Source organism: Triticum aestivum, chromosome 2A (assembly GCF_018294505.1).
Source record: "Triticum aestivum cultivar Chinese Spring chromosome 2A, IWGSC CS RefSeq v2.1, whole genome shotgun sequence".
In the NCBI taxonomy this organism is placed as follows: Eukaryota; Viridiplantae; Streptophyta; class Magnoliopsida; order Poales; family Poaceae; genus Triticum; species Triticum aestivum.
In genome coordinates, this window is record NC_057797.1 from 562,536,016 (window position 1) to 562,608,104 (window position 72,089).

Genomic DNA, 72,089 nt, shown 5'->3' on the forward strand with positions numbered 1-72,089 from the left:
GATGAATGCTTTCTATCTTCACCAGTTTTGTAGCATGTTTCAAATTGTTGGCTCTTTCTTATTTGAGGATTCATCATTTTTTTTGTAATTTAGAAGGTGACCTGAAAGCTTGATAAGGTTAAGCTTGACAAATACTCTAGAATACTTTTCCTTCGATCTTTATTTTTCTTCATAACTCATTTCAGTTTCTATACGTACAAAACGTCTTACATCATTGTAAGTTAGTATGGTTGCCAACGCATAAACACATACAAAACCAGATAAATATTTTCTATCATGATAATTATTGGATTTCTTTTAGCCCTTTTACATTTCAATTAGTTCTTGTAAATCATCTTTATTTCATATAGAAGTCGTTGTAGTCACATATCATCTTCTATTTCCTATTATTCATAGTAGGTAGCTATATACTTTTGGCAGTCCACACAACCAAAAAAAATATATAATTTGATCCAAATTAGTACAAATATATATTTTGCTATGCAGATTAGTAGAATAAAATAAAATTCGAGAATTAAGCATCTTGAACAATATGATTGCACCGTAAGGCAGTTTATATTTTTTTTTCCTGGCTACACTCGAAGAGAAGACTATACTACATGCCTATATTACTGCATTAATAAATAGTTGCTGATTTTATTTAAATGAGAATATTTTCCTGCTATTACTCTATGCAGCAACATAACCACTATTGTGTCTTCTTTTGAAAATACAATTTGAGCGACATCAAACATTGTGTATCCATTTGATTTATATTTTTAAAAACGTTTATTTTTTTATATTATGTCAATTCACCTGTTTTACGTTTGAGACGTGTGTTGCACGTGCATGCTTACTAGTGATATCTAAAAGTAAAACTATTTTGGATACCAAACCTGAAAAAACTGTAAAAGGGCAAAATGTCACTTTTACTAGAGATACTTCACGCGTTGCCACAAGGCTAGAGATTTGATTTCAAAGTTCAAACACAATATAAATTCAACCCACGTCGCGGGGCGCTGACTGCACGGAGAATGTGATGATTGATTTACCCTAAAAATAACTTGCTCAAAACTAAAGCATCTACCGGTCTACCCTGAAAAAACAAATCTACTAATTAAAGCAAGACATCTAAAAATTTAAAAAATGAATAAATCGTGATATCTAAAAGTAAAACAGTTTTAGATACCAAAACTGAAAATAGTAAAAGGGCAAAATATCACTTTTATTCCTGGTTTCCTTATTTGGCATTATTTTTTAGAAATAAAAATTATTCATTTTTGGATTCATTAAAAAATGTAATTTTTTGCAAACATTTTTTTATGATAAACATTTAAGTTACGCATTACTCCCTCTGTCCGGGTTTATTAGGTCTCTCAGCCACAATAGTACGTCCCGATTTATAAGGCCCTTCTAATTAATTTTCTTGGAATCAAACTCATTCAGTTCCAGAGGACCGAGAGAAATTAACTACTCCCTCCGTTCCCAAATACTTGTCTTTCTAGGCATTTTAAATGGACACGTAGACATATTTTAGACTATAGATTCACTCATTTTGCTCCGTATGTAATCATTTGTTGAAATCTCTAGAAAGACAAATATTTGGGAAGGGAGGGAGTAGCACATTGCATGCAGCGACCTAAACAGACGCATGCGCTTCTCCTAGTCTTCAGATTGGCCATGCTAGCGACCATGAATCAGCATGCGCGTGAACTCTGGGCTGCTGGCTGGATTACTTAGAGTGTGCATTAAATTACATGGCTATCGAAACGTACGTCACAATTAAACACTGGGAATTTTCACCTTAATCAAGGACAATTACTAGGTTTCTTGGTCCTGTCGATCTTGTCTTCGGGCCTAATAAACCCGAACGGAGGGAGTAAGTGTCAAAATCACACGGTGAGACTTGAATCCAAGGCGGTGCCGCTGCAAATTCACTTCCTCAACTATATTTTGTTTTCTTGTTATGGTTCAAAGGCTTTTAATTTTATTCTTAAAAATTATGGTGTGTGTGTGTGTGTTATTATTGTATACTTTTTTTGTACAATTTCTTTTGACAATTTTATCAGGCCATAGTTGGGGGGATATGTTTAACGATTCACTTAAAGAACACAATGTGAGTAAAAAAAGAATCTTGGATCATGACAAGCAGAGTGAAATTTCCTCACAAACACCGTTACAAGTAATCTAGTGATGTATGAAATGAATTTAAGAGTTCATTTCAGCATGAACCATGTACCTATGACACGGTGACACTTAAATCATATTTAGCTTCTGTAAAACTTTGAACCACATTATAGACCACCAATTTCACTTTGAATCATGTTTTCAGTAGATTGACATGGTCCTGCTATATTGGTTCCACTTGTTTGTCAAAATGGCATGAAGCTCACACTTATATATAATTGCTCGCCACATCATGTCTTTCTCTGGCGCATATTCAATGTAATGTAGGTCTAGCCTGACCACACTATGTTTGTCTTTTTATGGCAATAATGAACATGGGGTGATGTACGCACGAAGAATTTAGAGGGATACACACGAGACGAAGATATGCCTAGGCCCATGCCCTCTGAGGGAGGTAATACTCTACTTACCTTTGTGACTTGCATTGATGGTTGCCTCGTATAAAGTTAGGGTTTTGTGCAAGCATGTTTGGTTTTACAATGATATTGGACCTAAGCTGGCTATGAAAATATAATGATCATATGTCATAGCCCGTATTATATAGGTGGACAAGGCTAGGGTTACAAGGAATCCGAGTCGGTATAGACTACCTGGTGCTCCTCAAATGCGACTGAACCTAATACATATGGTGACATACTTGTCTTGTATTCGTTGATGATGTGTATCCGCATAGTGGACGGACTCGAGTCATCGGTTAATGTTCGCAAACCCTGGCCCTTCTAGTCAGGGCACGTGGAAGTAAGAAGCAAGGGTGGTATGAGGTGAGATATGATGCTGTTATGCTGGATTAAGAAACATCAATCATTCCATCGTTAGAGACATATAAGTAAATACATGCCCTATATGGTCAAACATGAGTGAGTGAGGATCAAGGCATGATAGAACAAAGCGAAGGGCGGCAGCGACGAGAGCGCCAAAACAAATGACAAAAAGAAAAAAAAGTAGAATGTGCTTCAAATTGTAACCTTATTTCGGGGGAATCCAAAGTGTAACTATCTCGCAAGTATAAATATGGAAGTATGGAACCGAGAAAAATTTAGAATTCCCGTTGTCATCGACAAGGTCAAGCCGACTCTGGTAGGAAAGTGACGACATCGGCGCGTCAGGGGCTTGTTCTGACGACAATAGTGGTCGCTTGGTGATCTCGAAATCTTGATGTAATTTTTATTATGTTTAAGATGCTTTGTGATTCCGGTGAAGTTTATAACAGATTTGATCTTTTTCGTAAGAAATAAAGAGAGATAAACTTAGAATTTAGCTGACCTTGTGTGATGCATCCAGATATGCAATAACAACATACGTCGTGGACTTGAATGTGAAACGTCGTCCCTTCTCCAACCGCAAATTCCCCACATATCACCATGGTCTGAACTCTACCACGCCACACGCTTGGCCCGGACTACAGACTCCCCCCATTTATCGGATGCACTGCCTCGCCTGCGCCGCGCCCGCTGCAGCGGCCGCCGCTCGTGCTCCTGGAAGGCGCTTCGGCCGCCGGAGAGTGGTTGTCGACTGCATCGCCTCCGCAGACCGCAACGTGGAAGGAACGCCTCCGAGGTGAGCGCACCTCTCGCTGCATTTCTGCAAATTTTCGGACTACGCTGTTGTCAAGAGCACAATCATGCAGTCAGATTAGATAATTCCATCCATATTCCGTATCATAACTCAGAGTTTTTTTCCCGGAAAATTATCACTGTCTGTAGCTTCTAACAAACAGTATACTTGAGCTGAACTTCTAATAAACAACGCAACTGCTAATATGTGTGTGAATTTTCGTCCAGGTTAAGGGAAACATGTGAACTTTCTGAAATCTCAAGCAAAACACTGCTGTTTGCGTCAAAGAGGAAGATTCTTGCATTTTCGGCCTTTTGCCTTTGCTTACATTCTTCAAGGTACTTATCAGGTTCGGACTAGGTGACATGGTAATTAGGTGTTAATAGAAATTAATCCCATGTCTTTTCATGTACCAGATTATTTTACTCCTGTAACAGTGTCGGTTTATTGTGTCTGTGAACTTTCTATAACTTGGTATGTTCTTATTATTATCACAGCACTTGCTTTGGGTGATCCAACCGTCAAAATTGAGGATGTTACTCCAAAGATATTTCCATCTGGTCCATTGTTTCCAACCGAGGTCGCTACTCAGTACTCTGTTGAATCAACCTTACCCTATTTACTTGTTCTCACACCATATTTACATTTCTTTGAATTTTGCTGCCTGTGCAACAGAAACGGATCGCAGAGCTTTTTGAAACAAATACTTACTCAGTGGTCAACATTTTTGATGCGACACTGCGCCCCCAGCTCAATGTAACAGGGGTTGTTGAGGTAAACTGCACGCATGCTTGAATATTGTAAGTTTAGACCAAGGGTGTCTGGGTATGCTCCTAGAAACACTAGAAGGCTAATAATTGCTGATTTATTCTTGGATATCTTTTGCTTATGTACTTTCTAGATGACACAAAATTTCAAAAGATGTGAGAAGCTCTTGTTTGAAAGAAAGTTTTTAATATTCATTGTAGATCCCAGAAGGAAATGGTTCTGGAGTTGTTTGGGATGAGTCTGGTCATATTGTTACAAATTATCATGGTATGTCAATCACATGGTTATATATGTCTACCATATATGAACAACACAACCTACTCCTCTCATGCCTACTTTACAGTGCAACTCTTTTCCCTTGTACACAGTACACTGAATTTACTTTTGATATATGCATGTGTTCACGATGTTGGTATGATTATAGTGGTTGGCAATGCTCTTTCGAAAAATCCAAAGCTTGGTGAAGTTGTCGCACGTGTCAACATTCTTGCTGCCGAAGGGTAAGTTCTTATATAACTGCACTTGGTAGTATAATTTTCCATGAAATTTGTTGGGGGCATTACTATTCCTTGTATATGCGTGCCAATTAACAGTAAATACTCTCCTATATCTGCTTGAAAGGATACAGAAAAATTTCGAAGGAATATTGATTGGTGCAGACCGCGCTAAAGATCTTGCTGTCCTTAAGGTAAAAGTTTCTTCTGACTAACTGTTCTGAACAAGGGTATGGTTTAACTAAAAATGCTGATGCTCTTATATAGAGAACTACTCCCTCCGTATTCTGAAATTAACTATTTAATGAAATTTATTTATACTCATGCCACATAAAGCTAAAAAAGAGAGCGAACAAACTTCAAAATGGGAGTGACTGGGGTTGGTCAGTAGAGACTTAAATCACTTAATGATTTATACTTTCACCATGACTCCTTGTCAATTAGTTTTGTTTTCTGTTCCTCGATTTCCTGTTGCCCGTTCGATGCTAAATAGATAGCATGCAACTAGTTTATCTTGTTTCTTTAGTTATGAGTGACATGACGTGATTCCAGTGAAATGGATATAAAAATGAGAGTTGACTTATGAGACCAAAGGATTGCGGAGTCATATTAGAGATTGAGATTACACGCCGTTCTGTATGTCTTGTCGTTTCATCTATATTGGGAATGTCACCATGGTATTTTAGAGTGCCAAGATGATTATGTTAACCTGCTAACATTGTGCTCACCCTATCCCCATCTGGTTCATGGACATGCATTGCAAGGGCTAGAATGTTTAATCTTGTTAGTACAAAAGAAGGCAGTCACAAACCAGTTCTGGAGCATGTCCAGTGCCAGTTTATTGATATTCACCTGAGTTCATCTTTAGTTAATCATAGTTATGTATGTTGCTTAAATTGTTTCTATAGTTCGCTTCATAAAACATCCCACTGAGCATTTTCTCTTTGTGAATCTCATATATTGGCATGTACATATGTGATAGGTGGACGCCCCTTCAGATATCTTGAAGCCAATTATTGTGGGGCAGTCCTCAGCTCTAAAAGTTGGTCAGCAATGCTTAGCAATTGGAAATCCTTTTGGTTTTGACCATACTCTGACTGTTGGTGTTATCAGTGGTTTAAATCGAGATATATTTAGTCAAGCTGGAGTGACAATTGGAGGTGGGATTCAAACAGATGCAGCTATTAACCCTGGGAACAGGTTTGTGGAGATGGTATAATCACCAAATTTCGTATAATCAGGAGCAATTCATAGCAAATTTTGCATTTCAAATTCCAGAACTTTTTTGAACTGAAAATTTCAGGGGAGGCCTGGACATTTCTGATTTCAGAACTTGTGTAGAAAGTAGAAACTACTGCTAGTGATACTGCTTTGAGGATTGGCAAATCTTTATATTTCATCATCTGTCACTTACAGTTAGACATTCCTAGGCATACGTGTTACTGGTTTCACCTAACTTGACAATTATGGTGTTTATATTCTTATTCAATACCACATTACTAAACAAAAAATTGCAAAACATGAAAGGTCTATATTGGTACACAGACAAAACTAGTATTAAATGTTGTTCTTTTGTAAGTGATTAGTATCAGAGTTCATAAGACGGGACACATAAACTTGGAGTTAAATTCCTGCTATGGTAGTTGGCATACTGATCATATAGCATAATAGTCTGGATCTTAGCACATATCATCCAAAATGTTTTACAAAGGATTTTACTAACCATATAGCCTGATGAATCTCGATGCAGTGGTGGTCCTTTGCTAGATTCGAAAGGGCACATGATTGGTATCAACACAGCAATTTTTACACAGACAGGTTAGGTTACTTCCATTTTGATATCTACTATTCAAAAGTGCATTGTGAGATCACGATTGGGTCTATCAATCCATAAACTAGTAGTAATTTGATTTTGTTTGAGACGTTTGCAGATTTTTCTGCTTTCTATAGCTGAGCTATATCTCGGTCACTATGCCTGTTACCATTTAAAAGAGTATATCTAAATCTAAAATTAGTAAAATCACAATCACTGTTAACTATCATGATCTTAAGTTCTTAACTGGTGTTTATCTCACCTACTTGCTGTATTCAGTGTCATTTTATAAGTTACTCTGCTCATTGTACTGACTGTTACCGGTGATGGCATGTTTTGGATGACTTTTGTTTGTGATGAGGTGATCAGTGGGCAATATCATGACTAGAATTCATTTTTATTTTGTTTTCACACAGCATTCTGTTAGGAGCTAGGGTTCGGGCTCCTCTAGGTCGTAGGTGGTAGGGAAAGGAGGGAGCGGGGCGTGGGCTAGAACGCGGCGGCCGGCGGCGAGGCGCTGTCCTTGCGGCTGGGTGGCGGCGGCGAAGGAGAGGGAGAGGCTAGGGTTTAGGGTTCCGGCTCCTCTGGGAGCCGGGCAATAGAATAGTCTTATTGCTTAATCCTCAAAATAGTCTTACAACTTGTATATATAATCATAATCTGAAAATAAACTAAGATAACTTGGGCCTTAAGCCTGCCCAGTGGGCCCCCGGCGGCCATAGACCTGGCCGGTCATAACATCTCTCCCCGCCTGCGCAAACAGCTCGTCCTCGAGCTGAAAGTCGGGGTAGTGCTGGCGGAACTCCTCGCGTTGCTCCCAAGTAGCGTCCTCCTCTGGTAGTCCAGCCCACCGAATCAACACGTACCAGGAGCCTCGGCGCAGCTGAGCCTTCAGCGCCTTCTCCGGTGCAGGAAGGAGACGCCCGTCCGCGAGCGGCGGAAGCGCCGGTGGTGCCGCGGGTGGATCGCCGCGGAAAGGCTTGAGCAGCCCGACATGGAAGACATCATGGATCCGGGCACCTGCCGGAAGCTGAAGACGGTACGCCACTTTGCCAATGCGTTCTAGGATAGCAAAGGGACCGGCATAGCGAGGACCGAGCTTCTTCCTCGCGCGGGGGTCCAATGACTGCGTAGAGAGATGAAGTAGACGCAGCCAGACCCAATCACCCACCGCGAACTCCACCTCGCGATGGTGGCCATCATAGTATCGTTTGGCCAACTGCTGGGCCTGGAGGAGTCGTTGCTGGACCTCCGCGAGCATCTCATCACGGCTCCTCAAAAGAGCCCCGGCTGCCTCGGTCCGCGCCGAGGCTGGATCAACCGGCAGAATCGGCGGGGGTGGCCGGCCATACACCACCTCAAAGGGCGTAGCACGGAGGGCGGAGTGGTAAGAGGTGTTGTAGCAGTACTCCGCCCATAAGAGCCAGTCCACCCATGCGCGAGGGCGATCACCTGTAACACAACGCAAATACATGGCAATCACCTTGTTAACGATCTCAGACTGGCCGTCTGTCTGAGGGTGGAAGGCGGTACTCAGGCGGAGCTTCACGCCTGCCAGTCGGAAGAGGTCGCGCCATACATGACCCGTGAACACAGGATCTCGATCACTCACGATCGAAGAAGGGAACCCGTGGAGACGGACAATGCCATCGAAGAAGGCCCGCGCGACAGATGCCGCTGAATATGGATGGCCAAGGGCGATGAAATGAGCATACTTGGAGAAGCGGTCGACCACCGTGAGAATGACGGACTTGCCGCCCACCTTGGGAAGGCCCTCGATGAAGTCCATGGAGATGTCCGCCCAAACCTGAGACGGGACCTCCAAGGGCTGAAGCATACCAGCTGGTCGCAGGGTCTCCGTTTTGTTGCGCTGGCACGTCACACAAGACCGTACCCAATCGCGGACCAGGGCACGATCACCTGGAATGTAGAAGTCGGCGCGGAGGCGATGTAGCGTCTTCTGCACGCCCTCATGGCCCGCCGAGTGGGCGAGACGCAGCACCTGCTGACGAAGAACGTCGTGGTCCGGAACGAAGACGCGGCGCCCGTGGAGAAGCAGGCCGTCGGCTAGACGCCACGGCTCCTCTAGCTCGCCCGCCGCCAGCTGCTGCTGCAGGAGGAGGGCGTCGGCCGCGGCAGCGTTCGCCCGGCGAATGTCGGCGTAGAGGGTGAAAGAGGGCCCGGTGATGATGCAGAAGGCAGCCCCTTGCGCCGCACCATCGTCCACATCGGCGTCACGCCGAGACAGGGCGTCGGCGACGGTGTTGAGGCGACCCGGCCGGTACTCGACGGTAAAATCAAAGCCAAAGAGTTTACTGATCCACTGGTGCTGGGGAACCGTCGAGAGCCTCTGATCTAGCATGAACTTGAGGCTGTAGTGGTCCGTGCGGATCCGGAAGGAACGGCCCCAAAGATAGGGCCGCCAATGGCGTACTGCCTGCACCAACCCAATGAGCTCACGCTCATACGCCGCCAATTTAAGATGGCGGGCAGCAAAGGGGCGGCTGAAGAAGGCGAGGGGTCCATCGCCCTGGTGCAGGACCGCACCAAACCCCGCACCGGAAGCGTCGCAGTCGACGGTGAAGGGAAGGTCGAAGTCCGGCATCTGCAGTACGGGTCCCGTCGTAAGGGCCCCCTTGAGGGCTTCGAACGCTGAAGTGGCCTCCGTATCCCAAGAGAAGGCGTCGCGGCGGAGGAGACGCGTGAGCGGGGCCGCGATAAGGCCAAACTCCCGGATGAACTTCCGGTAGTACCCGGCAAGACCAAGGAAGCCGCGAAGAGCCCGCGGAGACTGCGGAATGGGCCAGGCGGCGACGGCCGCCACCTTGTCGGCGTCCATGGCCACACCCTCGGCCAAGATGACGTGGCCGAGGTAAGCGACCGAAGGTGTCCCGAACGAGCACTTCGAGCGCTTAAGATGAAGATGATGCGCCCGAAGCTCGTTGAAGACGATGGCCACATGCTGGAGGTGCTCTGCCCAAGAGGCGCTGTAGATAAGAATGTCATCAAAGAAAACGAGCACAAACCGACGTAAGTAGGGCCGGAGGACATCGTTCATCAAGGCCTGAAATGTTGCCGGGGCGTTGGCGAGGCCAAAGGGCATCACCAAGAACTCGAAGTGGCCGTGATGGGTCCGGAACGCCGTCTTGGCGATGTCGTCGGGATGCATGCGCACCTGATGATACCCCGACCGGAGGTCCAGTTTGGTGAAGAAGCGCGCACCATGTAGCTCATCCAGGAGTTCGTCGACCACCGGAATAGGAAACTTATCCTTAAGTGTGAGAGCATTAAGGGCGCGGTAGTCGATGCAGAAGCGCCAAGTGCCGTCCGACTTACGTACGAGGAGGACCGGCGCCGTAAAGGGTGATGTAGAGATACGGATAATGCCCGCGGCAAGCATGATGGCGCACTGCCGCTCCAACTCATCCTTCTGCAACTGAGGGTACCAGTAGAGCCGTACTGCCACCGGAGCCGAGCCCGGCAGGAGATGAATACGGTGGTCGTAGACCCCGGCCGGCGGAAGGCCCTGGGGTTCCGCAAAAAGATCACCGTGCTGCTGCAGGAGGTGATCCAGCAGCGGATGCTCGGCCTCCGTGGTGGCCGCGGCTAGCTGGAGTGGGGGCGACGCCGGGGTGCCGCCAACGCCCTCCCACCGGATGCGGCGGCCGAGGCGCCAGAAAGTCATCGTCAGGGTGTCGAAGTCCCAAAGGATGGGACCGAGAGTCCGCAAAAAGTCGACGCCGAGGATGAAGTCGAAGCAGCCCAAGTCGATGCCGGCACATGTGATGGTGAAGTGCTCGTCGCCGATAGTAATGGGAACGTCCCGAGCGAGCCCATGGCATCGGAGGCGGTCGCCATTAGCGACGGTGACCCGCAGCTGCTCCCCCTCCCCGTCGGCTGTAGGGCAAGGCGCCGCATAGTAGCCTCCGGAAGGAAGTTATGTGTAGAGCCCGTGTCTAAGAGAGCCACCAGAGTCTCGCCGTGGATCGTGACCGGAATAAGCATAGTCCGCTCATTGCGGATGCCGGCCAACGCGTGGAGGGAGACGACAAGGGCCGTAGCCGGCGCGGGCGCGGGTGCCTGCGCGACCTCGGCGGCGGCTGGGTCGCCGAGTCCATCGTCGGTGGCAGCGTCCTCGGTCTCGTCGACTGTCTCCAAGTAGAAGAGGTGCGGGCAGACATGGCCCGGGGCATAGGGCGCATCACAGTTAAAGCACAGCCCCAGGCGGCGGCGCTCGAGCTGTTCGGCCTGCGAGAGGCGCCGGAAGGGCCGCGTCGCGGCCGGAGTGGCCGCCGGTGAGGCGGCTGCAGAAGATGGTGCGCCCGGCGGTGGTCGTGGAGGCACTCGGCTCCCCCGAGGTGGTGCGGGCCGTGTTAAGGCCTGGGCGCGCTGCTCGAACGCCCGAGCGTAGTACATGGCCGTCTGCAGGTCCTGGGGTCCCTTCATCTCGACGTCCACGCGGATGTGGTCGGGCAGGCCGCCGACGAAGAGCTCAGCCCGCTGTAGTGCTGTCACCCCCGGTGCGTGACACGCCAGAGCCTGGAAGCGGTCGGCGAAATCCTGGACCGTGGAGGTGAAGGGTAGGCGGCCCAGCTCGGACAAGCGGCTGCCGCGCCGTGGTGGACCGAAGCGAAGGAGACACAGCTCGCGGAAACGATCCCAGGGGGGCATGCCGCCCTCGTCCTGCTCGAGGGCGTAGTACCATGTCTGGGCGGCACCCCGGAGGTGGTATGACGCGAGCCAAGTGCGCTCGGACGCGGGTGTGCGCTGCCCCCGGAAGAACTGATCACACTGGTTTAACCAGTTAAGAGGGTCCTCCGAGCCATCATACGTGGCAAAGTCGATCTGGGCAAAGCGAGGTGGTGTCGGGGTCGATGCGCCAGTGCCCACCGGTTCGTCAATGCGAAGGGCCGAGGACGGCGCGCCGAACTGTAGCGTGGGCACCGGCGGTTCGCCGGCCTCCGTGTAGACCGGCGGTGGCGACGTTCCGGTGAGCCAAGCCGGAATCGGAGAGGGCGACGGTGGAAACCGCACCTGCTGCATCGGAAGCCCCCCGGAAGGGCCCTGACTCAGGCCGGCGGTAGGCGGTGGAGACGGCGTGGGGGCCGGCGCGGACGGCGCGGAGGGGGCCGGGGCAAACCAGACCGTCCACGGGGTTGGGGCGGACGCGGCCGATGCCGCGGGTGCTGGCCAGGCCGGCGCTGGAGCGGCCGGCTGTTGTAGCGCCGGGTAGCCGCCGGCGAGTGCGGCCGGCACCGAGTACCACGGGAGCGTCGGCGGCCCGGAGGGCGCAGGCGGCGGGGGCGGCTGTGGCGGTCCGTATGGGCTGGCCAGGAAGAGCCGGATGCCCTGGACCGCGACGACCAAGTCGTTGAGGACCCCCGCCATGGCCTCCGGGGTGTAGTGGGCCGGTAGAGTTGATGGCGACGGCGGCGTAGTGGTGATGGGGGCCGGCGGCTGGCCGGTGACGCGCCAGGGATGAGGTCCAGCGACGCGGACAGGAGGACCAGCGACCCCGTGGCGAGGGCCGCTGACGCGGCGGCGGTGGTCACGTGCAGCGACGACGATGGTGGTGAGGATGACATGGTCGAACCAGAGCTGTCTGATACCAAGGTGTTAGGAGCTAGGGTTCGGGCTCCTCTAGGTCGTAGGTGGTAGGGAAAGGAGGGAGCGGGGCGTGGGCTAGAACGCGGCGGCCGGCGGCGAAGCGCCGTCCTTGCGGCTGGGTGGCGGCGGCGCAGGAGAGGGAGAGGCTAGGGTTTAGGGTTCCGGCTCCTCTGGGAGCCGGACAATAGAATAGTCTTATTGCTTAATCCTCAAAATAGTCTTACAACTTGTATATATAATCATAATCTGAAAATAAACTAAGATAACTTGGGCCTTAAGCCTGCCCAGTGGGCCCCCGGCGGCCATAGACCTGGCCGGTCATAACACATTCATCCAACTTGCTATATGCTGGAGGCTAGGTGTTTTTATTAGTAGCTGTCCTCTCCTTCAGTAGAGGAGGCTATTATTCCAAAAAAGGGCAAATACAACCAATTATTACTAAGGATTTCATCTTTGGACCAGAAGCAAGCAAGAGGTGGAATACCACAAAGAGAAAGTGTACCCCATAAAAAGTTGTTCTTCTAATTGGAATGTATTTTCGCTAGTAATCGACTGATATATCTACTGTTGGTTACATCATCCTAGAGGCCAGGTGTTTTTATTAGCAACTGTTCGAGTAGTAATCAACTGATATATCTACTGTTGGGTACTTATTCTCAAGCCCAATATCCGCCAATGAATTGACTTCATTTTGTTGACTTTGGCAGTGCATATCTCAGATTGAACTACATCCATTTATCCATTTCTACCGGTCTTCTAATTTAGTCTGAGATGCCATTGTTTCTTTAATGTTGCAGGAACGTCCGCCGGTGTTGGTTTTGCTATCCAATCATCAACTATACTCAAAATAGTTCCTCAGTTGATTCAGTCTGGAAAGGTATGCTGCTTTGACATCTTAAAGCCACATCATGAACTTAATATCTTTTCGAAAACCATTCCCTTAGAATCATCCGTCGTCTTATGGTGATGACATATGTTTAGAGAAGTATAACATTCATGCAACAAACATCACCCTGAAGTTGAGAGTTATTTATCAGTAATCTTTTCCCTTGTTCCCATGCTCGCCTATACTTGTCTATGTTTCAGTTGTCCAGGCATGATTGCGAATAAATGCATTAAACAATCCCAGATATTTTATACAAAGTTGTTGTACTAGGAGGAAAATGTTTAGCCTTTTTGGTCCTACAAATAGTAGAAAAACATTTTTCAGAGAAATGATTCTCATGCAATGAATTGAAAAAAAAACTTATTTGACCATTTGGTTATTTGTTCGTTGCTGACACTCGTATTTTGTTTCTGTACTTTTTTTAAAGAGTTTCTGTACTTTATCTTGGTCTAAGTTATGCTTACCATTTATTCAAGGTTCGACGTGCTGGGCTGAATGTGGAATTCGCACCAGATCCGATTGCGTATCAGCTTAACGTCCGTGATGGTGCTCTTATACTGAAGGTAAGCCGAACTGTTGCTACCTATCTCTGCTCCGTTGGCCAAACCGAAACAGAAATAACCCCTGACACCATAACTTGTGCTTCACTGCAGGTTCCCCCGGGCAGCACCGTGGAAAAAGCAGGTCTAGTTCCTACAGGCAGGGGTTTTGCCGGCAATATTGTCCTGGGCGACGTCATTGTTGCAGTGGATGGCAAACCGGTGAGTGCTTGCTGATCAAGTTGCATTCATTAGATGTTTAAAGAGTTTATATGATTTAGACAGGCTTATTACCCTTTCGCCCCCTCTCACTCGCATGATCGTTTCTGGAGCAGATTAAGGGCAAATCTGACCTCCTGAGGGTTCTAGACGACTACGGGGTCGGAGACACGGTGACCCTGACGATCAGAAGAGGCACTGAGACAATTCCGATAGCCCTGTCGCTGGAAGACGCAAGCGTTTGATGTACTGTGCCCCTGAAGTTTGTTCCCGTTCCCAGTTGTGCAATGTAACCTGATGGCCTCCTCGTGGATTTTGATCAGTCGGAAGTTTTCCTTGAAACCTTGTGTGTTATTAGTACCAAGATGGTGCCATGTGCTAGTCTGTAACCGAACAAAAACCCACGGAACGGGCAAGCGCATGCGTGGTGGATGAATGAGGAATGTTACCATTTCACACGGAAATGGCGCTCTTTGGGGGCGCGCTTTAAGTTAAACCGGGGGATTTGGGAAAGAGAAAGCGAAAGGGCAATGGAATGTCGCTACCAGCGGCAACAGCGTGACGCTTTGGATCTTTGAACGGGGGCTTTGTGTTTTGGACTGGCCCCACTCAATCCAAGGCGGCAGCAGCGCGGCCAAAGAAGAGTGGAGGGAACATAAAGCGGCGGCCAACGGGAGCTTCGGCTAGCCGCACAGCAAGCCAAAGCAGGGGATGCCTCTCTGGTTTCTGGCACACATGGGGAGCCGTGCTCCTCCTCCTCCTCCTTGCTTCACAGAGAAGCTTCCAAAGTACACAAAGGCGAAAGCACGGGCCCTATGATCTGCGATCCAAAGGAAAAACAACAAAAGACGAGAAGATGGCCTCCACTCTACAGCTCCCATGCTCCAAGGCTAGTAGTACTACTCAGTAGAGAGCATTTTTGTTTTCCACCTGGCAGGACCAAATTTAGCAGCGCCCTGAACACAAAACCTCTGCTTTTTCTTTCTTTCGTGGTCACGGTCACGCTCGCTTGCCTTTCTCTTTTCTGTGATGTGGATTACTGCGGAAAACCCTGCATTACGGAAGATACCTCGGTACCCGATTCGCCCCCACTAGATTTTAGCAGGCTGTATACGGGGTTTAGATGTGTAAAGCCATATGTTGCCTTGTTGGGTGTGTGTGTGTGTGTCCAGTGCACATCGTATCTCCCTCTCTTTGAGCTTTAGTTTATGCCTTTGGACCGAGATCTTACCCGTCACCCGCCGCTGTTTCAGATGTGACCCTACGGGGATGCTCTCCTATATCTACAACAACAAAGACACGCAATAACATGGTCCAAGGCTCCAAGCTTCCTCCCCATAAAACTTGTGCGCCGCCAGCCAGGCGAAGCTAAGCCACCCTGGGTGTCACAACTCACACACTAGCTAGGACACCATGATGAGAGTCCCCAGCCTTGCACTGGCGATCCTTGTCCTCGTCGCCCTCTCGGCCGCCACCGGTCGGCCGGGGGTCCTCGCGGCCAGGAGCCCGGGGGTCCTTCTCGCCTCAACGAGCAGGCGCGGTGCCGAGCAACCGCGGAGACTCGTCGAGGCTGGCGGCAATGGCGCCCCCGTCGCCAGCTTCGATGCCTCCGGGAAGCCCGTGGCGGCGGCCGGCCCTTCTCCGCCTCCGACGATGTTCGACGCGGACCGGATGAGCAAGCGGCGAGTCCGGAGAGGCTCCGATCCCATACACAACAAATGCTGAGGATTGGGCGGACCAAATGAGGGCCAGACTAGAAGGGCCAGCCAACTCTCTCTGTTTCCCTTTGCCTCTCGTTTTCTTCTTCTTCTTCTTTTGGCGCTTTTTCTTTCCCCTCTTTTGACGTTTGAGTCGTTCCATTCCTTCCGGGGTTCAACCGGTTTTGTCATAGAAATACATGTACATAGATGCCGATGAAAGGATGGGCGCATGTGTACCTACTACTTATGACTTGAATCTGAATCGAGCATTGTCCTTCCGGATACGTACGTAACTCAGTTTTACAGTACGTACTTTTTAAGATTCGTTCAGTTCCCGAGCTGAGATTTGCACGACGAAATGCCTCATGGTGAGTGGTCGGCGACCAGATCACTTCACTTCAAGGGGCGCGCACACGAGGGTGGCACCTAGCCCGCTTCACCGCTGGTGCCACGCGAACAGGGGCGTGTGCCGTCGAGGGTTGCATCCGTAGTTCTTGGCTGCCTGCTCGTCACTGACAATCAACAGCTTAGCCGATGGGCTGAAGACGAGCACGCTTGGCGGCGCTGCCTGCTACTAGTATTTAGGGCATGTACAATGATGCTATCTTAGAAGTGTCACATAGGATAAACGATGAGGTGAAGGAGAGAGAAGTCTTAAAAAAAGGTTTGTCTTCTCTTATTTAAGATAAGACAAGAGGTGATCTCTTAGCATAATATGTGTCACCATGTTTTTAGGAATGTCTAGTTATTGAAGATAAGGCTAAGAGATGACCCATTGTATACATATTTTTTTGTCATCTCTAAATTACATGCAAAAATTAAAATAAAACTATCTTATCAATCATTGTACACGCCCTTACAGTTAGTACCACACCGCTCGTTCGGGTAGCCACTTCGCTTTCAACAAACCTCGCCAAATTTAGGGAGGAACACCTCCAACGAGGCAAATTCTTCATCAACAAGTCAAACACGAAGATGTTGATATCCCACCATGGTTGAAGATTAGCGAGTTGGATTTTTGAAATTACAGAAGTTGTTCATTGTTTTAACATGTCACAAACTTATATATATGGTCTTGACACATGCACACCAGTGACGTGTTAGAATGATTTTGGGTATCGATCGCAAAGGATTGTGTTAAAATTGCAAAGATATTTTTTTGCATCAGTGTGTATAATATTCTTTTTGTGTTGGAACGTTGATTGCAAAGGATATAACATATGTTGTGAATCCTTTTTCAACTCTTTTGTTGCAACAAATTCCCATTTGCTGCATACATAATTTTTACTGTCACATGCGCCTGTTTTGGTGCCGTGACTTTCTTTCATGATGTTTATTAGGCGCATAGGAAAATGTTGCACGATTACAAGAAAACATGTCTTGTGTGAGCGTTTTGTGTTGCAAAAGGTTGGACACTCCAAATATGCTAGCAGTGATGGGATTGAACGACTATGAAGGCATGCAATATGAAAATGTACACGTCCTAACGTTCTCCCTAAAAACAGAGATATATACCAGATTCACTCAACACCAATAGCACACTTACACAAACATCCACCGAAGACACTGAGACATAGAGCCTGAAGATCGATTTTGCACAAAAAAAATCTTTTTGATTCATAACCCCCCCCCCCCCCCCCCCCCCGCAAATACACACATACATTAACCTTGCCCGTAGACACTGATTAGTGGGATGATTCCACCACAAGAACCTAACAAACTGAGCATAACTTCTTGCTGCCATTTTTTAAAAGGAACTTCTTGCTACCTTTGAAAGAACTAGCATAGTTAGCAACACCCTAATCGTCTTAAAAAAATGTTCATGCAATAGACCGAGAAGAGCCACTAGGCATCATCCCCTCCCCAGTTAGCGCATATGTAATGTACGAGCAAAATTCTGGTGGGTCACATATTTGGATGGGGGAACAAGAGGCAATGATGAGTGGTTATGGAGGGAAGTTGTGGTGCGGGCCAAAGTTGGGATGGCGGTCTCAAACCCTAGCATGGAGGCGCTCAAAAGTAGAAGGAGAGATGTCCGGAATACGCGGTATAGTATTTGAGTTCATGCGAGGGTGACGAAACCCACATACAAAATGAGGAAAAATAAATGGCCAATGAAGGGGCCACCTAGCAACAACGCATCCCGCGGGGCCACGAGCACCGAATGAGCCTGGATGCACCGGAAGCTTCCATTTTCTGGGAGCTTAGAGTTTATAGGAACATGTAGTTATTGTGTGTTCTTTACCAATGTGATATATATAGTAACGTGTGAAATAGTGCAAATAGTAGAGTATACTTGTTTTTTTACAGGTTAAGTATACTTGTTCTCTTACATATTCAAGACAATTTCATGTCACCGTGTAGGTGTGTAACATCCCGCATATGATTTACCCAATATGTACTCCAACTCTTGCCGTTTTCGGCCTTAAGTTATTTTATTTTCTCGGTTTCGGGTTTTTGTCTTCGTGTGTGTTGTCGTTGTCATGCATCTCATATCATATCATCATGTGCATTGCATTTGCATACGTGTTCGTCTCATGCATTCGAGCATTTTCCCCGTTGTCCGTTTTGCATTCCGGCGCTCCGTTCTCCTCCGGTGGTCAATTCTACCTTTCTTTCGTGTGTGGGGATTAAACATTTCCGGATTGGACCGAGACTTGCCAAGCGGCCTTGGTTTACTACCGGTAGACCGTCTGTCAAGTTTCGTACCATTTGGACTTCGTTTGATACTCCAACGGTTAACCGAGGGACCGAAAAGGTCTCGTGTGTGTTGCAGCCCAACACCCATCCAATTTGGTCCAAAACCCACCTAAACCCTCTCCATCATCTAGAGCGTTCGATCACGATTGCGTGGCCGAAAACCGCACCTCATTTGGACACTCCTAGCTCCCTCTACCTCTATATAAAGACCCCCTCCGAAATCCGGATCTCCTTCTCCCCCGAAACCCTAAAATCAGCTCCCCTCGCCGCCGGACGTGTCCGAATCGGGCCAGACACGCCCGCCCACCACCGCCGACCAACGAGCCGCCGCCACGTGGCCGGGCGCGCCCACATCACCGTCCCGCGCCCGCCGCGGCCCGCCGGGCCCAAGGCGGGCCCTCTCCTTCGCCGCGTCGGGCCCGTGGCTTCCCACGCGCCCCGCGCCTTCTTCCCCGCGGCCGAGCCCGCTCTCGCCGGCCGGCGCCGCCGCGCCACCGCGTCCGCCTTCGACGCCGACGCCGGCGCCTCGCTCCGGCGCCGCCCCGCCGCGCCGCTCCCGCCGGCGACGCCCGCGGCCACCCCGGCCCGCGCCTCCTCCTCAACCTCCCTCACCGGCCGGCCTCCTCCGTCTCTGGCGTGATTTCCGGCGATCCTCGTAAAGCGTGCCGGCCGGATCTAGATCTGAGATTCGTCTCGGGTTGACTTTTTGCCCGAAACCCTAATATTTTGGCTATGTTCATCGCATCGTAACTTTGCATCCATAGCTCCGTTTTGGGCATATAACATATCGAAATGTTCGTCTCAGAGAGCACATCATTTCATCTCATTGCATCATTTTCATTTGAGTTCATATTGATGCCCGAAATGCTGTTAGAAGAATGCTATTTGAGATAATTGCCAGATCTGCTGCCCCAATTAGATATTTGTCATTTTTGCCATGTTTAATGTGTGCATGATATGCCCCTGAGCTCTACATGTGTTTTGTTATATGTTTTGCCATCTATCCAGAGGTGCAACCCATGTATTTTATTGATGTGTGTGGTGACTAGCACAAGCTTGCAAAGTGGTGCATTCGTTAATGCTGATTTCAGGGACTTAGCATTTCCACTAAGTCCTAGGACTGTTTATCTCATTATGCCATATGTTCATGTTGTTTCCTAGTGATCCGTGCCTCTTTTGAGGATGATCAGTAACGATGTTTTGTTAATCTTGTAGTGCTCTATCCATCCATGTCTTTGTTTGCAATTATGGAGCACCCTAGCTTGAGTCAATCGAGCTCTACTTTTGCCATTTCGTGAATCTGAGCAGATTGTCTACTTGTTGGCGATTTTGCCGAGGATGTTGTAGTTGATCCGTGCATGCTATGTTATTGTTCTTGCCATGTCTAGCTTGTATTTTGTGTATTCTTGATGGGTGTATACTTAGATTGTCATGACATGCTCTGTAGTGAGTGCATCGAGCTCGTAAACATGCCTACTTGATATCTGTTTCAGCATGCTCCAGTTTTCACTAAATCTGAGAACTGATTATGTTTTTTTTGCCATGTTCACATGCTTGCAATTGTATTTTCTGATCCCTTTTGTCTCAAGGTCACTAAGGGACTTTTGTTAAGCTCTTTGAGTAACTCCATGCCATGCTTTACTTTGCCATGTTCAGATCCTGTAGCATATAGTTTTCATGCTCCAAAGAGTGCTATCTGATCTGAAATTCCAGACAAGTGTTAATTTCACTAAGTCTGAAATCTGTTTGCTAAATGCATTTTTGCCATGCTTGTTTGAACCTGTTAATGGATGAATTGGCCGTAGCTCAGTGCTAGTCTTTTGTTAAGCATCATGAATGGATCCATGTCATGTATTTTGTTGCCATGATTGAGTGTTGTAGCATGTTCACCTTGTTGCATTTAGATGGCTACTTGCTGTAAATCGCAGACCGGTGTCATATTTGAATTGCTTGCCATTTCCAAACGGTAACTCCGATTCCGGTGTTCTTTATATCGTTTTCAAGCGATTTCATCTCACCTTTCCAGTGGCACACTTGGATTTCCAAGTTGAGGCCAGGTTCGTGTTGGGCAACATAGTAATTTAAAAAAAATTCCTACGCACACGCAAGATCATGGTGATGCATAGCAACGAGGGGAGAGTGTGATCTACGTACCCTTGTAGACCGACGGCGGAAGCGTTAGCACAACGCGGTTGATGTAGTCGTACGCCTTCACGGCCCGATCGATCAAGCACCGAAACTACGGCACCTCCGAGTTTTAGCACACGTTCAGCTCGATGACGATCCCCGGACTCCGATCCAGCAAAGCGTCGGGGAAGATGTTGGGTTTCATAGTAATTTCAAAAAATTTCCTACGCACACGCAAGATCATGGTGATGCATAGCAACGAGAGGGGGAGAGTGTGATCTACGTACCCTTGTAGATCGACAACGAAAGCGTTAACTTGGTTGATGTAGTCGTACGTCTTCACGGCCCGACCGATTAAGCACCGAAACTACGGCACCTCCGAGTTCTAGCACACGTTCAGCTCGATGACTATCCCCGGACTCCGATCCAGCAAAGTGTCGGGGAAGAGTTCCGTCAGCACGACGGCGTGGTGATGATCTTGATGTACTACTGTCGCAGGGCTTCGCCTAAGCACCGCTACAATATTATCAAGGACTATGATGGAAGGGGGCACCGCACACGGCTAAGAATATGATCACGTGGATCAACTTGTGTCTCTAGGGGTGTCCCTTGCCTCCGTATATAAAGGGTCCAAGGGGGGGGTGCGGCCGGCCCTAGTAGGAGGCGCGCAGGAGGAGTCCTACTCCTACCGGGAGTAGGACTCCCCTCCCTTTCCTTGTCCAAGTAGGGGAGGGGGAAGGAGAGAAGGAAAAGGGGGGGGGGGCGCTGCCCCTCCCTCCTTGTCCAATTCGGACTAGGGGGAGAGGGGGCGCGCGGTCTGCCCTGGCAGCCCCTCCTCTTCTCCACTTTAGGCCCATGAGGCCCATTAACCCCCCGGGGGGTTCCGGTAACCCCCCGGTGCTCCGGTTTTATCCGAAACTTCCCCGGAACACTTCCGGTGTCCGAATATAGCCGTCCAATATATCAATCTTTATGTCTCGACCATTTCGAGACTCCTCGTCATGTCCGTGATCACATCCGGGACTCCGAACTAACTTCGGTACATCAAAACTCATAAACTCATAATATAACTATCATCGAAACCTTAAGTGTGCGGACCCTACGGGTTCGAGAACAATGTAGACATGACCGAGACACGTCTCCGGTCAATAACCAATAGCGGAACCTGGATGCTCATATTGGCTCCTACATATTCTACGAAGATCTTTTATCGGTCAGACCGCATAACAACATACGTTGTTCCCTTTGTCATTGGTATGTTACTTGCCCGAGATTCGATCGTCGGTATCCCATACCTAGTTCAATCTCGTTACCGGCAAGTCTCTTTACTCGTTCCGTAATACATCATCTCACAACTAACTCATTAGTTGCAATGCTTGCAAGGCTTATGTGATGTGTATTACCGAGAGGGCCCAGAGATACCTCTTCGACAATCGAAGTGACAAATCCTAATCTCGAAATACGCCAACCCAACATGTACCTTTGGAGACACCTGTAGAGCACCTTTATAATCACCCATTTACGTTGTGACGTTTGGTAGCACACAAAGTGTTCCTCCGGCAAACGGGAGTTGCATATTCTCATAGTCATAGGAACATGTATAAGTCATGAAGAAAGCAATAGCAACATACTAAACGATCGGGTGCTAAGCTAATGGAATGGGTCATGTCAATCAGATCATTCACCTAATGATGTGATCCCGTTAATCAAATAACAACTCTTTGTTTATGGTTAGGAAACATAACCATCTTTGATTAACGAGCTAGTCAAGTAGAGGCATACTAGTGACACTCTGTTTGTCTATGTATTCACACATGTATTATGTTTCCGGTTAATACAATTCTAGCATGAATAATAAACATTTATCATGATATAAGGAAATAAATAATAACTTTATTATTTCCTCTAGGGCATATTTCCTTCAGAAGAGTTCCATCAGCACGACGGCATGGTGACGATCTTGATGTTCTACCGTCGCAGGGCTTCGCCTAAGCACCGCTACAATATTATCGAGGATTATGGTGGAAGGGGGCACCGCACACGGCTAAGAATATGATCACGAGGATCAACTTGTGTCTCTAGGGGTGTCCCTTGCCTCCGTATATAAAGGATCCAAGGGGGGGTGCGGCCGGCCCTAGTAGGAGGTGCGCAGGAGGAGTCCTACTCCTACCGGGAGTAGGACTCCCCTCCCTTTCCTTGTCCAAGTAGGAGAGGGGGAAGGAGAGAAGGAAAAAGGGGGGGGGGCGCCGCTCCTCCTTCCTTGTCCAATTCGGACTAGGGGGAGAGGGGGCGCGCGGCCTGCCCTGGCAGCCCCTCCTCTTCTCCACTTTAGGCCCATGAGGCCCATTAACCCCCTGGGGGGTTCTGGTAACCCCCCGGTGCTCCGGTTTTATCTGAAACTTCCCCGGAACACTTCCGGTGTCCGAATATAGCCGTCCAATATATCAATCTTTATGTCTCGACCATTTCGAGACTCCTCGTCATGTCCGTGATCACATTCGGGACTCCAAACTAACTTCGGTACATCAAAACTCATAAACTCATAATATAATTGTCATCGAAACCTTAAGCATGCGGACCCTATGGGTTCAAGAACAATGTAGACATGACCGAGACACGTCTCCGGTAAATAACCAATAGCGGAACCTGGATGCTCATATTGGCTCCTACATATTCTACGAAGATCTTTTATCGGTCAGACCGCATAACAACATACGTTGTTCCCTTTGTCATCGGTATGTTACTTGCCCGAGATTCGATCGTCGGTATCCCATACCTAGTTCAATCTCGTTACCGGCAAGTCTCTTTACTCGTTCCATAATACATCATCTCACAACTAACTCATTAGTTGCAATGCTTGCAAGACTTATGTGATGTGTATTACCGAGAGGGCCCAAAGATACCTCTCCGACAATCGGAGTGACAAATCCTAATCTCGAAATACGCCAACCCAACATGTACCTTTGGAGACACCTGTAGAGCACCTTTATAATCACCCATTTACATTGTGACGTTTGGTAGCACACAAAGTGTTCCTCCGGCAAACGGGAGTTGCATAATCTCATAGTCATAGGAACATGTATAAGTCATGAAGAAAGCAATAGCAACATACTAAACGATCGGGTGCTAAGCTAATGGAATGGGTCATGTCAATTAGATCATTCACCTAATGATGTGATCCCGTTAATCAAATAACAACTCTTTGTTTATGGTTAGGAAACATAACCATCTTTGATTAACGAGCTAGTCAAGTAGAGGCATACTAGTGACACTCTGTTTGTCTATGTATTCACACATGTATTATGTTTCCGGTTAATACAATTCTAGCATGAATAATAAACATTTATCATGATATAAGGAAATAAATAATAACTTTATTATTGCCTCTAGGGCATATTTCCTTCAGTCTCCCACTTGCACTAGAGTCAATAATCTAGTTCACATCGCCATGTGATTCAACACTAAGAGTTCACATCACCATGTGATTAACACCCATAGTTCACATCGTCATGTGATCTATACCCAAAGGGTTTACTAGAGTCAATAATCTAGTTCACATCATTTATGTGATTAACACCCAAAGAGTACTAAGGTGTGATCATGTTTTGCTTGTGAGATAATTTTAGTCAACGGGTCTGTCACATACAGATCGTAAGTATTTTGCGAATTCTATGTCTACAATGCTCTGCACGGAGCACTCTATCTAATTGCTCCCACTTTCAATATGTATCTAGATCGAGACTTAGAGTCATCCAGATCTGTGTCAAAACTTGCATCGACGTAACTTTTTACGATGAACCTTTTGTCACCTCCATAATCGAGAAATATTTCCTTATTCCACTAAGGATAATTTTGACCAATGTCCAGTGATCTACTCTTAGATCACTATTGTACTGCCTTACTTAACACAGTGTAGGGTATACAATAGATCTGGTACACATCATGACATACTTTATAGAACCTATGGCTGAGGCATAGGGAATGACTTTCATTCTCTTTCTATCTTCTGCCGTGGTCGGGCTTTGAGTCTTACTCAATTTCATACCTTGTAACACAGCCAAGAACTCTTTCTTTGACTGTTCCATTTTTGAACTACTTCAAAATATTGTCAAGGTATGTACTCATTGAAAAAACTTATCAAGCGTCTTGATCTATCTCTATAGATTTTGATGCTTAATATGTAAGCAGCTTCACCGAGGTCTTTCTTTTGAAAAAACTTCTTTAAAAACACTCCTTTATGCTTTGCAGAATAATTCTACATTATTTCCGATCAACAATATGTCATTCACATATACTTATCAGAAATGTTGTAGTGCTCCCACTCACTTTCTTGTAAATACAGGCTTCACCGCAAATCTGTATAAAACTATATGCTTTGATCATACTATCAAAGCATTTATTCCAACTCCGAGAGGCTTGCACCAGTCCATAAATGGATCGCTGGAGCTTGCACACTTTGTTAGCTCCTTTTGGATCGACAAAACCTTCCGGCTGCATCATATACAACTCTTCTTCCAGAAATCCATTCAGGAATGCAGTTTTGACATCCATTTGCTGGATTTTATAAAATGCGGCAATTGCTAACATGATTCGGATAGACTTAAGCATAGATACGAGTGAGAAACTCTCATCATAGTCAACACCTTGAACTTGTCGAAAACCTTTTTGCGACAATTCTAGCTTTGTAGATAGTAACACTACTATCAGCATCCGTCTTCCTCTTGAAGATCCATTTAATCTCAATGGCTCGCCGGTCATTGGGCAAGTCAATCAAAGTCCATACTTTGTTATCATACATGGATCTCATCTCAGATTTCATGGCCTCAAGCCATTTCGCGGAATCTAGGCTCATCATCGCTTCCTCATAGTTCGCAAGTTCGTCATGGTCTAGTAACATGACTTCCAGAACAGGATTATCGTACCACTTTGGTGCGGATCTCACTCTGGTTTACCTACGAGATTCGGTATTAACTTGATCTAAAGTTACATGATCATCATCATTAGTCTTCCTCACTAATTGGTGTAGTAGTCACAGGAACAGATTTCTTGTGATGAACTACATTTCAATAAGGGAGAAGGTACAATTACCTTATCAAGTTCTACTTTCCTCCCACTCACTTCTTTCAAGAGAAACTCCTTCTCTAGAAAGGATCCATTCTTAGCAACGAATGTCTTGCCTTCGGATATGTGATAGAAGGTGTACCCAATAGTCTCCTTTGGGTATCCTATGAAGACATATTTCTCCGATTTGGGTTTGAGCTTATCAAGATGAAACTTTTTCATATAAGCATCACAATCCCAAACTTTAAGAAACGACAACTTTGGTTTCTTGCCAAACCACAGTTCAGATTGTGTCATCTCAACAGACTTAGATGGTGCCCTTTTAAATGTGAATGCAGCTGTATTTAATGCATAACCCCAAAACGATAGTGGTAGATCGGTAAGAGACATCATAGATCGCACCATATCTAATAAAGTACGATTATGATGTTCGGACACACCATTATGCTGTGGTGTTCCAGGTGGCGTGAGTAGTGAAACTATTTCACATTGTTTTAACTGAAGGCCAGACTCGTAACTCAAATATTTTACCTCTGCGATCATATCGTAGAAACTTTTATTTTCTTGTTACGATGATTCTCCACTTCACTCTGAATTTTTTTCAAATATTTCAGACTTGTGTTTCATTAAGTAGATATACCCATATCTGCTCAAATCATCTGTGAAGGTCAGAAAATAATGATACCCGCCACGAGCCTTAACACTTATCGGATCTCATACATCAGTATGTATTATTTCCAATAAGTCAGTTGCTCGCTCCATAGTTCCGGAGAGCGACGTTTTAGTCATCTTGCCCATGAGGCATGGTTCGCAAGCATCAACTGATTCATAATCAAGTGATTCCAAAAACCCATTAGCATGGAGTTCCTTCATGCGCTTTACACCAATATGACCTAAACGGCAGTGCCACAAATAAGTTGCACTATCATTATTAATTTTGCATCTTTTGGTTTCAATATTAGATTATGTGTATCACTACGATCAAGATCCAACGAACTATTTTCATTGGGTGTGTAACCATATAAGGTTTTATTCATGTAAACAGAACAACAATTTATTCTCTTACTTAAATGAATAACCGTATTACAACAAACATGATCAAATCATATTCATGCTCAACGCAAACACCAAATAACACTTATTCAGGTTCAACACTAATCCCGAAAGTATAGGGAGTGTGCGATGATGATCATATCAATCTTGGAACCACTTCCAACACACATCATCACTTCACCCTTAACTAGTCTCTGTTTATTCTGCAACTCCCGTTTCGAGTTACTAATCTTAGCAACTGAACTAGTATCAAATACTGAGGGGTTGCTATAAACACTAGTAAAGTACACATCAATAACATGTATATCAAATATACTTATGTTCACTTTGCCATCCTTCTTATCTGCCAATCACTTGGGGTAGTTCCGCTTCCAATGACCAGTCTCTTTGCAGTAGAAACACTTAGTCTCAGGCTTAGGACCAGACTTGGGCTTCTTCACTTGAGCAGCAACTTGCTTGCTGTTCTTCTTGAAGTTCCTCTTCTTCCCTCTGCCCTTTTCTTGAAACTAGTGGTCTTGTCTACCATCAACACTTGATGTTTTTCTCGATTTCTACCTTCGTCAATTTCCGCATTATGAAGAGCTTGGGAATTGTTTTCGTTATCCCTTGCATATCATAGTTCATCACGAAGTTCTACTAACTTGGTGATGTTGACTAGAGAATTCTGTCAATCACTATCTTATCTGGAAGATTAACTCCCACTTGATTCAAGCGATTGTAGTACTCAGACAATCTGAGCACATGCTCACTAGTTGAGCGATTCTCCTCCATCTTTTAGCTATAGAACTTGTTGGAGACTTCATATCTCTCAACTCGGGTTTTTGCTTGAAATATTAACTTCAACTCCTGGAACATCTCATATGTTCCATGATGTTCAAAACGTCTTTGAAGTCCCGATTCTAAGCCATTAAGCATGGTGCACTAAACTATCAAGTAGTCATCATATTGAGCTAGCCAAACGTTCATAACGTCTGCATCTGCTCCTGCAATAGGTCCATCACCTAGCGGTGCATCAAGGACATAATTCTTCTGTGCAGCAATGAGGATAAACCTCAGATCACGGATCCAATCCGCATCATTGCTACTAACATCTTTCAACACAATTTTCTCTAGGAACATATCAAAATAAACACAGGGAAGCAACAACGCGAGCTATTGATCTACAACATAATTTGCAAAATACTACCAGGACTAAGTTCATGATAAATTTAAGTTCAATTAATCACATTACTTAAGAACTCCCACTTAGATAGACATCCCTCTAATCCTCTAAGTGATTACGTGATCCAAATCAACTAAACCATGTCCGATCATCACGTGAGATGGAATAGTTTCATTGGTGAACATCGCTATGTTGATCATATCTGCTATATGATTCACGCTCGACCTTTCGGTCTCCGTGTTCTGAGGCCATATCTGTATATGCTTGGCTCGTCAAGTATAACCTGAGTATTCTGCGTGTGCAACTGTTTTGCACCCGTTGTATTTGAACGTAGAGCCTATCACACCCGATCATCACGTGGTGTCTCAGCACGAAGAACTTCCGCAACGGTGCATACTCAGGGAGAACACTTCTTGATAATTAGTGAGAAATCATCTTATAATGCTACCGTCAATCAAAGCAAGATAAGATGCATAAAAGATAAACATCACATGCAATCAATATAAGTGATATGATATGGCCACCATCATCTTGTGCTTGTGATCTCCATCTTCGAAGCACCGTCATGATCACCATCGTCACCGGCGCGACACCTTGATCTCCATCGTAGCATCGTTGTCATCTCGCCAATCTTATGCTTCCACGACTATCGCTACCGCTTAGTGATAAAGTAAAGCATTACAGAGCGATTGCATTGCATACAATAAAGCGACAACCATATGGCTCCTGCCAGTTGCCGATAACTCGGTTACAAAACATGATCATCTCATATAATAAAATTTAGCATCATGTCTTGACCATATCACATCACAACATGCCCTGCAAAAACAAGTTAGACGTCCTCTACTTTGTTGTTGCAAGTTTTACGTGGCTGCTACGGGCTTAAGCAAGAACCAATCTTACCTACGCATCAAAACCAAAATGATAGTTTGTCAAGTTGGTGATGTTTTAACCTTCGCAAGGACCGGGCGTAGCCACACTCGGTTCAACTAAAGTTGGAGAAACTGTCACCCGCTAGCCACCTTTGTGTAAAGCACGTCGGGAGAACTGGTCTCGCGTAAGCGTACGCGTAATGTCGGTCCGGGCCGCTTCGTCCAACAATACCGCCGAACCAAAGTATGACATGCTGGTAAGCAGTATGACTTATATCGCCCACAACTCACTTGTGTTCTACTCGTGCAAGTAACATCAACACATAAAACCTAGGCTCGGATGCCACTGTTGGGTTTCGTAGTAATTTCAAAAAATTTCCTACGCACACGCAAGATCATGGTGATGCATTGCAACGAGAGGGGGAGAGTGTGATCTACGTACCCTCGTAGATCGACAACGGAAGCGTTAACTTGGTTGATGTAGTCATACCCTTGTAGACCGACAGCGGAAGCGTTAGCACAACACGTTTGATGTAGTCGTACGTCTTCACGACCCGACCGATCAAGCACCGAAACTACGACACCTTCGAGTTCTAGCACACGTTCAGCTCGATGACGATCCCCGGACTCCGATCCAGCAAAGCGTCGGGGAAGAGTTCCGTCAGCACGACGGCGTGGTGACGATCTTGATGTACTACTGTCGCAGGGCTTCGCCTAAGCACCGCTACAATATTATCGAGGATTATGGTGGAAGGGGGCACCGCACACGGCTAAGAATAGGATCACGAGGATCAACTTGTGTCTCTAGGGGTGTCCCTTGCCTCCGTATATAAAGGATCCAAGGGGTGGGGGGGTGCGGCCGGCCCTAGTAGGAGGCGCGCAGGAGGAGTCCTACTCCTACCGGGAGTAGGACTCCCCTCCCTTTCCTTGTCCAAGTAGGAGAGGGGGAAGGAGAGAAGGAAAAAGGGGGGCGCCGCCCTTCCTCCTTGTCCAATTCGGACTAGAGGGAGAGGGGGCGCGCGGCCTGCCCTGGCAGCCCCTCCTCTTCTCCACTTTAGGCCCATGAGGCCCATTAACCCCCCGGGGGGTTCAGGTAACCCCCCAGTGCTCCGGTTTTATCCGAAACTTCCCCGGAACACTTCCGGTGTCCGAATATAGCCGTCCAATATATCAATCTTTATGTCTCGACCATTTCGAGACTCCTCGTCATGTCCGTGATCATATCCGGGACTCCGAACTAACTTCGGTACATCAAAACTCATAAACTCATAATATAACTGTCATCAAAACCTTAAGCGTGCGGACCCTACGGGTTCGAGAACAATGTAGACATGACCGAGACACGTCTCCGGTAAATAACCAATAGCGGAACCTGGATGCTCATATTGGCTCCTACATATTCTACGAAGATCTTTTATCGGTCAGACCGCATAACAACATACGTTGTTCCCTTTGTCATCGGTATGTTACTTGCCTGAGATTCGATCGTCGGTATCCCATACCTAGTTCAATCTCGTTACCGGCAAGTCTCTTTACTCGTTCTGTAATACATCATCTCACAACTAACTCATTAGTTGCAATGCTTGCAAGGCTTATGTGATGTGTATTACCGAGAGGGCCCAGAGATACCTCTCCGACAATCGGAGTGACAAATCCTAATCTCAAAATACGCCAACCCAACATGTACCTTTGGAGACACCTGTAGAGCACCTTTATAATCACCCATTTACGTTGTGATGTTTGGTAGCACACAAAGTGTTCCTCCGGCAAACGGGAGTTGCATAATCTCATAGTCATATGAACATGTATAAGTCATGAAGAAAGCAATAGCAACATACTAAACGATTGGGTGGTAAGCTAATGGAATGGGTCATGTCAATCACATCATTCTCCTAATGATGTGATCCCGTTAATCAAATAACAACTCTTTTGTTTATGGTTAGGAAACATAACCATCTTCGATTAACGAGCTAGTCAATTAGAGGCATACTAGTGACACTCTATTTGTCTATGTATTCACACATGTATTATGTTTCCGGTTAATATAATTCTAGCATGAATAAAAAACATTTATCATGATATAAGGAAATAAATAATAACTTTATTATTGCCTCTAGGGAATATTTCCTTCAGTTCGTTCATTCCTTGTCAAATCTTGCATATGCATCACATGTCGCATCCCGCATAGCATACCATGTTTGCATCATACTGTTTGTGCTTTGCACATGGTTGATTGTGTCCTTGTTGCTTGTTTGTCTTGTTTGGGTAGAGCCGGGAGACGAGTTCGCTAACAAGGAGCCCGTTGAGTTTGCTTTCGAGGATCCAGTCAACTCTGACAACTTTGCAGGCAAGATGATCATACCCTCAAAATCACTACTATCTTTGCTATGCTAGATGCTCGCTCTTTTGATATGCCTATGCTATGATGCCTACCACTTGCTTATCATGCCTCCCAAATTGCCATGTCAAACCTCTAACCCACCGTGTCCTAGCAAACCGTTGATTGGCTATGTTACGGCTTTGCTCAGCCCCTCTTATAGCGTTGCTAGTTGCAGGTGAAGATTGGAGACCGTTCCTTGTTGGAACATTATTTACTTGTTGGGATATCATTATATTGCCATGTTATCTTTATGCATCTATATACTTGGTAAAGGGTGGAAGGCTCGGCCTCTCGCCTAGTGTTTTGTTCCAGTCTTGCCGCCCTAGTTTCCGTCATATCGGTGTTATGTTCCCGGATTTTGCGTTCCTTGCGCGGTTGGGTTATAATGGGAACCCCTTGATAGTTCGCCTTGATTAAAGCTTTTCCAGCAATGCCCAACTTTGGTTTTACCAATTGCCACCTAGCCTCTTTTTCCCTTGGGTTTCCGGAGCCCGAGGGTCATCTTATTTTAGCCCCCCCGGGCCAGTGCTCCTCTGAGTGTTGGTCCAACCGAGCGATGTCCGGGGCTACCAGGGGCAACTCTGGGCTGGCCTACCCGACGTCTGGCTCATCTGAGTGTGCCCTGAGAACGAGATATGTGCAGCTCCTATCGGGATTTGTCGGCACATTCGGGTGGTGTTGCTGGTTTTGTTTTAACCTGTCGAAGTGTCTTGAAGAACCGGGATACCGAGTCTGATCGGAATGTCTCGGGAGGAGGTCTATTCCTTCGTTGACCATGAGAGCTTGTCAGGGGCTAAGTTGGGACTCCCCTGCAGGGATTTGAACTTTCGAAAGCCGTGCCCGTGGTTATGGGCAGATGGGAATTTGTTAATGTCCGGTTGTAGATAACTTGAACCTTAACTTATTTAAAACGAATCAACTGTGTGAGTTGCCGTGATGGTCTCTTCTCGGCGAAGTCCGGGAAGTGAACACGGTGTTGGAGTAATGCTTGCCGCAGGATGCCCTCTAGTTACTCGCTCGCGCTTTGCCTCCTCTTCTCGCTCTCTTTTGCGAACAGGATAGCCACCATATAGGCTAGTCGCTTGCTGCAGCTCCACATACTTTACCTTGCCTTACCTATAAGCTTGAATAGTCTTGATCGCGAGGGTGAGAGATTGCTGAGTCCCTGTGGCTCACAGATTACTTCCAAACCAGATGCAGGGCCTGATGATTCCGCTCCAGATGACGCGCTTGAGCTCAAGTGGGAGTTCAACGAGGACTCACGCCGATACTACGTGTCTTTCCCTGATGATCAGTAGTGGTGCCGAGTTGGGGTGATCGGGACCGTGTTGCATGTTGGGTTTATCTTTTATTTTGGCGCCGTAGTCGGGCCATGAGTGTTTGAATGTTGTAATGCTATTCATGTACTTTGATTGACGTGGCGAGTGTAAGCCAACTATGTATCTCCCCTTTTATTATCTATATTACATGGGATGTTGTGAAGATTGCCTAACTTCCGACATTGCTTTCAATGCGGTTATGCCTCTAAGTCGTGCCTCGACACGTGGGAGCTATAGCCGCATCGAGGGCGTTACAAGTTGGTAATCAGAGCCTTCCCCGACCTTAGGAGCCCCCATTGCTTGATCGTTTTTAGCAGCCATTGTTGAGTCTAGAAAAAATGTTTTGAGTCATTTAGGAATTATATATCAGAGAGTTTAGGAATTCTTTTTTACTTCCTAGTCTCCTCATCGCTCTGGTAAGGCATCCTGACATAGAGTTTTGACTCTTCTCTTCTCAGATTTCACTAAAAAAAATTTAGGATCACGCGGGTATCTTGGAATCGTTCCGATGGTTTTGTGACGAGAACATTGTTCTTGGTGCCTCCTATCTTTAGGGGTTGTGGCAGTGTCCCGGGGAGTTGAGCTCCGAGGTGTTGTCGTCACAATTTTATCGTTGCAGTTCTGGAATACCTGAGTTTAGTACGCCGACATCGAAAATCTCTTTTATGCAGTTCGTTGGTGAGATAACCTCGACGCCACCCAGTACTGGGGCGGGAGTTCGGGAGTATCGCCATAACTTGTATAACGGATGCTTTTCGAAGGTTGAGGTAGATGGTTTCCGAAGTTTTCTCGGTTATGTGTTGAAGGATGGATACAGCTAGATGTAGGAATTGCTAGATTTTGGTGAGATGTTATGCTTCCCCTGTATCCCCAACACCTGATTGCATAACCGGAAAGGTTCGGGAGTTTCATAGGTGGGAATTCTTGTAGCTCTAGTTCTTCTTCCACGGATATTTGGTTTGAGATTGGGATTTCTTACCGAGTATTCGTTCTTGATCGGTACCTTGTTGATTTATTTCTCTACCTAAATTCTAGTGGCTTCTCAATTTATGGATATGTGACCATTTCAAGTGGAATGCATTCATTCATTTTGTTCGGATGTGAAGACTATATGTTGCAATTTCATCCTGTTTGATTCAGCTTCATTTTATCTATCAATGTGCTAACGGATGTCACCCTCTTCAGGATGGCTCCCGCTAAGAGCACCAATCAGAATCAGAATCAGGATCCGCCACCACCTCCACCTCCTCCGGAGGCATGGCAAGCTGTGATGGCCGCAACCAATGCAAACACGCAGTTGATCATGCAAATTCTTCAAGAGCGCAATCAAGCGAACCAAGGCAACCAAGGCAACAATCAGAATCACTTTGCTACACTCAACCAGTTCCTTGCTAACGAGCCAAAGACTTTCAGCAATTGTGTTGAGGCAACTGATGCTGACGATTGGCTCGTGGATCTGTGCAAGCATTTCGAGTGCAGTAACGTCAGGCCTTAGGACTTTGTCAAGTTCGCTTCCTTCCAACTCAAAGACCAAGCTGCAGAATGGTTCCAGCAGTACAAGGATTCTAGAGGAGGCCGTGTGATTACCTGGGATGAATTCCGTCAAGATTTCAAAGCTCATTATATTCCTCAGAGCGTGGTTGAAAGCAAGCGTGAGGAATTCCGCAACCTGAAGCAAGGCTCTTTGTCTGTCTATGACTACAACAAGTTGTTTCAGAAGCTCGCCCGCTTTGCTAAGCAGGACGTACCTGATGAGAAGAGCATGATATACTAGTTCAGGGGTGGTCTCAGAGAAGAAATCCAGCTAGCTCTTGTTCTCTTTGAGCCCCTGAGGTACGATGAGTTCTACAACATGGCATTGAAGCAAGAGGCTGCTCAACTGAGGTGTGATGCTTCCAAGAAGCGAGTCAGAGATTCTACTCCTTCTTCCTCTACTCAAGTGGCCAAGCAGCAGAAGTATTGGCTTCCTCCTCCTCCGTTCCATCATCCGTATCAGAAGAGCAAAGGTGGCAGTGGATCTTCCCACCCACCCAACCCTGGCTTTCAGAACAAGACTTCGTCTCAAGCTCCAAGATCGAGTGCTCCGTATCACCGTCCGCTTTCAGAGGTCACGTGCAACAAGTGCCAACAAAAGGGTCACTATGCCAACAAATGCTTCAATCAGAGGCGTCTTCCTCCTCCTCCTCCTCCTGTGAGATCGGCAAGTACAGCTATGGTCAAGCATAACACCAAGTCCGCCAAGCTCAACTTGATGAACGCAGCTCAGGCAGAGGACTCGTCAGATGTCATCATGGGTAACCTTCCTGTTAATGATATTCCTGCAAAAGTTCTTTTTGACACGGGTGCATCACATTGTTTCATCTCGAGACCATTTGTTTCTAAGCATGAGTTGCCTTTACAAGATTTGCCTAGACAGTTATCTGTTGTTTCTCCGGGTAAATTCATGAATGCAAGCGCTATCGCCCCGGATGTTACTATCACGTTGGGCGACTACAAGTTCCTTTCTTCTCCGGTGGTTCTTGGTAACTCGGATATTGATCTTATTCTCGGAATGGATTGGCTTTCTAAGCACAAGGCGCATCTTGATTGTGCAGCCAGGCAGATTCAATTGACTCATTCGTCTGAGGATGTAATTGTCTTTGCCGCTCGTGATGATACCATCTGTCTGTTTTCTCTCAATGAGAAGGGTGAACTGGATGCTATCTCGCAGATTCCAGTCGTTTGCAAATATCAATACGTCTTTCCAGAAGAGCTTCCAGGAATGCCTCCGCACCGGCCAGTTGAATTCGTCATCGATCTTGATCCTGGCATGGAACCAGTGTGCAAGCGTCCTTACAAGCTCGGACCTGAAGAGTTGAAGGAGCTGAAGAAGCAACTCGATATTCAAGAGAGAATGGGTCTCATCTGACCTAGTTCTTCTCCGTGGGGTTGTGGTGTTCTTTTTGTGAAGAAGAAGGATGGAACGGACCGACTTTGTGTTGATTACCGTCCATTGAACAAGAATACCATCAAGAACAAATACCCACTTCCCAACATCAACGAGCTGTTCGAACAACTCAAAGGTGCTCAAGTATTCTCCAAGCTTGATCTCCGTATGGGTTATCATCAGATTCGAATCCGTGAGCAAGATATTCCCAAGACGGCCTTCAGGACAAGCTATGGGTCGTATGAATACACTGTCATGTCTTTTGGCCTCGTCAACGCTCCTCCGACTTTCTCTCGCATGATGAACTTCATCTTCAACGCCTACACAAATGACTTTGTTTTGGTCTATCTCGACGACATTCTGGTTTTCTCGAAGAACAAGGAAGATCATGCCAAGCACTTGCGTTTGGTACTCGATAAGCTGAGGGAACACCAGTTCTACGCCAAGTTCTCCAAGTGCAAATTTTGGCTTGATGAGGTTCTTTACCTTGGTCATATCATCTCTGCCAAGGGCATTGCGGTGAATCCTGAGAAGGTGTCTGCAATTGTGATTTGGAAACCACCTCAGAACGTGAAGCAACTCCGTAGCTTCCTCGGTCTCGCAAGCTACTGACGAAGATTCGTTGAAAACTTTTCTAAGATCGCGAAGCCTCTCTCAAATCTTCTCCAGAAGCACGTCAAGTACGTTTGGTCTCCGGAGTGTGACATTGCTTTCAACACTTTGAAAGAGAAATTGGTCACTGCTCCAGTTTTGACTCCGCCTGATGAATCCAAACCGTATGAGGTCTTTTGCGATGCCTCTCTCCAAGGTCTTGGCGTAGTGTTGATGCAAGAGAAGAAAGTTGTGGCTTATACATCTCGCCAGTTGAAGCCCAATGAGAAGAACTACCCCACTCATGACCTCGAGTTGGCGGCAGTTGTGCATGCTCTTTTGACTTGGAGACATCTCTTATTGGGAAGAAAAGTGGACATTTTCACTGACCACAAGAGTCTCAAGTACATCTTCACTCAGCCTAATCTCAACCTCAGGCAGACTCGATGGGTCGAAATGATTCAAGAGTATAATCCGAGTATCGAGTATACTCCAGGCAAGGCCAATGTGATTGCTGACGCATTGAGCAGGAAGGCTTATTGCAACAGTCTGATTCTCAAGCCTTATCAACCCAAGCTTTGTCAAGCTTTCCGCAAACTTAATCTGCAAGTTGTTCCTCAAGGTTTCCTCGCCAACCTTCAAGTCTCTCCTACCTTGGAAGATCAGATTCGCCAAGCCCAACTTCTTGATGATATGGTGAAAAAGGTGAAAATTGGGATTGCCAAGAGTCAACCCAAGTATAAGTGCTACCGCCTTGATGACAAGGATACTCTCTTCTTCGAGGATCGTATTGTTGTGCCCAAAGGTGACCTTCGTAAAGTGATCATGAATGAGGCTCACAATTCTCTTCTCTCCATTCACCCTGGGAGCACGAAGATGTATCAGGACCTCAAGCAGGCTTATTGGTGGACTCGAATGAAGCGCGAGATTGCTCAGTTCGTGAATGAATGTGATGTCTGCAGAAGAGTGAAGGCAGAACACCAAAGGCCAGCGGGTCTCCTCCAACCTCTTGCCATTCCAGAATGGAAGTTTGACCACATTGAGATGGACTTCGTGACTGGGTTTCCAAAGTCCAAGCGTGGCAATGATGCTATATTCGCTGTCATCGACAAACTCACTAAAGTGGATCACTTTCTGCCTATCAAAGAGTCAATCACTGCAGCTCAATTGGCGGAGCTCTATACCTCTCGGATTGTCTCTCTTCACGGTATTCCACAAGTGATCTCTTCAGACCGTGGTAGCATCTTTATCTCCAAGTTTTGGGATTCTTTTCAAAAGGCCATGGGCACCAACATCTACTTCAGCACAGCTTTCCATCCTCAAACTAGCGGTCAAGTCGAGCGTCTCAACCAGATTCTTGAAGATATGCTCAGGGCTTGTGTAATCTCCTTTGGCATGAAGTGGGAGGATTGTCTTCCATATGCTGAATTCTCCTACAACAACAGTTTTCAAGCAAGTTCGGGCAAGGCCCCATTTGAAATTCTGTATGGCAGGAAGTGTCGTACCCCTCTCAACTGGTCTGAAACCGGCGAACGTCAGCTTCTCTGTAATGACTTAATCACAGAGGCAGAGGAAATGTGCAAAGTCATTCGAGATAACCTCAAAGCAGCCTAATCACGCTAGAAGAGCTACTATGATAGTAAGCACCGTGATTTGGCTTTCGAGATCAGAGATCATGTTTACCTCCGCGTCTCTCCTATGAAAGGTACTCGCCGCTTCGGTATCAAAGGGAAGCTTGCCCCTAGATACGTGGGACCTTTCAAGATCGTCAGCAAGAGAGGCGATCTCGCCTATCAACTCGAGCTTCCTTCAAACTTTGCAAATGTTCATGACGTGTTCCATGTCTCTCAGCTTCGAAAGTGTTTCAAGACTCCTGACCGCACCGTCAACTTCGAGGACATTGAGCTCCAAGAAGATCTCTCTTATCGTGAGCACCCCGTTGCTATTCTTGAAGAGACTGAACGCAAGACTCGCAACAAGTCAATCAAATTCCTCAAAGTCAAGTGGTCACACCATTCCGACCGTGAAGCTACCTGGGAACACGAGGATCACCTCCGTTCTGAGTACCCGGCGTTCTTTCAGTCCTAGATCTCGGGACGAGATTTTTTTGTAGTGGTGGAGTGTTGTAACACCCCGGATATGATTTACCCAATATGTACTCCAACTCTTGCCGTTTCCGGCCTTAAGTTATTTTATTTTCTCGGGTTCGGGTTTTTGTCTTCGTGTGTGTTGTCGTTGTCATGCATCTCATATCATGTCATCATGTGCATTGCATTTGCATACGTGTTCGTCTCATGCATTCGAGCATTTTCCCCGTTGTCCGTTTTGCATTCCGGTGCTCCGTTCTCCTCCGGTGGTCAATTCTACCTTTCTTTCGTGTGTGGGGAATAAACATTTCCGGATTGGACCGAGACTTGCCAAGTGGCCTTGGTTTACTATCGGTAGACCGCCTGTCAAGTTTCGTACCATTTGGACTTCGTTTGATGCTCCAACGGTTAACCGAGGGACCGAAAAGACCTTGTGTGTGTTGCAGCCCAACACCCCTCTAATTTGGCCCAATACCCACCTAAACCCTCTCCATCATCTAGAGTGTTCGATCACGATCACGTGGCCGAAAACCGCACCTCATTTGGACACTCCTAGCTCCCTCTACCTCTATATAAAGACCCCATCCAAAATCCGGATCTCCTTCTCCCCCGAAACCCTAAAATCAGCTCCCCTCGCCGCCGGACGTGTCCGAATCGGGCCGGACACGTCCGCCCACCACCGCCGACCAACGAGCCGCCACCACGTGGCCGGGCGCGCCCACATCGCCGTCCCGCGCTCGCAGCGGCCCGCCGGGCCCAAGGCGGGCCCTCTCCTTCGCCGCGCCGGGCCCGTGGCTTCCCGCGCGCCCCGCGCCTTCTTCCCCGCGGCCGAGCCCGCTCTCGCCGGCCGGCGCCGCCGCGCCACCGCGTCTGCCTTCGACGCCGACGCCGGCGCCTCGCTCCGGCGCCGCCCCGCCGCGCCGCTCCCGCCGGCGACGCCCGCGGCCACCCCGGCCCGCGCCTTCTCCTCAACCTCCCTCACCGGCCGGCCTCCTCCGTCTCCGGCGTGATTTCCGGCGACCCTCGTAAAGCGTGCCGGCCGGATCTAGATCTGAGATTCGTCTCGGGTTGACTTTTTGCCCGAAACCCTAATATTTTGGCTATGTTCATCGCATCGTAACTTTGCATCCGTAGCTCCGTTTTGGGCATATAGCATATCAAAATGTTCATCTCAGAGAGCACATTATTTCATCTCATTGCATCATTTTCATTTGAGTTCATCTTGATGCCCTAAATGCTGTTAGAAGAATGCTATTTGAGATAATTGCCAGATCTGCTGCCCCAATTAGATATTTGTCATTTTTGCCATGTTTAATGTGTGCATGATATGCCCTTGAGCTCTACATGTGTTTTGTTATATGTTTTTCCATCTATCCAGAGGTGCAACCCATGTATTTTTGTGATGTGTGTGGTGACTAGCACAAGCTTGCAAAGTGGTGCATTCGTTAATGCTGATTTCAGGGACTTAGCATTTCCACTAAGTCCTTGGACTGTTTATCTCATTATGCCATAAGTTCATGTTGTTTTCTAGTGATCCGTGCCTCTTTTGAGGATGATCATTAAGGATGTTTTGTTAATCTTGTAGTGCTCTATCCATCCATGTCTTTGTTTGCAATTATGGAGCACCCTAACTTGAGTCAATCGAGCTCTACTTTTGCCATTTCATGAATCTGGGCAGATTGTCTACTTGTTGGCGATTTTGCCGAGGATGTTGTAGTTGATCCGTGCATGCTATGTTATTGTTCTTGCCATGTCTAGCTTGTATTTTGTGTATTCTTGATGGGTGTATACTTAGATTGTCATGACATGCTCTGTAGTGAGTGCATCGAGCTCGTAAAGATGCCTACTTAATATCTGTTTCAGCATGCTCCAGTTTTCACTAAGTCTGAGAACTGATTATGTTTTTTTGCCATGTTCACATGCTTGCAATTGTATTTTCTGATCCCTTTTGGCTCAAGGTCACTAAGGGACTTTTGTTAAGCTCTTTGAGTAGCTCCATGCCATGCTTTACTTTTCCATGTTCAGATCCTGTAGCATATAGTTTTCATACTCCAAAGAGTGCTATCTGATCTGAAATTCCAGACAAGTGTTAATTTCACTAAGTCTGAAATCTGTTTGCTAAATGCATTTTTGCCATGCTTGTTTGAACCTGTTAATGGATGAATTGGCCATAGCTAAGTGCTAGTCTTTTGTTAAGCATCATGAATGGATCCCTGTCATGTATTTTGTTGCCATGATTGAGTGCTGTAGCATGTTCACCTTGTTGCATTTAGATGGCTACTTGCTGTAAATCGTAGACCGGTGTCATATTTGAATTGCTTGCCATTTCCAAACGGTAACTCCGATTCCGGTGTTCTTTATATTGTTTTCAAGCGATTTCATCTCACCTTTCTAGTGGCACACTTGGATTTACATGTTGAGGCCAGGTTCGTTCATTCCTTGTCAAATCTTGTATATGCATCACATGTCGCATCCCGCATAACATACCATGTTTGCATCATACTGTTTGAGCTTTGCACGTGGTTGATTGTGTCCTTGTTGCTTGTTTGTCTTGTTTGGGTAGAGCCAGGAGACGAGTTCGCTAACGAGGAGCCCGTTGAGTTTGCTATCGAGGATCCAGTCAACTCTGACAACTTTGCAGGCAAGATGATCATACCCTCGAAATCACTACTATCTTTGCTATGCTAGATGCTCGCTCTTTTGATATGCCTATGCTACGATGCCTACCACTTGCTTATCATGCCTCCCAAATTGCCATGTCAAACCTCTAACCCACCATGTCCTAGCAAACCGTTGATTGGCTATGTTACCGCTTTGCTCAGCCCCTCTTATAGTGTTGCTAGTTGCAGGTGAAGATTGGAGACCATTCCTTGTTGGAACATTATTTACTTGTTGGGATATCATTATATTGCCATGTTATCTTTATGCATCTATATACTTAGTAAAGGGTGGAAGGCTCGGCCTTTCGCCTAGTGTTTTGTTTCACTCTTGCCGCCCTAGTTTCCGTCATATCAGTGTTATGTTCCTGGATTTTGTGTTCCTTACGCGGTTGGGTTATAATGGGAACCCCTTGATAGTTCGCCTTGATTAAAGCTTTTCCAGCAATGCCCAACTTTGGTTTTACCAATTGCCACCTAGCCTCTTTTTTTCTTGGGTTTCCGGAGCCCGAGGGTCATCTTATTTTAGCCCCCCCCGGGCCAGTGCTCCTCTGAGTGTTGGTCCAATCGAGCGATGTCCGGGGCTACCAGGGGCAACTCTGGGCTGGCCTACCCGACGTCTGGCTCATCTGAGTGTGCCCTGAGAACGAGATATGTGCAGCTCCTATCGGGATTTGTCGGCACATTCGGGCGGTGTTGCTGGTTTTTTTTAACCCGTCGAAGTGTCTTGAAGAACCGGGATACCGAGTCTGATCGGAATGTCTCGGGAGGAGGTCTATTCCTTCGTTGACCGTGAGAGCTTGTCATGAGCTAAGTTGGGACTCCCCTGCAGGGATTTGAACTTTCAAAAGCCGTGCCCGCGGTTATGGGCAGATGAGAATTTGTTAATGTCCGATTGTAGATAACTTGAACCTTAACTTATTTAAAATGAATCAACTGTGTGAGTTGCCGTGATGGTCTCTTCTCGGCGGAGTCCGGGAAGTGAACACGGTGTTAGAGTAATGCTTGCCGCAGGATGCCCTCTAGTTACTCGCTCGTGCTTTGCCTCCTCTTCTCGCTCTCTTTTGCGAACAGGATAGCCACCATATATGCTAGTCGCTTGTTGCAGCTCCACATACTTTACCTTGCCTTACCTATAAGCTTGAATAGTCTTGATCGCGAGGGTGCGAGATTGCTGAGTCCCTGTGGCTCACAGATTACTTCCAAACCAGATGCAGGGCCTTATGATTCTGCTCCAGATGACACGCTTGAGCTCAAGTGGGAGTTCGACGAGGACTCACGCCGATACTACGTGTCTTTCCCTGATGATCAGTAGTGGTGCCCAGTTGGGGTGATCGGGACCGTGTCGCATGTTGGGTTTATCTTTTATTTTGACGCCGTAGTCGGGCCATGAGTGTTTGAATGTTGTAATGCTATTCATGTACTTTGATTGACGTGGCGAGTGTAAGCCAACTATGTATCTCCCCTTTTATTATCTATATTACATGGGATGTTATGAAGATTGCCTAACTTGCGACATTGCTTTCAATGCGGTTATGCCTCTAAGTCGTGCCTCGACACGTGGGAGCTATAGCCGCATCGAGGGCGTTACAAGGTGTATCAACTGTGGTGGTACATCACTGTGCAACAAAGTCTTCTATGATCGTGTGGGTCCAAAAAAGGTCTTCTAAAATTGTGGATCCACTTTCTTTAAAAATAAACCCAAAGTTTTGTTCATCAGAAATAACCCATACATCATTTATGAGGATTGTTACGCTTTCATTTAATGGTTCCTCAAACCAACCAGAAGTCACAAAAATCTAGCTAATCTAGTGAGCTCATGAGCAACTTTATTTGCTTCTCTCTTACATTGTTCGAACCTAGTAATATAAAATCACAAGCATAGTGAAAACAAACACCGAAAATAGCCGCCCTCGCACCCGCCGACCTTCCTCCATCCTTCATGGTATCAATCACGTCCAGATTGTCCCAGTTAATAATAAGGTGATTACATCCCTACCTTTATACCAGGGATAAACCGAATTCGAATGCCAAGGTTTCAGCCATCAAGACGTCCATGCAGTAGTCTATCTTTCCATTACCCCAACAATAAATTTGTCTTTGTCAGCTCTAAGCACTGCCCTCATCATGCCCGTGAGTAGGTTATGATCAAAAGAAGCATCAACATTAAGTTTCACAAAGCCCATCGGAAGGTAAGACCACCCCCATGTTTACAGAGGCCTTTGGAGATGAGGGAGTAAAAAAGTTTGTCGTAAGAGCTAGTATCCCCATAGAGATCCATTACACATTTTGAGTTGTCTTTGTGTGCACCAATTTTCATCTTTCCCATCATAGATACCAAGCTGACATACCAATCATTTCATGCACATTTTGATGACCCATGATCCGCAATTCCTGGTCTGATAGAAGAAGTAAGTATTCCAATACCGGCTCTCCCGCACGATCAACCACACAGCCTTTATCAATAATATCATTCATCCTCAACCTTTTTCAAACCTCCTTTGCTTTATCACAGAGGAATAACATGTGCTTCATATCTTCCAGTCGAACAAGTAGGATAAGTGGACTAGATTCTCATATGTTTGTTTGCGAGTGTGACACGACATGGTAGTGTTTCATGTAGTGTACATCGTATAAATTTTTGACCTTTGCTGGACAAAATATTTTTTATACCTTTCTTCAAATAGGGTTAACTGTGGATCCACTTCATATACAAGCCTATCAATGGATTTTTTTTTGAAGAAAGACCATCATGGCTAGCTTTATTGATTAAATAAAAGAAGAAATAACATCATATACAAGCCTATCAATGGATATTTTATTAATGTTGCTTTTCTAACGAACAAAAGCTAGGATCCCCGTAGAAAATGGGGTTGAGAAAAAAAGGACGATCGTCAAGGAGAAAAGTCAGTTCCATCTCTACAAGCCATCCTAACCGTTCCTGTTACATCGAGGCCTCGGAAGCCGTCCGATGTAGGTCAGGTATCCCGCACCCTCCCTTTTATGCGCTCCCCGAACCATCCCACAATTTTTTGCTCGTCCAGGGTTTTAGCCGCCGCCGCCGCCGCCCCAGCCCCCCGCAGAGAGAAGCGAGCGACAGCGAGGTCGACGCCATGGTGCAGCGCCTGACGTACCGGAAGCGGCACAGCTACGCCACCAAGTCCAACCAGACCAGGGTCGTCAAAACCCCAGGTGAGATCTGCGTTCTCCACGGGTGCCTTCTGGCAGATTCCCAGGCTGCGATTCGAGTTCTTGGGCAGTACTTGCGGTGAACTCGTGTGCGATGATGCGTGCTGTGTGATTGGTGCAGGAGGGAGGCTTGTGTACCAGTACACCAAGAAGAGGGCGAGCGGACCCAAATGTCCGGTCACAGGCAAGAAGATCCAGGGGGTAAGCGACTGTGTGATCCCTTCCCGAACCATTGGGGTGGATCGAGTTGCCCTATTGTAGTTTCATCTTCGTTTGCAGCACTTTTGGCAATATATGAGTTGCCCAATTTTCATTTCTGACCTCCGTGGTCTTTTATATATGCCATAGCTGTTTGATGGTATGCTTCTGGCGTGATGATAGCAGTTTTATTTTGTTAACTGTAGTGTCTTTTTGATGTTGCGTGTATACACATTGGTGATGTTTAACATCATTTCTGGTAATGATCTATTTAGGCTTCATTAGCTGTACATGTTCTATGTATTTGTTGTTGCAGCGTTTGCTACTGGAGTTCAGTAATTTTACTGCATTAAATATTAATAGGTTAGTTCGAATGCAAAACTGGTTACATACAACAGTGGTGCTATTGCAACCATCTGTGCTTTGTAGGGTGAGCGGGGACGTTGAAAATTTTGCTGGGAAGATTGCTATTATAAATGAAGAACTTAATTGCAACATTGGACATAGTTGCAATTTATCACCATTGCAGGCGAGCATAAACAATCTGGGCTGTAATGCCTAAAAACTGTAGATTGTATGACTAAGGCTAGTTGGTTGATTTTCATGTTTAAGGGCCTTTGATATTATGGTTTATTACTGTCCATGATTTACTAGTGGACTAAGTGAGTTTAAATAAAACGAGTAAAAGAACAAGTAGACTTGCTGGTTGGGAGTTTAAATAAAACTACTGTTTTGTGGATGAAATTTCCATTGTATGTTTATTTAGTCTCCCTTTTAAGTTTATTTAATTTACATGGATATAGGATCATTAGAAAATATTTGTTCAATCTATTGACGGATGGTTAAGTTTGCTTCATGTTGTATAATATCAGTGGTTTGACATTGTAAGTTGTAACAATATTTGTTTGACTTGTTGTAGATACCTCATCTAAGGCCTACTGAGTACAAAAGATCCAGATTATCCAGGAACAGGAGAACAGTGAACCGTCCTTATGGTGGTGTTCTATCTGGTCAGGCTGTTAGGGAGAGGTTAGTGCATCTTGTAGTAACTGCTGGGTTAGCGTTCTCTATCGTCTGTTATCTAACATGTTTGTTACAGGATCATCCGTGCTTTCCTTGTCGAAGAGCAAAAGATTGTGAAGAAGGTTTTGAAGATCCAGAAGACCAAGGAGAAGCAGCCATCAAAGTGAAATGGCCGAGGCTTTTTTTTGGAGGACAGATGGTGATGAGTGTTCAGTCAAGCCTGCGCCGTATGCTAAGCCTGTGGTTACTGAATTAAGCTAGAGATTTCCGTCCATTTTCTTGTTCCGAGGGTGGATCTGGATCTCATTACCCGTATGCTATTACTTTGTGTTTGACGGTTTGACCTGAGTACTTGGTTATATTACAGTTTTGGATACCCTTTGCAGTATTGTTCGTGGATTTCTACTGCAAGCTGCAGTATTTTCTGGCAATATTTGAAGATTCTTGATGCAGCGTTGTAGCTAATTTGGTATTCAAAACCTACAACTGATTTCATCTGCTTGCACGGCAACACACGATTGTTTGTTTGTGTGGCTGGTCCATCGAGTTACCCCTATATTTGTCATGAAACAGAGCTGAGCTACGCAACTATTTAGGGTGTCGGCGAAAGTCTCTTGCAGGTCCCGGGTGTGCTCACGGCACGTTTTCTCCTTCGCGTGCTGTGATCGTACGATGGCAATAGCGATTGATGAAACTGCTTGAGAGATACAGTTGGTATCATGCAACATGCTCGTAGCACACGTGACATCTATATAGACCTCAAGTGCTTCCAAGTCCTCTGGCCACTCGGAAGTGCACAGGTTAGAGCTACAGCCGGATCTTTTATATTGCCCTGCACCGACGGCCTGGTCAGTGACTCGTCACCCAGCCATACCTCTCATACGGATCTCATATCTGAGACGATTGTGGGAGAGGCCTAGACGTGTTTGCCATGTCAGATCCGGCTCATGTTGGTCCACCCTGACCCAACAAATATCCTCCATGCTATCCGCATCCAGACGTAACCCTAGCCACTTGCCACTCCACTTCACTTCAAGTCCGCACCGGTCTGTCCTCCCCCAACTCCTCTGCGGCGATCTCTGGCCTCGACATGGCGAGCATCGGATATGATTCCGACAACTCCGAGTTCATCGACTGGGACCTCGTCCCCACAGGAGCTGGCCATCCGCCTGGCTCTCCGCCGCTCTCAAGAGGAATTCGCCCGAGCACCGCGGACCGAGTTGCTACAGCGGGAATCCGCCCACGCCGGTAGCTCGAGGCACGGGACCGTGGCGGATCGCCATGCCCAACCGGGCGGCTCCAGGATGGCGACGCAACCCCTGTCGTGGAGCCTCGTCCCCATGACGTCGATCTCTGAGTAGAAGGCCAATGCTAGTAGATGGCCCGCTCATGGATGCGCCTAGGACTGGTATGCCCGCCAAGTGAGGGAGAGGGTGCGGCAAACAACGAAGGCAGAGTCGCATGCCGCGTCGGACAGAACCGAGGATGCCCCTCCAGGCCCGCATCCTCGTCAAGCAGCAAGTCTGGATGGTGCGTGCCCTCAGAAAAAGGAGCAAACTCTGGCGGTATGTGCCCTCGCCAGACTGCTCCAAAGAGGAGGAGGCCGATGATGGATTAGACAACTCCGACAGTGAGTAGATCTGACTCGACGTCTTTGGTCGCTACTTGTGCGACGAAGACGACAAGGGCAAGGGTAAGGACAGTTGTGGGTGAACTTTCTCCATAGCTCTAGTATTTAGAACATGCCAATTTTTGATAGTCGGTGGCATGTATTAGCCTTACTAGCAAATGAGCCCGTGTGTTACAACTGGAGGAGAAAATATCGCACAGCCCTAACCCAATACCATGACTAAGACCTACAATATGTCTTGTTAAGGTGTCTCTTTCTCTTGGCATAAGATGAGAAATCTGTTTTTATGCAAAATTTTGCCGATGCGTACATGCACAGTTATCGACGGTTTGTTTCTTCTCCAATTTTGCTTTGATGAGGTGTTCATTGCAATCCGGGTCAGTGTCGGTACGAAAGAAGATGGATCGTGCGCTATTGATTAAGGTTTCACCCTAAATAGCATTTAAAATATTTAACATGTAAACTAACATCATATTCATATTCAAGAGTGGTCGATCACGGTGGCCTCTGAAGTACCACTCAATAATATCACAAACAACTGAGACGCCACCGACCGTATTGCCAAATGGGCTATAGAGCTCTTAGCATTCGAAATAACATACAAGCCACGCCGAGCTATTAAATCTCAGGTGTTGGCTGACTTCGTCGCCGAATGGACAGAAGCCGAACTCCCTAAAGAGTACAACACATACTCCAACTGGGTGATGTACTTTGACGGCTCCAAAATGTTAGCCGGACCGGGAGCTGGTGTCATCCTAATTTCCCGTGCAGGGGACACAGTCTGTTATGTATTACAACTCATGTATACGGATTCTAATAATGCAGTCGAATATGAAGCACTCCTGCATGGACTCCGGATGGCCGTTTCTATGGGCATACAACGCCTCGAACTACGTGGGAATTCGAACCTCGTGATATCCCAAATAAATGGAGAATTCGACGCAAAGGATCCAAAGATGGTAGCTTACCGCAATGCCATACTTAGAATATCCGCTCGATTTGAGGGGCTCGAGTTTCATCATGTGGCTCAAGATAGTAATCAGGAAGTGGACATCCTTGCTCGTCTGGGAGCTAAACGCGACCCCGTCCTCCCTAACACCTTTTTGGAGAAGCTTTTCAAACCATCCATGGTATGGCAGGACGAGAGCGGAAATAATAGTCCGGCGCTGATCATACCCCCGGATGCCGAACATGATTCGGATACCATCGGGGGCTCGAGCACCGAGCCTACACCTTCCTTAATAGGCCGGACCCTTCTTGGCCTACCTTAATAGGCAGGAGCTCTCTAACGATTAGAACGAGGTCCATCGCATAGTCCGACGCTCTAAGTCTTATAAAGTCCACGAGGGAGAGCTCTACAAGAAAAGCACCACCGGAGTCCTTCAAAGATGTATCTCTAAAGAGGAGGGGCGACAGCTCTTGGCCAAAATACATGCTGGCCTCGGTGGTCATCACGCCGCAGCCCGAGCCCTAGCAAGTAAAGCCTTTCGTACAGGCTTCTTCTGGCCCACAGCCCGATCCGACGCACAGGCCCTTGTACTGTTGGGGAACGTTGCAGAAAACAAATTTTTTTCCTACGTTTCACCAATATCAATCTATGGAGTCAACTAGCAACGAGAGGAGAGTGCATCTACATACCCTTGTAGATCGCGAGCGGAAGCGTTCAAGAGAACGGGGATGATGGAGTCGTACTCGCCGTGATCCAAATCACCCATGACCAAGTGCCGAACGGATGGCACCTCCGCGTTTAACACACGTACGGAGCGGATGACGGCTCCTCCTTCTTGATCCAGCAAGGGGGAAGGAGAGGTTGATGAAGATCCAGCAGCACGACGGCGTGATGGTGGATGCAGCAGTGATCGCAGCAGGGCTTCGCCGAGCTTCTGCGAGAGGGAGAGGTGTAGCAAGGGAGAGGGAGGCGCCAAGACTTGAGGTGTGTGCTGCCCTCCCTCCCCCCCTTTATATAGGCCCCCCTAGGGGGGTGCACCGGCCCTAGGAGATGGGATCTCCTAGGGGGGCGGCGGCCAAGGGGGTGGAGTACCCCCCAAGGCAAGTGGAGGCGCCCCCTCCCCTAGGGTTCCCAACCCTAGGAGCATGGGGGGCCCAAGGGTGGGGAGGCGCACCAGCCCACTATGGGCTGGTTCCTCTCCCCACTTCAGCCCACCCTCCAGGATGGGTGGCCCCACCCGGTGGACCCCTGGGACCCTTCCGGTGGTCCCGGTACAATACCGGTGACCCCCGAAACTCTCCCGATGGCCGAAACTGCACTTCCTATATATAATTCTTCACATCCGGACCATTCCGGAACTCCTCGTGACGTCCGAGATCTCATCAGGGACTCCGAACAACTTTCGGGTTACTGCATACTCATATCTCTACAACCCTAGCGTCACCGAACCTTAAGTGTGTAGACCCTACGGGTTCGGGAGACACGTAGACATGACCGAGACGGCTCTCCGGTCAATAACCAACAGCGGGATCTGGATACCCATGTTGGCTCCCACATGCTCCTCGATGATCTCATCGGATGAACCATGATGTCGAGGACTTAATCAATCCCGTATACAATTCCCTTTGTCAATCGGTACGTTACTTGCCCGAGACTCGATTGTCGGTATCCCAATACCTCGTTCAGTCTCGTTACCGGCAAGTCACTTTACTCGTACCGTAATGCATGATCCCGTGATCAACCACTTGATCACTTTGAGCTCATTGTGATGATGCATTACCGAGTGGGCCCAGAGATACCTCTCCGTCATACGAAGTGACAAATCCCAGTCTTGATTCGTGCCAACCCAACAAACACTTTTGGAGATACCTGTAATGTACCTTTATAGTCACCCAGTTACGTTGTGACGTTTGGCACACCCAAGGCACTCCTACGGTATCCGGGAGTTGCACAATCTCATGGTCTAAGGAAATGATACTTGACACTCAGAAAAGCTACAGCAAACAAACTACACGATCTTTGAGCTAAGCTTAGGATTGGGTCTTGTCCATCACATCATTCTCCTAATGATGTGATCCCGTTATCAATGACATCCAATGTCCATAGTCAGGAAACCATGACTATCTTTTGATCAACGAGCTAGTCAACTAGAGGCTCACTAGGGACGTGTTGTGGTCTATGTGTTCACACATGTATTACGATTTCCGGATAACACAATTATAGCATGAACAATAGACAATTATCATGAACAAAGAAATATAATAATAACCATTTTATTATTGCCTCTAGGGCATATTTCCAACAGTCTCCCACTTGCACTAGATTCAATATTCTAGTTACATTGTGATGAATCGAACACCCATGGAATTCTGGTGTTGATCATGTTTTGCTCTAGGGAGAGGTTTAGTCAACGGATCTGCTACATTCAGGTCCGTATGTACTTTACAAATTTCTATGTCTCCATTTTGAACACTTTCACGAATGGAGTTGAAGCGACGCTTGATATGCCTGGTCTTCCTGTGAAACCTGGGCTCCTTGGCAAGGGCAATAGCTCCAGTGTTGTCACAGAAGAGAGTCATCGGCCCCGACGCATTGGGTATGACTCCTAGGTCGGTAATGAATTCCTTCACCCAGACTGCTTCGTGTGCTGCCTCCGAGGCTGCCATGTACTCCGCTTCACATGTAGATCCCGCCACAACGCTTTGCTTGCAACTGCACCAGCTTACTGCCCCACCATTCAAAATATACACGTATCCGGTTTGTGACTTAGAGTCATCCAGATCTGTGTCGAAGCTAGCATCGACGTAACCCTTTACGACGAGCTCTTCGTCACCTCCATAAACGAGAAACATCCTTAGTCCTTTTTAGGTACTTCAGGATATTCTTGGCCGCTGTCCAGTGTTCCATGCCGGGATTACTTTGGTACCTTCCTACCAAACTTATGGCAAGGTTTACATCAGGTCTGGTACACAGCATAGCATACATGATAGACCCTATGGCTGAGGCATAGGGGACGACACTCATCTTTTCTCTATCTTCTGCCATGGTCGGGCTTTGAGCCATGCTCAATCTCGTACCTTGCAATATAGGCAAGAACCCCTTCTTTGACTGATCCATTTTGAACTTCTTCAATATCTTGTCAAGGTACATGCTCTGTGAAAGACCAATGTGGCATCTTGATCTATCTCTATAGATCTTGATGCCTAATATATAAGCAGCTTCTCCAAGGTCCTTCATTGAAAAACTCTTATTCAAGTAGGCCTTAATGCTGTCCAAAAGTTCTATATCATTTCCCATCAAAAGTATGTCATCTACATATAATATGAGAAATGCTACAGAGCTCCCACTCACTTTCCTGTAAATGCAGGCTTCTCCATAAGTCTGCATAAACCCAAACGCTTTGATCATCTCATCAAAGCGAATGTTCCAACTCCAAGATGATTGCACCAGCCCATAAATCGAGTGTTGGAGCTTGCACACCTTATCAGCATTCTTAGGATCAACAAAACCTTCCGGCTGCATCATATACAATTCTTCCTTAAGGAAACCATTAAGGAATGCCGTTTTGACGTCCATTTGCCATATCTCATAACCATAGAATGCGACAATTGCTAACATGATTCGGACGGACTTCAGCTTCGCTACAGGTGAGAAAGTCTCATCGTAGTCAACCCCTTGAACTTGTCGATAACCCTTAGCGACAAGCCGAGCTTTATAGATGGTCACATTACCATCCGCGTCTGTCTTCTTCTTAAAGATCCATTTATTTTCTATGGCTCGCCGATCAACGGGCAAGTCAGTCAAAGTCCATACTTCGTTTTCATACATGGATCCTATCTCGGATTTCATGGCTTCCAGCCATTTGTCAGAATCCGGGCCCGCCATCGCTTCTTCATAGTTTGAAGGTTCACCGTTGTCTAACAACATGATTTCCAAGACAGGGTTGCCGTACCACTCTGGTGCGGAACGTGTCCTTATGGACCTACGAAGTTCAGTAGCAACTTGATCTGAAGTTTCATGATCATCATCATTAACTTCCTCTCTAGTCGGTGCAGGCACCTCAGGAACATTTTCCTATGTTGCGCCACTTTCCGGTTCAAGAGGTAATACTTCATCGAGTTCTACTTTCCTCCCACTTACTTCCTTCGAGAGAAACTCTTTCTCTAGAAAGGATCCATTCTTGGCAACAAAGATCTTGCCTTCGGATCTGAGGTAGAAGGTATACCCAATAGTTTCTTTAGGGTATCCTATGAAGACGCATTTTTCCGACTTGGGTTCGAGCTTTTCAGGTTGAAGTTTCTTGACATAAGCATCGCATCCCCAAACTTTTAGAAACGACAGCTTAGGTTTCTTCCCAAACCATAATTCATACGGTGTCGTCTCAACGGATTTTGACGGAGCCCTTTTTAAAGTGAATGCGGCAGTCTCTAAAGCATAGCCCCAAAATGATAGCGGTAAATTGGTAAGAGACATCATAGATCGCACCATATCTAATAGAGTGCGATTACGATGTTCGGACACACCATTACGCTGAGGTGTTCTAGGCGGCGTGAGTTTTGAAACTATTCCACATTTTCTTAAGTGTGTGCCAAATTCGTGACTCAAGTATTCTCCCCCACGATATGATTGCAAGAACTTGATTTTCCTGTCATGTTGATTCTCAACCTCACTCTGAAATTCCTTGAACTTTTCAAAGGTCTCAGACTTGTGTTTCATTAAGTAGACATACCCATATCTACTCAAGTCATCAGTGAGGGTGAGAACATAACGATAGCCACCGCGAGCCTCAACACTCATTGGACCGCACACATCAGTATGTATGATTTCCAATAAGTTGGTTGCTCGGTCCATTGTTCCTGAGAACGGAGTCTTGGTCATTTTACCCATGAGGCATGGTTCACACGTGTCAAATGATTCGTAATCAAGAGACTCCAAAAGTCCATCTGCATGGAGCTTCTTCATGCGTTTGACACCTATGTGACCAAGGCGGCAGTGCCACAAGTATGTGGGACTATCATTATCAACTTTACATCTTTTGGTATTCACACTATGAATATGTGTAACATTACGCTCGAGATTCATTAAGAATAAACCATTCACCATCGGATCATGACCATAAAACATATCTCTCATATAAATAGAACAACCATTATTCTCAGATTTAAATGAGTAGCCATCTCAAATTAAACGAGATCCTGATACAATGTTCATGCTCAAAGCTGGCACTAAATAACAATTATTGGGGTTTAAAACTAATCCCATAGGTAAATGTAGAGGTAGCGTGCCGACGGCGATCGCATCGACCTTGGAACCATTCCCGACGCGCATCGTCACCTCGTCCTTCGCCAGTCTCCGCTTATTCCGCAGCTCCTGCTTTGAGTTACAAATGTGAGCAACCGCACCGGTATCAAATACCCAGGAGCTACTACGAGTACTGGTAAGGTACACATCAATTACATGTATATCACATATACCTTTCGTGATGCCGGCCTTCTTGTCCGCTAAGTATTTGGGGCAGTTCTGCTTCCAGTGACCACTTCCCTTGCAATAAAAACACTCAGTCTCGGGCTTGGGTCCATTCTTTGGCTTCTTCTCGGCAGCTTGCTTACCGGGCGCGGCAACTCCCTTGCCGTCCTTCTTGAAGTTCTTCTTACCCTTGCCTTTCTTGAACTTAGTGGTTTTATTCACCATCAACACTTGATGTTCCTTTTTGACTTCTACCTCTGCTGATTTCAGCATTGCAAATACTTCAGGAATGGTCTTTTCCATCCCCTGCATATTGAAGTTCATCACAAAGCTCTTGTAGCTCGGTGGAAGTGACTGAAGGATTCTGTCAATGACCGCGTCATCCGGGAGATTAACTCCCAGCTGAGTCAAGCGGTTATGCAACCCAGACATCTGAAGAGTATGTGCTCACTGACAGAACTATTTTCCTCCATCTTACAGCTGAAGAACTTGTCGGAGACTTCATATCTCTCGACCCGGGCATGAGCTTGGAAAACCATTTTCAGCTCTTCGAACATCTCATATGCTCCGTGTCGCTCAAAACGCTTTTGGAGCCCCGGTTCTAAGCTGTAAAGCATGCCGCACTGAACGAGGGAGTAATCATCAGCACGTGTCTGCCAAGCGTTCATAACGTCTTGTTCTGAGGGAAAGCGGGTGCTTCACCTAGCGGTGCTCGTAGGACATAATCTTTCTTGGCAGCAATGAGGATGATCCTCAGGTTCCGGACCCAGTCCGTATAGTTGCTGCCATCGTCTTTCAGCTTGGTTTTCTCTAGGAACGCGTTGAGGTTGAGGACAACTTTGGCCATTTGATCTACAAGACATATTGTAAAGATTTTAGACTAAGTTCATGATAATTAAGTTCATCTAATCAAATTATTCAATGAACTCCCACTCAGATAGACATCCCTCCAGTCATCTAAGTATAACATGATCCGAGTCAACTAGGCCGTGTCCGATCATCACGTGAGATGGACTAGTCAACATCGGTGAACATCTTCATGTTGATCGTATCTTCTATAACTCACGCTCGACCTTTCGGTCTTCTGTGTTCCAAGGCCATGTCTGTACATGCCAGGCTCGTCCAGTCAACCTAAGTGTTTGCATGTGTAAATCTGTCTTACACCCATTGTATGTGAACGTTGGAATCTATCACACCCGATCATCACGTGGTGCTTTGAAACAACGAGCTGTCGCAATGGCGCACTGTTAGGGGGAACACTTTCTTGAAATTATTATGAGGGATCATCTTATTTACTACCGTCGTTCTAAGTAAACAAGATGCAAAAACATGATAAACATCACATGCAATCAAATAATAATGACATGATATGGCCAATATCATATAGCTCCTTTGATCTTCATCTTGGGGCTCCATGATCATCTTGTCACCGACATGACACCATGATCTCCATCATCGTGTCTCCATGAAGTTGCTCGCCAACTATTACTTCTACTACTATGCCTAACACGTTTAGCAATAAAGTAAAGTAATTTACATGGCGTTTCTCAATGACACGCAGGTCATACAAAAAATAAAGACAACTCCTATGGCTCCTGCCGGTTGTCATACTCATCGACATGCAAGTCGTGATTCCTATTACAAGAACATGATCTCATACATCACATATATATCATTCATCATTCATCACAACTTTGGCCATATCACATCACATGACACTTGCTGCAAAAAACAAGTTAGACGTCCTTTAATTGTTGTTGCAAGTTTTACGTGGCTGCAATAGAGTTCTAGCAAGAACGTTTTCTTACCTACGCCAAAACCACAACGTGAATTGCCAATTTCTATTTACCCTTCATAAGGACCCTATTCATCGAATCCGATCCGACTAAAGTGGGAGAGACAGACACCTGCCAGCCACCTTATGCAACTAGTGCATGTCAGTCGGTGGAACCGGTCTCACGTAAGCGTACGTGTAAGGTTGGTCCGGGCCGCTTCATCCCACGATGCCGCCGAATCAAGATAAGACTAGTAACGGCAAGCAAATTGACAATATCGACGCCCACAACTACTTTGTGTTCTACTCGTGCATAGTAACTACGCATAGACCTAGCTCATGATGCCACTGTTGGGGAACGTTGCAGAAAACAAAAAATTTTCCTACGTTTCACCAAGATCAATCTACGGAGTCAACTAGCAACGAGAGGAGAGTGCATCTACATACCCTTGTAGATCGCGAGCGGAAGCATTCAAGAGAACGGGGATGATGGAGTCGTACTCGCCGTGATCCAAATCACCGATGACCAAGTGCCGAACGGACGGCACCTCCGCGTTCAACACACATACGGAGCAGATGACGTCTCCTCCTTGATCCAGCAAGGGGGAAGGAGAGGTTGATGAAGATCCAGCAGAACGACGTTGTGGTGGTGGATGCAGCAGTGATCGCAGCAGGGCTTCGCCGAGCTTCTGCGAGAGGGAGAGGTGTAGCAGGGGAGAGGGAGGCGCCAAGACTTGAGGTGTGTGCTGCCCTCCCTCCCCCCTTTATATAGGCCCCCCTAGGGGGTGCGCCGACCCTAGGAGATGGGATCTCCTAGGGGGGGCGGCGGCCAAGGGGGTGGAGTACCCCCCAAGGCAAGTGGAGGCGCCCCCTCCCCTAGGGTTCCCAACCCTAGGCGCATGGGGGGCCCAAGGGGGGGCGCACCAGCCCACTATGGGCTGGTTCCCCTCCCCACTTCAGCCGATGGGGCCCTCCGGGATGGGTGGACCCCCGGGACCCTTCCGGTGGTCCCGATACAATACCGGTGACCCCCGAAACTCTCCCGATGGCCGAAACTGCACTTCCTATATATAATTCTTCACATCCGGACCATTCCGGAACTCCTCGTGACGTCCAGGATCTCATCCGGGACTCCGAACAACTTTCGGGTTACTGCATACTCATATCTCTACAACCCTAGCATCACCGAACCTTAAGTGTGTAGACCCTACGGGTTCGGGAGACACGTAGACATGACCGAGACGGCTCTCCAGTCAATAACCAACAGCGGGATCTGGATACCCATGTTGGCTCCCACATGCTCCTCGATGATCTCATCAGATGAACCACGATGTCGAGGACTTAATCAATTACGTATACAATTCCCTTTGTCAATCGGTACGTTACTTGCCCGAGACTCGATCGTCGGTATCCCAATACCTCGTTCAATCTCGTTACCGGCAAGTCACTTTACTCGTCGCCACCGAAAGCCAATCTAGACCCGTTCCGGCACCCTGCCGGAGGGGGAATCCCTCTCCGGTGGCCATCTTCATCATCCCGGCGCTCTCCATGACGAGGAGGGAGTAGTTCTCCCTCGGGGCTGAGGGTATGTACCAGTAGCTATGTGTTTGATCTCTCTCTCTCTTGTGTTCTTGAGGTGATACGATCTTGATGTATCACGAGCTTTGCTATTATAGTTGGATCTTATGATGTTTCTCCCCCTCTACTCTCTTGTAATGGATTGAGTTTTCCCTTTGAAGTTATCTTATCGGATTGAGTCTTTAAGGATTTGAGAACACTTGATGTATGTCTTGCGTGGGATACTCGTGGTGACAATGGGGTATTCTATTGATGTACTTGATGTATGTTTTGGTGATCAACTTGCGGGTTTCGTGACCTTGGGAATCTATGCATAGGGGTTGGCACACGTTTTCGTCTTGACTCTCCGGTAGAATCTTTGGGGCACTCTTTGAGGTTCTATGTGTTGGTTGAATAGATAAATCTGAGATTGTGTGATGCATATCATATAATCATACCCACAGATACTTGAGGTGAAATTGGAGTATCTAGGTGACATTAGGGTTTTGGTTGATTTGTGTCTTAAGGTGTTATTCTAGTATGAACTCTAGGGCTGTTTGTGACACTTATAGGAATAACCCAGCAGATTGATTGGAAAGAATAACTTTGAGGTGGTTTTGTACCCTACCATAATCTCTTCATTTGTTCTCCTCTATTAGTGACTTTGGAGTGACTCTTTGTTGCATGTCGAGGGATAGTTATGTGATCCAATGATGTTATTATTGTTGAGAGAACTTGCACTAGTGAAAGTATGAACCCTAGGCCTTGTTTCCTAGCATTGCAATACCGTTTACACTCACTTTTATCATTAGTTACCTTGCTGTTTTTATATTTTTAGATTACAAAAACCATTATCTACTATCCATATTGCACTTGTATCACCATCTCTTTGCCGAACTAGTGCACCTATACAATTTACCATTGCATTGGGTGTGTTGGGGACACAAGAGACTCTTTGTTATTTGGTTGCAGGGTTGTTTGAGAGAGACCATCTTCATCCTACGCCTCCTACAGATTGATAAACGTTAGGTCATCCACTTGAGGGAAATTTTCTACTGTCCTACAAACCTCTGCACGTGGAGGCCCAACAACGTCTACAAGAAGAAGGTTGTGTAGTAGACATCAAACTCTTTTCTGGCGCCGTTGCCGTGGAGGTGAGTGCTTGAAAGTATATCTTTAGATCTTGCGATCGATTCTTCTAGTTTCTTGTTTTATCACTAGTTTAGTTTATATAAGAAAATTACAAAAAATATGGAATTAAGTTTGCCTCATATGCTTCATCTTTTTAATATATTTCGCGAGTATGATGGAAAGGAAAATTGCGCCAAAGTGTTAGAGGAAGAATGCATTAAAATGTTTGGCACTAAATCTTTGAATGATGAGCATGATTGCAATGTTGTTAGTATGAATTCCTTGAATATCCATAGTACTAATGATGATTGCATTAGTTATGATGAAAATGTCTCCTATAAACATGTCAATTTTTGTGGAGTGCATTGGGTTTGCAAGTACACACCAATTAGGGAAGATAGATTTTGCAAGAGGCATAAGTATTTAGAAACTAAATTGTTGCAAGAAAGGGTAGATGTTTGTGCTGAAAATTTAAATTTTCTTGGCCATACTTGTGAGATTTGCAATGAACATGGTCATTTAACCATTCGATGCAAATTGTTTCATGATCTAATCGTTTCCAAAAATTGTGATGACTTGATTTCTCTTGCACATCATAATGAACTTAGTTTGCTTATGGGTTACGAAGAAATGAAACGTATAACTAACTATCTTCCAGTATTTGCCCGTGATAAACTTCTTGGCTTTGATCTAGAGAAAATTTATATGTATTGTGCGGTGAATTGTATTGAAAATCTTTATATTGCCAACTACATAAAGAAAAGAAAATAAATAGAAGATGAAAAGAATATTAATTAAAGGGAAGAGACTTCCCAATACCCTCCTATTATTTCTTATGTTGAATCAGGTAACGAGGAGGAGCCTCCTATTCAACTAATCTCATTAATAAGGAGCTCCAAAAAGAGGATTGAACCCACACATGATGTGGTGAAGAATAAGAAAATAAAAAGGAAGATAGGTAAAAAGATATCTCCCCCAAATAATGCTGCTCCTATTACTATTGTGCCTCATGAAAATATAATTGTGGAAGATAATGATACTTCTTATGATCTTGAAAATCTTTTTGGCACTTGCTTGGAAGAATATGATAATTGCTATACTATTGGTGCTATCCATACTATTAATGATGAGAGTGATTATGCTTATGATATGAAAAGGCCCAAGCTTGGGGATGCTATGTTTGATGAAGATGATGTTTTTGAGAATATATTTGCTGCAATTAACGTTTGTCCCAAGCTTGGGGATGCTACGTTTAATGAAGATGATATTTTTAGTCTCCCAAGTTTTGATATGCAAATTTATAATGATGACAGCATGCCTCCTATCTATGATGATTATTGTGATGATACTTATGCTATAAAAGTAGTGATTATCTTTATAAAACTTGTCATGATTATGATTACCCCTTTTCTAAACATCACTCTCTTAATGTGTAAACAATTTATAGTATTCGAGTCTCTTATGATACTCCCACTATTCCGAATGAGAAGAATTTTGCTTATGTGGAGAGTAATAAAAATTCTATGCTTGTAGATCATGAAAAGAATGCTTTAGGTGCTGGTTATATTGTTGAATTCATTCATGATGCTACTGAAAATTATTATGATGGAGGAATATATGCTTGTAGGAATTGCAATAATATCAAGTTTCCTCTCTATGTGCTTAAAGTTTTGAAGTTATGCTTGTTTTACCTTCCTATGCAAGTTGATTCTTATTTCCATAAGTTGTTTGCTCACAAAATCCCTATGCATAGGAAGTGGGTTAGACTTAAATGTGCTAGTCATATTCTTCATGATGCTCTCTTTATGTTTCAATTCTTATCCTTTATGTGAGCATCATTGAAATCATCATGCCCAGCTAGGGGCGTTAAACGATAGCGCTTGTTGGGAGGCAACCCAATCCTATTCTTGTTCTTTACTTTTTGCTCCTGTTTAGTAATAAATAATTCATATTGCCTCTGTTTAGATGTGGTTTTATGTTTTAATTAGTGTTTGTGCCAAGTAGAACCTTTGGGAAGACTTGGGTGAAGTCTTTGCGATCATGCTGTAAAAAAACAGAAACTTTAGCGCTCACGAGATTTGCTGCCATGTTTTATTGGAGAGTGCTATTTAGTTAATTATTTTTGAAGTTGATTAATAGATAAATTTCCCAGGTCCACCAATTTATTTGAGAATTTTATGAGTTCCATAAGTATACGTTTGATCCAGATTACTACAGACTGTTCTGTTTTTGACAGATTCTGTTTTCTATGTGTTGTTTGCTTATTTTGATGAATCTATGAGTAGTATCGGAGGGTATGAACCATAGATAAGTTGTAATACAGTAGATATTACACCAATATGAATTTAGAATGAGTTCAAAACAGTACCTAAGTGGTGATTTATTTTCTTATACTAACGGAGCTTACGAGTTTTCTGTTAAGTTTTGTGTTGTGAAGTTTTCAAATTTCGGGTAAAGATTCTATGGACTATGGAATAAGGAGTGGAAAGAGCCTAAGCTTGGGGATTCCCAGGGCACACCAAGGTAATATTCAAGGACAACCAAGATCCTAAGCTTGGGGATGCTCCGGAAGGCATCCCCTCTTTCGTCTTCGTTCATCGGTAACTTTACTTGGAGCTATATTTTTATTTACCACATGATATGTGTTTTGCTTGGAGAGTCATTTTATTTTATTTAGTTTTGCTTGCTGTTTGAATAAAATACCAAGATCTGAAATTCTTAAATGTTAGAGAGTCTTCACATAGTTGCATAATTACTCGACTACTCATTGATCTTCACTTATATCCTTCGGAGTAGTTTGTTGTTGCTCAAGTGCTTCACTTATATCCTTTTAGAGCACGGTGGTGGTTTTATTTTATAGAAATAGATGAACTCTCATGCATCACTTATATTATTTTGAGAGTTCTAATCAGCATGGTAATGTGTTTTGGTTATGAATTTAGTCCTAATATGATGGGCATCCAAGAGGGATATAATAAAAACTTTCATATAAGTGCATTGAATACTAAGAGAAGTTTGATACTTGATGATTGTTTTGAGATATGGAGATAGTGATATCAAAATTGTGCTAGTCGAGTAGTTGTGAATTTGAGGAATACTTGTGTTGCACATATGGTAAACGTTGTGTAACAAATTTGAAACATGAGGTGTTATTTGATTGTCTTCCTTATGAGTGGCGGTCGGGGACGAGCGATGGTCTTTCCTACCAATCTATCCCCCTAGGAGCATGCGCGTAATACTTGATTTTTGATGACTTGTAAATTTTTGCAATAAGTATGTGAGTTCTTTATGACTAATGTTGAGTCCATGGATTATACGCACTCTTACCCTTCCATCATTGCTAGCCTCTTCGGTACCGTGCATTGCCCTTTCTCACATTGAGAGTTGGTGCAAACTTCGCCGGTGCATCCAAACCCCGTGATATGATACGCTCTTTCACACATAAACCTCCTTATATCTTCCTCAAAACAGCCACCATACCTACCTATTATGGCATTTCCATAGCCATTCCGAGATATATTGCCATGCAACTTTCCACCGTTCTGTTTATTATGACACGCATCATCATTGTCATATTGCTTTGCATGATCATGTAGTTGACATTGTATTTGTGGCAAAGCCACCATTCATAATTTTTCATACATGTCACTCTTGATTCATTGCTATCCCGGTACACCGCCGGAGGCATTCATATAGAGTCATACTTTGTTCTAGTATCGAGTTGTAATCTTTGAGTTGTAAATAAATAGAAGTGTGATGATCATCATTAATAGAGCATTGTCCAAAAAAGGCCAAAAAAATAAAAGAAAAAGAAAGGCCAAATAAAAAAAGGCCAAAAAGGGGGCCAAATAAAAAAAATAAAAAAATAAAAGGGACAATGCTACTATCCTTTTTACCACACTTGTGCTTCAAAGTAGCACCATGATCTTTATGATAGAGAGTCTCTTGTTTTGTCACTTCCATATACTAGTGTGAATTTTTCATTATAGAACTTGGCTTGTATATTCCAACAATGGGGCTCCTCAAGTGCCCTAGGTCTTCGTGAGCAAGCAAGTTGGATGCACACCCACTTAGTTTCTTTTGTTGAGCTTTCATACATTTATAGCTCTAGTGCATCCATTGCATGGCAATCCCTACTCCTTGCATTGACATCAATTGATGGGCATCTCCGTAGCCCATTGATTAGCCGCGTCGATGTGAGACTTTCTCCTTTTTGTCTTCTCCACATAACCCCCTCATTATATTCTATTCCACCCATAGTGCTATATCCATGGCTCACGCTCATGTATTGCGTGAAAGTTGAAAAAAGTTTGAGATTACTAAAGTATGAAACAATTTCTTGGCTTGTCATCGGGGTTGTGCATGATGAGAGCATTCTTGTGTGATGAAAATGGAGCATGACCAAACTATATGATTTTGTAGGGATGAACTTTCTTTGGCCATGTTATTTTGAGAAGACATGATTGCTTAGTTAGTATGCTTGAAGTATTATTGTTTTTATGTCAATATTAAACTTTTGTATTGAATCTTATGGATCTGAATATTCCTGCCACAATAAAGAAGATTACATGGATAAATATGTTAGGTAGCATTCCACAACAAAAATTCTATTTTTATCATTTACCTACTCGAGGACGAGCAGGAATTAAGCTTGGGGATGCTGATATGTCTCCAACGTATCTATTTTTGATTGTTCCATGCTATTATATTATCAACATGGTATGTTTTATATGCATTTATATGCTATTTTATATGATTTTTGGGACTAACCTATTAACCTAGAGCCCAGTGCCAGTTTCTGTTTTCCCCTTGTTTCAGTGTTTCGCAGAAAAGGAATATCAAACGGAGTCCAAATGGAATGAAACCTTCGGAAAAGTTATTTTTGGAAAGAAAGCAATATAGGAGACTTGGAGTGCACATCAAGGGATCAACGAGGAGAGCACGAGGCAGGGGGCGCGCCCACCCCCCTGGGCGCGCCCTCCACCCTCGTGGCCCCCTCGTGGCTCCCATGATGTATTTCTTCCGCCTATATATATATCCATATACCCTAAAACTATCGGAGACGACAATAGATCGGGAGTTCCGCCGCCAGAAGCCTCCATAGCCACCGAAAGCCAATCTAGACCCGTTCCGGCACCCTGCCGGAGGGTGAATCCCTCTCCGGTGGCCATCTTCATCATCCCGGCGCTCTCCATGACGAGGAGGGAGTAGTTCTCCCTCGGGGCTGAGGGTATGTACCAGTAGCTATGTGTTTGATCTCTCTCTCGTGTTCTTGAGGTGATACGATCTTGATGTATCGCGAGCTTTGCTATTATAGTTGGATCTTATGATGTTTCTCCCCTCTACTCTCTTGTAATGGATTGAGTTTTTCCCTTTAAAGTTATCTTATCGGATTGAGTCTTTAAGGATTTGAGAACAGTTGATGTATGTCTTGCGTGGGATACCCGTGGTGACAATGGGGTATTCTATTGATGTACTTGATGTATGTTTTGGTGATCAACTTGCGGGTTCCGTGACCTTGGGAATCTATGCATAGGGGTTGGCACACGTTTTCGTCTTGACTCTCCGGTAGAATCTTTGGGGCACTCTTTGAGGTTCTATGTGTTGGTTGAATAGATGAATCTGAGACTGTGTGATGCATATCGTATAGTCATACCCATAGATACTTGAGGTGACATTGGAGTATCTAGGTGACATTAGGGTTTTGGTTGATTTGTGTCTTAAGGTGTTATTCTAGTACGAACTCTAGGGCTGTTTGTGACAGTTATAGGAATAACCCAGCGGATTGATTGGAAAGAATAACTTTGAGGTGGTTTCATACCCTACCATAATCTCTTCGTTTGTTCTCCGCTATTAGTGACTTTGGAGTGACTCTTTGTTGCATGTTGAGGGATAGTTATGTGATCTAGTTATGTTATTATTGTTGAGAGAACTTGCACTAGTGAAAGTATGAACCCTAGGCCTTGTTTCCTAGCATTGCAATACCGTTTACGCTCACTTTTATCATTAGTTACCTTGCTGTTTTTATATTTTCAGATTACAAAAACCATTATCTACTATCCATATTGCACTTGTATCACCATCTCTTCGCCGAAATAGTGCACCTATACAATTTACCATTGTATTGGGTGTGTTGGGGACACAAGAGACTCTTTGTTATTTGGTTGCAGGGTTGTTTGAGAGAGACCATCTTCATCCTACGCCTCCTACGGATTGATAAACCTTAGGTCATCCACTTGAGGGAAATTTGCTACTGTCCTACAAACCTCTGCACTTGGAGGCCCAACAATGTCTACAAGAAGAAGGTTGTGTAGTAGACATCAGTTATCGTGCCTTGCAACATTATTCATGACTCACATCGAGTGCGCATGTATGAAGAGAGAGAAGCCGAGCTCAATCGACATGACGATCTAGACGGCCTGGAGGAGGAGCGCGATGTTGCGAAGGCACGTTCCGCATTTTATCAACAACAGGCTCGGAGATATCAAAGCAGAGAAGCGCGGACAAAGATTTATAATGTTGGTGAGCTCTTTCTACGCCTACTAGAGAAGAAAAAGGACAAGCTCAAACCCAAATGGGAGGGTCCCTTCATTATAGATGAAGTTCTCATTGGGGGAGCCTATCGCCTTCACAATGCATCGGATAATCGCTTAGAGCCGAACCCATGGAACACTTCTCGGCTCTGAAGATTCTACGCCTAAGTCCGGACATATACCTTTGTTCGTTCATTTTCCTCCTTTCAATTTTTCCTTTTTCTCGTTTTATACGATTTCTAACATGTGTTCTGGTAAGCCACACACTTGCGGGGTATACATTCGTAAATGTACACACCCCACCACAACTGGGGGCTTCTCTCAATAGAAGCTTATTATTGTTTTGAGCATAGAGCTCCCTTGAATAAATTCACGAGCTCCTCCATAATTTCTCGAGAAGAATCGGATGGCCACAAAGCCTTAGCCATGTTCCTCATGGCTTTCTGAGGTTGCTCGTGCACTTGGCATAGCTCTTGCAGCAGGTCGCCTTGAAATCCAGACGCTTCTCCCTCGGGCCGCCCGGTTAGCAAACCTACAGGAACAATTTAGTAAAATTTTCCATCAGGGGACCGTATGAAAGTCAGGATAAAGGACATACTGAATATGCCGCCTTTCAGTTTTCTGTTCTCCTTCAAGGCATCCAATAGTTGGGCTCGTACGTCCTTTAGCTCTTCGGCTTGCTTGATGTTTGCATCCTGTCATTTGTTCTTCTCATTAATGGTCCATGTTAATACACGTCGAACAATGGCTTCTTGCCCTTCGGCATGTTGTTTGTCCGCCCGAGCAGCCCTTAGCCTCACCTCCAACTGCTCTATCGATCTTGCCGCTGAAAACAAAACAATGCATATTTAAAAATCATTATTGGCGCATAATTGTATTTTCCGGACACTGTTGTGCTTACCATCAGGTGCCTTCTTAGAATTCTTCAAATTTTCTAGTTCAGCTGTGACAACAGTTAGCTTGGTCCGATATTCTTCAAGCTCCTTGGACAATCTGTTATTTTTCTCCGTGAGTACCTAATGATATAATGACCCTTAAATCAGTTGGGCCAACTGCTTCAAGTCTCGGGGGCTACTGGCATACGACCATGCAAAATTGTGTCAAACTTTATGTGTATTTTCATTAAGAACAGATGTAAGCTCTGGCAAGGCCATCTTGAGCGGCTCGGATATAAGCATCCGTCGAACTCAGTGCGGTGAATTCTTGTTCGGACAAGGCCGAGCACGCATAGCTTCCTTCGAGCGACGGTGATTCATCACGCTCTCCACTTCAGAATTCGTGACCGACACGTCATCCGAATCCTCTTTAGGAGGCAGAACGGGCGCGACATTTGCTTGCGTCCTAGCCAGCGAGTTCGACACCGGATTAGTGGGCATTTGGCTAATTGGGCATTTTCCCACCGTTTGCCGCGTACTCCTCCTAAAAATAAAAAGGGGGAGACTCTTAATAATCCAGACTCATGCCTAGGCATGCATTAAGTACACATACCTCTTGGAAGACTATGAAGTCTCCTTGGTACTTCTGGTCCCTTTCCGTTTTGAACGACGGCCTTGTGTGGGGGCCACCCTCGAGGAGGCACGGTCCCTGGAGCGTCGATCCTGTTAAAGATCCAGATTAGTACAATGGATAAGGGTACAGATGGGGACCTCTTATTAAGAAGCCTCTGGATACTCACAATGCAGAATGGGTAAAGGCGAGGGTAGTCAGTGATGATGGCCACCTCCAAACCGTCAAGGATCACCTGATAGAATACCCCATCGTCAAATTCTCTCTCTCTCTCTCTCTCTATATATATATATATCTGGATCCTCGCAAAAACCAACATCTTTATCGCGAGTCTGATCCTCCGGCTGAGGAGCAGGACAGTGGACGTCCTCGATCATCCTCCTCCATGACTAGTTGGTGGCAACAAAAAAAGTACATTCGATTAGTGTCTGTCATGCAATAAAATAAGCACAACCGAATCGAGATCTTACCCATTCAATAGGGGTGTACATGGAATAGGCCTCCCGACAGTTTAACCGGAGAAAATCTTCTTTTTCGCCCTTGTATAGATCGGCCAAAATGGAGGCCAATTTGGCTGGGGTATCCGGGCCTTGCCGTCTGTAACGGGACGCGTCGTCTTCTCCGTTGTAACACCATAAAGGAGTTACTCTGGATTGAAGAGGCTGCACACACCTCTTTATTGCGATCGCCATGACTTCAACTATTGAGAGTCCGGAGTGGGCCAACAGCCTGACCTTGCTGACCAACCTCTGTATCTCCACATTGTCCTCTTCTTTGGGACTTCGGGGACGCCAGTTGAGGCGCTTCTTTAGGGGAGCGCTGGAAAATTCAGGGAGACTGCGCCTGACTGGATATGGCAGCGGAACATCATCCATATAGAACCATTCCGAAGACCACTGCGGGTACGCTTCTTTAGGAGTTCCTACAGGGTATCCGGATCCAGTAATATGCCATACTTCGGCACCACCCACTTCAAATATGGAACCCCCCTTATGGCGGGGAATGAGGCAGAAGAATTTCCTCCATAATCTGAAATGGGGCTCGATGACTAGAAATAACTCACAGAGGGCAACAAAGCCTGAGATGTGGAGAATCGAACCTGGGGTGAGGTTATGCAGTTGGATGCCGTAAAATTTTGATAGCCCCCGGAGGAAGGGATGGATTGGAAATCCCAGGCCCCGTAACAGAAAAGGGACGAAGCACACCCTCTCCTCCTTATTGGGATTGGGGAAATTCTCAGCTATCGCGTCGTTGCCGATTGAGTATAATCCCGCTCGAACGGGAACTAGATCTGCGAGAGGGAGGTAGCCCTGTGTTTGGAGCCAACTTAGTTGAATATGAGGCACGGAGCAACTCTGCCAATCTCCCTCTTGAGGGCCGTGGGGGCGCGAAGAGGAGCCTGGGGCGCTGGCCATGATGAGGGCTTTTGTTTTGTGGCTAGACTTGGCCGTTTTTCCTTCTGCGCAGTGCGAGATGGCCTTGGGAGATCCATATCCCTTTATATAGGCGCCGCCCGAGCGTGGTGAAGGGTTTATTTGAAAAAAGACATGGACCGTTCATATTCATCCCGCGCATGAAAATCGAAGTGCCATCAGGGGGAATTGTAAAAGACGTTGAGGTTGTCGCCGAATTATCGACAATCCGGATTATAATGAAGAACCTGCCTTGCAAAGCCAAAGACATGAGCCAAAGACTACATCGTCATTGAAGGCAAGTTCTGGGGCTACTGAGGGAGTCCTGGATTATGGGGTCCTCGGGTGTCCGGGCTGTGTAGCATGGGCTAGAATGATGGGTCGTGAAGATACAAGATAGAAGGCCTTCCCCTGTGTCCAGATGGGACTCTCCTTTGCGTGGATGGCAAGCTTGGCATCCGGATGTGTAGTTTCCTTTCTTTGTAAACCGACTCTGTACAACCCTAGGCCCCTCCGGTGTCTATATAAACCGAAGGGTTTAGTTCGTAGAGGCTATCACAAATCATATAGGCTAGACATCTAGGGTTTAGCCATTACGATCTTGAGGTAGATCAACTCTTGAAACCCCTATACTCAACAAATACAATCAAGCAGGACATAGGGTTTTACCTCCATTAAGAGGGCCCGAACCTGGGTAAACATCGTGTCACCCTTGTCTCATATTTCCTTCGATCTTCAAACGCACAGTTCGGGACCCCCTACCTGAGATCGGCCGGTTTTGACATCGACACCCACCATGGCCATAGCCCACGAAGGACTTTCCTCACTCGGGTAGATCTTCACGAAGTAGGCCATCTCCTTGCCCTTACAAACTCCTTGGTTCAACTCCACAATCTTGTCGGAGGCTCCCAAGTGACATCTAACCAATCTAGGAGACACCACTCTCCAAAAGGTAATAGATGGTGTGTAGATGATGAACTCCTTGCTCTTGTGCTTCAAATGATAGTCTCCCCAACACTCAACTCTCTCTCACAGATTTGGATATGGTGGAAAGATGATTTGGGTGGAAAGAAACTTGGGGAAGGCTAGAGATCAAGATTCTTGTGGCTGGATTGGAATGTCTTGGTCTCAACACATGAGTAGGTGGTTCTCTCTCAAAAAATGAGTAGTGGAAGTCTAGGCACATTCTGATGGCTCTCTCTTGAATAGAGAAGGGGGTGGAGGGGTATATATAGCCTCCACACAAAATCCAACTGTTACACACATTTGACCCAACTTGGTCAGACCGAATAGGAGAATTCGGTGAGACCGGTTCAGTTCAAAATGTGATCGTTAGGAATCTCGATGGGACCGACATGATCAACTCGGTGGGACCGATGTGCTAGGGTTAGGGCAAAACCTCATCTTGGTGTGACCGATTGCAGGAACTCAGTGAGACCGATTTCAGCAATGAGTTAACAGAGAGTTGGTCAGGCAAACTCGGTGGGACCGATCGCTCATTTCAGTAAGACCAAAGCATTACGAAGGGAAACCGAGGGTTTACCTTGCGAACTCGGTGGGACCGATCGCTCATTTCGGTACGACCGGAACATTATGAAGGGAAACAGAGAGTTTGCACTGCCATCTCGGTGAGAGCAAGATCCCGATCGATGAGACCGAATTGACTAGGGTTTCTGGCAGTGGCTATGTCAAAAGAACTCGGTGGCACCGGATAGATCAAATTGGTGGGGCTGAGTTTGACTTTAGGTTTTGGACATATTTGTAAATGAGGAAGTGGTTGAGGGCTTTGGAGCATGTCACTAAGCACTTTGAGCAAGTAGGCCATTAAGCAACACCTCATCCCCTTTTAATAGCATCGGCTTTTCCTATGGACTCAATGTGATCTTGGATCACTAAAATGAAAATGAAGAGTCTTGAGCTTTTGCCAATGTTTGTCCTTAGCATTTTGAGGGGTCCACATCTCTAGTCCATGCCATGCCAACCATTGAACTTTCTAAAATATTTAACTTGAAAGGATATTAGTTCAATGAGCTATATGTTGTTATGAATTACCAAAACCAACCAAGGCTTAGTTGCACTTTCAGTCTCCCCCTTTTGGTAATTGAAATACATCGCCACTTTGAGAAGTATGTGATAAGCAAGAGCTCCCCTAAATTTGTGCATTATTTAAAATTTGCTTTTGAATGCAAATGCACAATCGATTAGGATCATGAGTCACTCTTCCATGTCACATACATCTTGGTGGAGCGCTCAAAATGATAAGATATAAAGAACATGCACTCATCACCAAGGGAAACATGATTGATCATACATAAGTATTAAGATATCATCATTCAAGCACACATTAAAGTATAATATGATCAACCACATGACCACAAAAGTATCTCACAAACAAGCACAAATATAGTAGCATAGGAATCAAACAAGCACACATGATCAAAGCAAATGATCAAAGTAGCAAGAGAGGCAAACAAAAGGCAAAACACTATCTCTCTCTCGAAGCCTAATGATCTATACATTTTCTCCCCCTTTGGCAACAAGTTACCAAAAAGCTCGAAAATACATAGTGCTATACAACACCATAGGAACGATCTCCAGTGCGTAGATGGCATGGAGAGGACATCATTTGCAAACGCTTCTGAAGATGTTTGAGGAGCTGGACGAGTTGCAACTGGAGGAATGACTGGGGCAGTTGATGTAGGTGCTGAGATGGTAGTCCTCGTGTCATTGACTACTGGCATTGCTGAAGACCTCAGTGCCCTTGGCACACGCTGAAAAGTGTCGGTGGTAGATCTATCATTCCTGTCTTCAATCCCTTCCTGTAGCTTCTCAATAGTGGTCTGAATCTCACTGACCTTCACATCTAGATCATGAAGTTTAGTCTCAAAGATCCTCTCAAGACTCTCTTGATTCCGAGTTAGGGTGGCTAGTCCTTTCTCAATTCTCGCGGTTGCCTCAAGCAGATAACTAAGTTGATCTTGCTTGGTCTAGACATTGACAACTGAAGCATCTGGTATTGTTGAAGTCTTTGCTGCCTTTGCTTTTTGTCTCTTCTCCTAGGCTTCTACTGATGTAGGATGTGATGCATCCATGACAACCTCGTTGTCCTCAAATTCTGGCCTCAGGGGAAGATGCTCTTTATCAAGAAGATATGTCACTGTCCCCATCTTGGAGTTGATTAGCATCTGAATATGAGGGGCATATCCACATGATCTTTTCTGGTCAACTGTTGTTCTCTTCATATTCAACTATTAAGCTCATCACTTTGAACTTCTTTGGCACATCAAACATATGAAGCAAGTTGATTGAGTGACCACGGATCATTCTATGATCTCCTGACTTGGGCAACAGAGTGTGCCTCAATATAGTGTTCATCATGGTTAGACCTGACAGCAGATAATAGATGGATCCAAACTTGTGAGTTTTCAATGCATCATCAGGAATTAGCTTATACATGTGAGCCATAGAGTTGATCCTTTCTGGGCTTGGCATACACATCTATGTCATCTTCAGCTTCCTGGGGGGCATTGATCAACTTGGCCCATTCAACAATTGACGATTGATACCTTGTGCCTTCTATCATCCAGACTATTTTGCCATCTGGATAGAAATGAGCAGTTGAATAGAATTGCATAATCATTTCATTGTTCCATTTTGTCAAATTTTGACCAACAAAAGTGTTAACACCGTTCATTCTTAAGCTTTCATGTACTCATGGGAAGTAATTCTCATTGTCATCAATGTACTTCCAGTCAACCCATTTCATGTCACAGACAATTGGCTTCTTGTCCAACAAGACTACCTCATAGAAATCTTGCTGTTCTTTGGTGCGAAAGCGATAATCAACAACAGTTCTTCTCCTTATAGCATATGGATCAGTTTTTCTCCACAATCTCAGACCTGCATCCTTTCTTAGCTTCATATTTTCAGCAACTGGATGATCATCATTATTGTCAGGTATCTTGGGCTTCAATTTTCTGAGCACTTGCTGCTCCTCATCCTCTTGAACTTCAGGCATTGGGGCCTTGTTCTTCTCAGAAGTAGAAATGTTCCTAGTGGATCTCTTGGGTGCAAATGGTTTTGATGCTTGAGATGGAGGCTTGGGGGCTGTCTTGGGCTTAGATGGAGCAGCCCCAGACTTGATAGCATCCCCTATGAGCTTCTGAGACTTTGGAGGTGGTGCAGCTGGCTCTTCCTCCTCCTCATCTTCATCCGACTCTCTCATCATAGATGATCTGCCAATGACTTTGGCCATAGTCTTCTTGACTCTTTCCTTCCCCTTCTTTCCTCCAGCAACCTCTTCCTCTCTTGGTTCCATGGTTTCTAGAGTGGAGGCTTTGGCTTTTGACATTGGCTTCCTCTTGGCAGGAGCTTTCTTATGCATACCAGGCTTGATGGCAGCAGCTGCAACTTGCTCCTTCTTGAGCACCTTCTTCTTTGAGGTTACTTCCTCATCAACAACAAAGTCCTCATCTTCAGATTCTGAGGTTTTCTTCTTTCTTGTCCTAGTTGTAGCCTTAGGCAAATTGCTTGGGGTGCTTCTGCTACCTTCATCATAGCTGCTGTTGGAGGGACTAGTGCCCTCACTAAGATTCAGCTGCTCCTCTAACCTGTTCTTACTGCCGTCTGACATCTTTGAAACAGACCCTGTGAATATATAGGTATAGGTAGAGTGGATGAGCATCACAAAGTACAACTATTTTGCAAAAATATTGAGACAAAAACTCAACTTTAGTTTCCTGCAGAAAGCATTTCGGAGCTACCGATATGACAAACTCGGTTACACCGAAGCAACTTTAGAGTCTAAACATACAGTTTCGGTCAGACCGAAATGCAGTTCTATGACTCCGAGATGCTAGGGTTCCACAGAGAAAGAGAACTTGGTCACACCGATTCGTCATTCGTACACTTCGGTCAGACCGAGTAGTACATGTGGAATGGCCTGAGCCAAATCAGTGAGACCGAAATCTTCAGATCGGCCGGTCCGAGATGAGTTCGGCGGAAACCTAACCCTAAGTTTTTGCATCAAATCTATTCTAA

At 45.7% G+C, this 72,089-nt stretch overlaps 2 protein-coding genes across 2 annotated transcripts; both read left to right on the forward strand.

Annotated features, from left to right (window-relative positions):
- The first annotated feature begins 3,494 nt into the window (after positions 1-3,494).
- LOC123189431 (protease Do-like 8, chloroplastic) lies at positions 3,495-14,502 on the forward strand. Its single transcript, XM_044601842.1, has 13 exons — positions 3,495-3,723; positions 3,948-4,069; positions 4,218-4,300; positions 4,396-4,494; positions 4,689-4,755; positions 4,913-4,988; positions 5,110-5,176; positions 5,965-6,182; positions 6,733-6,800; positions 13,200-13,279; positions 13,765-13,851; positions 13,942-14,049; positions 14,163-14,502. Exons 1-13 carry the CDS (start codon positions 3,590-3,592, stop codon positions 14,289-14,291), a joined length of 1,338 nt encoding a protein of 445 aa, XP_044457777.1. The 5' UTR covers positions 3,495-3,589; the 3' UTR covers positions 14,292-14,502.
- Positions 14,503-43,669: 29,167 nt separating this feature from the next.
- On the forward strand, positions 43,670-45,556 carry LOC123189432 (60S ribosomal protein L34). Its single transcript, XM_044601843.1, has 4 exons — positions 43,670-43,873; positions 43,992-44,071; positions 44,988-45,097; positions 45,168-45,556. The coding sequence occupies exons 1-4, from the start codon at positions 43,795-43,797 to the stop codon at positions 45,256-45,258; spliced, it is 360 nt and encodes a 119-aa protein (XP_044457778.1). The 5' UTR covers positions 43,670-43,794; the 3' UTR covers positions 45,259-45,556.
- The last annotated feature ends 26,533 nt before the right edge of the window (positions 45,557-72,089 follow it).

Coding starts and splice junctions, on each gene's coding strand:
- LOC123189432 (XM_044601843.1), top strand. CDS start 43,795: ATGGTGCAGCGCCTGACGTACCGGAAGCGGCACAGCTACGCCACCAAG. Junction 43,874..43,991: donor CAGGGTCGTCAAAACCCCAG/GTGAGATCTGCG, acceptor TGATTGGTGCAG/GAGGGAGGCTTGTGTACCAG. Junction 44,072..44,987: donor CAGGCAAGAAGATCCAGGGG/GTAAGCGACTGT, acceptor GACTTGTTGTAG/ATACCTCATCTAAGGCCTAC.
- LOC123189431 (XM_044601842.1), top strand. CDS start 3,590: ATGCACTGCCTCGCCTGCGCCGCGCCCGCTGCAGCGGCCGCCGCTCGT. Junction 4,989..5,109: donor AACATTCTTGCTGCCGAAGG/GTAAGTTCTTAT, acceptor TCTGCTTGAAAG/GATACAGAAAAATTTCGAAG. Junction 14,050..14,162: donor TTGCAGTGGATGGCAAACCG/GTGAGTGCTTGC, acceptor TTTCTGGAGCAG/ATTAAGGGCAAATCTGACCT.